Source organism: Salmo salar, chromosome ssa07 (assembly GCF_905237065.1).
Source record: "Salmo salar chromosome ssa07, Ssal_v3.1, whole genome shotgun sequence".
Taxonomy (NCBI): Eukaryota; Metazoa; Chordata; class Actinopteri; order Salmoniformes; family Salmonidae; genus Salmo; species Salmo salar.
The window spans coordinates 28,458,689-28,530,777 of NC_059448.1; the positions used below are offsets into that span (position 1 = coordinate 28,458,689).

The 72,089-nt window shown below is 42.8% G+C and overlaps 1 protein-coding gene across 2 annotated transcripts; it reads left to right on the top strand.

The window, feature by feature from the left end:
• Nucleotides 1-23,763: 23,763 nt before the first annotated feature.
• On the top strand, nucleotides 23,764-55,073 carry ache (acetylcholinesterase (Yt blood group)). 2 transcript variants are annotated; one of them, XM_014207183.2, is made up of 11 exons: nucleotides 23,764-24,107; nucleotides 39,564-39,998; nucleotides 42,682-42,786; nucleotides 43,108-43,321; nucleotides 43,412-43,675; nucleotides 43,928-44,110; nucleotides 44,329-44,427; nucleotides 44,810-45,005; nucleotides 45,290-45,482; nucleotides 45,630-45,808; nucleotides 51,320-55,073. In XM_014207183.2, the coding sequence occupies exons 2-11, from the start codon at nucleotides 39,661-39,663 to the stop codon at nucleotides 51,439-51,441; spliced, it is 1,893 nt and encodes a 630-aa protein (XP_014062658.1). In that variant the 5' UTR covers nucleotides 23,764-24,107; nucleotides 39,564-39,660; the 3' UTR covers nucleotides 51,442-55,073. The 2 variants fall into 2 exon arrangements, with proteins under 2 accessions (XP_014062658.1, XP_014062659.1); XM_014207184.2 differs by lacking the exon at nucleotides 23,764-24,107 and adding an exon at nucleotides 24,179-24,362.
• The last annotated feature ends 17,016 nt before the right edge of the window (nucleotides 55,074-72,089 follow it).

A 72,089-nucleotide genomic window follows, 5' to 3' on the forward strand; every position in this document is an offset into this window, starting at 1 on the left:
CAATATGTTTGCACTTTTTGGGTTAAATGTCATTTGAAATCACATGAAGCATAGAAAAGGTAAAGCATTTTCCATTCAAATGCATTCAGTATGGGATCTTACCTATAACAGCCATCAATAGTAGAAAACACCATAGTATATCCATAGCATGGGTTCCCTTGAGACCCATGATTGCTCAGGGGCAACCACTATGTTAAAATGACATTCAACAAGAGCTGAGATGCATATTATGCTGTATATACAATGACTTAGAAGTGACTAAAGGGAGGTGGTCTGTGTCAAACGAGCTGTTGTTTCAATATTTAACCGTCACCTCTCTTTGATCTCTAAATAGGATTTATTGTAGCCTTGATGTGAGGACAGGAGGGCACCGGAAGTGATGCGAAGGCACGGCAAGGCAAGAAATAAGAGATATGTAGCTCCAATGGAGCTACCATTGTAGAAGATAACAAAGGGTTGTAAATTATATAGCTTGTCATTTCACATGCGGCAATAAATGTTCTTCATACTTTCTTAATTCTCTGCAACCAACCAACCAACGCTCTAGATGCAAGGACTGACAATCCATGACAACCACAGGATCGTTTTAACCATGTTTTGAAGCTATACCTTGTTTGTTTACAATGGAATGGATGGACAAACGCATGAATGAATGAATGAATGAATGAATGAATGAAGGAAGGAAGGAAGGAAGGAAGGAAGGAAGGAAGGAAGGAAGGAAGGAAGGAACGAACGAACGAACGAACGTGTCTTGTTTTGGATTCAAGGTTTCCAGCAAGACAATAACCCCAAGCACTCATAAAAATCCACCAAAAAAATGGTTAATTGACCACATAATCAACATTTTGCAATGGCCATCTCAGTTTCCAGGCTTGAAACCCATTGAAAACCTGTGGTTTGAATTGAAGAGGGCAGTCCATAAGGAATTGTGTAAGATCCATCCCAATGTGTTCTCCAATCTCATAAAACATTTGAAGAAAAGGCTCAGTGTTGTTATCCTCGCAAGGGGAGGTTGCTAGAGTAATGAACATTTTGACCCCTATCTTCCTGAGACATTTTTTTTATTACTTGTTAAACATCTCTTTCTCTGAGCAATTGTATTAGTATAATTAGCATAGAATATAGCTCAGTATTTGTATTCTTTATTTTTATCAAGGGTGCCAATAATTATGGACCTGACTGTATATGACTCTGCAACACCACAGAACAAGAGGGTTCCAATGCAATCCAACACATTTATCCTCCCTTATAAATTAACTTAATTTTTATCAACGGTTTCCCAATAATTGAGTGGAATCAGCTGTGAATTTGTCAAGTGTCCATGAGAAAGTTCACTGTGACTTCTGTTGATCCTGCATTTACTGCAAGCCGTCCTTTGCCAGATCCATCTACAGGAAACCCAACACTTGCTCGCACTCTCAATTGTATCTCTGTTGTATGGTTTATCACGCTCCCAATCTCTGATAAGAAGCAGAATGTGATACTCAACTCATGTGATTCCTCCATGGCAAACTCGCTGATAATGTCTTTCCAACACAACTCATTATTTCACACGGGTCAATCCCTTCTGTTAAAGTTTTACAACACTGACATGAGAAAGTACTAGGGCTGTTACGGTGACCATATTGCCACCACACCGGCAGTCACGAGTCATGAGCGCAGTCACATTCCGTGTGACCGTTTAGACACGGTAATTAGGCTTCTCCACTCTCTGATGCTGCTGATGGTCATTAGTAGCCTACCAAACTTGCTAACTGCCTGGTACTCAGCACTCTATTGTCCCTCAAATCACTCTGACATCATTGCAAATGTTTTGGAAAAAATCGAGTCAAACACTTCATGAGTGCCCATGAGGTCATGCTGCGCAACATTTGCATAGGCTATGTGTGAGAAAACAGGGTTTTGATGGCCTCTATTAAAAAAGAGGATCCCATCAGCTTTCTATAGACTAAGCCTACTATATTTATTTATTTATTTATCAGCTTTCCTAATATTAAGCACATTGCTTCGCTTTACAACAGGAGTATAGCCTACCTGGCTGGCATGAATGTGAACCACAGGAAAAGCATCCTCCATTCCCTATATCAGTGCATATATGACATGTATTTTTATTCCCATGTTCCAGTTCCGAGACAGGTGCATGATAATGGTCCATTCTAAATTAAAAGTAATTTCACACATATATTATTTAGTATGTGTAAAGACAGGGGCGCAACTTTAGTTTTAGAAGTGGGGGGGGCATAAACTGGCAGGGGGTCTGCCCTCAGAATTTTGGGGGGCATCTATAGCTCATTTCCTGAATTTCTAGGGCTGGCCCCAACTAAAAAAAAATCTTAGTCCACCAAGATTAGTCTGAATTTATGAATTTAGAATCTATCGCATCCCACAACTGTCCCAGAGTATGTTTGGAATATGTATTTATTGCACAGAAGGACAGGTTGACCAATAGAATATGTCAACTTTTGTACTATGGGGGAATAGTAGACTGACATAGGCTCGTGTTTTTGCAGTTCGTTAGGCCTGCTCATCTTGTTGGCTCACTAAAAGTAGGCTAAATGTGGATAGTTCTAACATCTTCAATATGAGAATTTAATAGAGGTTCACGCAGTTGCATCCACGATGTGTCTGTCTTCACTTGTAGCCTACTTCTTAGCTGAGATGTCTGTGAGAAGGACCAGATCACGTGATGGGCATTGACTAATAAGAATTGAGATATCTCAGAGATCCATGTGAGTGAGAGGTGCTTCGGAGCACGGCAGCTAGAAGGGAATTATTAAATTCAGCCCAAGGGCAAAACGGCCATTTTGGCTGCAAAAGGCATGGATTTTTTAGGTTACATTGCGGCCACACAAGGGGGATGCCGCTGGGATATTCGAAGCCTGGTGAGAATATTAGCAAGTGCTTGTGCACAAGTGTCACGTCCTGACCAGTAAAGGGGTCATTTGTCATTGTAGTATGGTCAGGGCGTGGCAGGGGGTGTTGTTTTTGTGTGTTTTGGGGTTGGTTTATTTAGAGGGGATTTGTTCTAGTTTTCATTTTCAATGTTCGTTTTCTATGTGCGGCCGAGTATGGTTTCCAATCAGAGGCAGGTGTCTTTCATTGTCTCTGATTGGAAGCCATACTTAGGCAGCCCTTTTTTCCTTTGGGTTTGTGGGTGGTTGTTTTCTGTATAGCCTGTGTGCCTTACGGAACTATTTTGTCGTTTGTTTATTTTGTTTGAGTGTTCTCTCTCTAAAAGAAAGAAGATGAGCACTATACCCACTGGGCCTTGGTCTGTCCCTTACGACGCTTATGACAACATACTGCAGGTGTAAGATACAGCAACACTGTATCAGTATATCTGATATCCAACTGTGTGTGTGTGTGTGTGTGTGTGTGTGTGTGTGTGCCAGTGGCGGTCGGTGCTGCTTAAGACTATGGAGGATTTAAAAAAATTGTTATGAGCATGTTCTTATTTCTATTACAGCATATTGGATGACTGTCATTCATATTCCATTCACCCAGCTCAATATTACATCAATAGTTTTAGGCTCCTACATGATATTTGAATTTGCCCTATACCTTTCATGAGGTTGCTACAACCTAGTCTACAAAATGAAAATGTAGGTGCTCAGGTCGAGAGACAAATTGGAGTAATCAAGGTGACAGACAGTGACACATTCAATAAAAACTTCACACAGAGGTCAGTTCAATGTCTAGTTTTGACTTACATTTGGTTGAGTTATCCAGGGGTGCCACTTTGGTTTTAGAAGTAACCTGTTGGGGGGGTCTGCGGTTCTTCCCCCAGAATTTTTGTTGGAATCAAATTTCCTTCGTTTTTACACAATCCAATATGCCATCTCCATATAGAACGTAACAAAAATGCCCACAGTCATCAAGCTAGGTAATCGATAATTATTAAATATGTTTAAGTGATTCGTAAAACTAGATCAAATGTAATTCAATAATAAATATTGCGTTGCACCTACAACCAATAGCTTAGCAAATGAACAACTCTTGAAAGAATACAAAGACTTTTGATTTTCTTAAGACATCCTCTATATCAAATTTCAGCCAGACCGACCAGCCAGCCCAAGCCGCCTGCACGCCCGACCCCCATCAGTCTAGTCAGTCAATAACTTAACTCTCTCCCAATACAATTTCCTTCCCAGTTCACCTCTCTAGTGTTTTTAATTCCCAAGGGAAAGGTTTGAAAACAAAAAAACAAAACAAAAAAACCCACATACACCTCAAATATACATTAACACACAGAAATAGCACATCCTCCATAGGACTGAGCAGCCCAGCCTGTAGGGATTGCCTAAATAGGAATCTCCCCTGATGTGGGCATGTTTTCAATACAGACTCCTTTAATTGTACTGAAATTACATATAAGGCATCCAGACCTTATGAAAGCTGCCCAGTATACCCTTAATCTTGTAATAAATCAAATCTAGTGAACACATAACTTGACACTGTGGGAGGATAACCAACCTTCCAATTAATGGCAATGCTTTTCTTAGCTGCTATGAAGGCTTGGTTACACAGTTTCTTCAGATAACAGTCCCCAGGATCAACATTTCCAAGCAAACAAAAACAGGGTGATTTCCCCTCCTGATGATTATGATGACTGACCATGTTAGAATAAGAAAAACAGTGCTTAATCCTGCTCTCTCTCTATCCATCTGTCTCTCGTCTGCAGGTATGTTTTGATGTGAGAGAGGAAGCCAGTCCCGTCATCGCCACCTCACCCACTCTTAAGATAACTTTCAGGCAAACTGTGGGCCCAAGGCTGGTTAGGAGACACTGCTAGAGACACTGTAATTGTGTTGAACTGAGAGAATATTAGGGTAGCACTGTAATTCATTAATCATATGCTGTCTGCCTCTGTTCTTACCTCTTTGCCTTTTTGTCTTCTACACCTCTCTCCCCACCTCGTCTTTCTTCCTCGTTTTATAATGCACACCATATGTGCATTGATTTATAGATTGAACTTGTATTTATAATATAATATTACAATTATCATAATTATAATGCATGTATAATGTATTTATAATACCTGGATAATGAACTTATTTAAATAAAGCATTTCACATTCTCCACTGGTTGAAATTAAGTATCTCATTGAAATACTATCCTGTGTACTCAGATTAATGCAGATGAAGGGAGTTAGATATGCATAGTTTTTTATTATGTATATATGAATTACAAATCAGCCTTTCCTTAAATCATGTTTCTAGTCTATTGCATAGTTACAATGTGTAATCATTGATGTCCCCGGAGCAGGAGTGGTAAACACTGTTGAAGTGTATCATTGTAATACATACATGCAGACACAGCATCATTCAAAGAATGGAGTTTGATACACCTGGTATTGGATCTGACTGAAAAAGAATGTCTCACAGAGATTCATACCTAAAGATCACCTTTATTTGCCAAGGAAGAGTACATGATCAGTGAATATATTCAATATATGGCACAATAAAGTTATTATATTGTACTCTATCCATAGGCTTCATTAATGCCATTCAGATAAATAAAGATAAATAAATAAATACAGTATGGGGATGAGGTAGAGTGGATGGGCTAATTACAGATGAGCTATGTACAGGTTCAGTGATCTATGAGCTGCTCTGACAGCTGGTGCTTAAAGCTAGTGAGGGAGGTAAGAGTCTCCAGCTTCAGAGATTTTTGCAGTTCGTTCCAGTCATTGGCAGCAGAGAACTGGAAGGAGAGGCGGCCAAAGGAGGAATTGGCTTTGGGGATGACCAGTGAGATATGCCTGCTGGAGCACGTGCTACGGGTGGGTGCTGCTATGGTGACCAGTGAGCTGAGATAAGGCGGGGCTTTACCTAGCAGAGACTTGTAGATGACCTGGAGCCAGTGGGTTTGGCAAAGAGTATGAAGCGATGGTCAGCCAACGAGAGTGTACAGGTCGCAGTGGTGGGTAATATATGGGGCTTTGGTGACAAACGGATGGCACTGTGATAAACTGCATCCAATTTGTTGAGTAGAGTGTTGGAGGCTAATTTATAGATGACATCGCCGAAGTCGAGGATCGGTAGGATGGTCAGTTTTACGAGGGTATGTTTGGCTGCATGAGTGAAGGATGCTTTTGCAAAATAGGAAGCCGATTCTAGATTTAATTCTGGATTGGATATGCTTAATGTGAGTCTGGAAAGAGAGTTTACAGTCTAGCCAGACACCTAGGTATTTGTAGTTGTCCACATATTCTAAGTCAGAAATACATATATCGAAATACATAGCTAACGTTGCCTCCCGAGTGGCACAGCGTTCTAAGGCACTGCATCGCGTCACTACAGATCTGGGTTAGATGCTGTGTTGCAGCCGTCCGCTACTGGGGGACCCATGAGGCAGCGCACAATTGTCCCAGTGTCGTCCGGCTTAGGGGAGAGTTTGGCCAGCTGGGATATCCAGTTGGATATCTACAAAATGGATAAAATATTTATTTTTTCCCCTCATTAATCTACACACAATAACCCATAATAACGAAGCAAAAACAGGTTTTTAGAAATGTTTGCAATTTTATTTCAAATAAAAACTGAAATATCACATTTAAATAAATATTCAGACCCTTACTCAGTACTTTGTTGAACCTTTGGCAGCGATTACAGCCTAGAGTTTTCTATGGTTTTCTCCAGAGATGTTCGATCGGGTTCAAGTCCGGGCTCTGGCTGGGCCGCTCAAGGACATTCAGAGACTTGTCCCAAAGCCACTCCTGCGTTGTCTTGGCTGTGTGCTCAGGGTCATTGTCCTGTTTGAATGTGAACCTTCGCCCCAGTCTGAGGTCCTGAGTGTTCTGGAGCAGGTTTTCATCAAGGATCTCTCTCTACTTTGCGCCGGTCATCTTTGCATCGATCCTGACTAGTCTCCCAGTCCCTGCTGCTGAAAAACATCCCCACAGCATGATGCTGGCACCACCATGCTTCACTGTAGGGATATTGCCAGGTTTCCTCCAGACGTGACGCTTGGCATTCAGGCCAACAAGTTCAATCTTGGTTTCATCAGACCAGAGAATCTTGTTTCTCATGGTCTGAGAGTCTTTAAGTGCCTTTTGGCAAACTCCAAGGGGAATGTCATGTGCCTTTTACTGAGGAGTGGCTTCTGTCTGGCCACTCTACCATAAAGGCTTGATTGGTGGAGTGCTGCAGAGATGGTTGTCCTTCTGGAGGGTTCTCCCATCACCACAGAGGAACTCTAGAGCTCTGTCAGAGTGATCATCGGGTTCTTGGTCACCTCCCTGATTGCTGGGTTTGGCCGAGCGGCCAGCTCTAGGAAGAGTTTTGGTGGTTCCAAATTTCTTCCATTTAAGAATGATGGAGGCCACTGTGTTCTTGGGGACCTTCAATGCTGCAGACATTTTTTGATATCCTTCCCCAGGTCTGTGCCTCGACACAATCCTGTCTCAGAGCTCTACTGACAATTCCTTCAACCTCATGGCTTGGTTTTTGGTCTGACATGCACTGTCAACTGTGGGACCTTATACAGACATGTGTGCCTTTCCAAATCATGTCAAATCAATTGAATTTACCACAGGTGGACTCCAATCAAGTTGTAGAATCATCTCAAGGATGACCAATGGAAACAGGATGTACCTGAGCTCAATTTCGGGTCTCATAGCAAAGGGTCTGAATACTTCTGTAAATAAGGTATTTCTGTTAGAAATGTTTTATACATTTGCAAAAATTTCTAAAAAACTGTTTTTGATTTGTCATTATGGGGTATTGTGTGTCGATTGCTGAGGATTTTTTATTTATTTAATCCATTTTATAATAAGGCTGTAACGTAACAAATGTGGAAAAAGTAAAGGGGTCTGAATACTTTCCGAAGGCACTGTATCTGCTCTCCTCCTTTCATCTTTTCTCTCCGCTTTTGGACTTCAGTGCACAACACAACAGCTGTCTGTAACCCCGCGAAAAAAACTCTCCAAGCCAAACCTTCATACCATAACCGATACACAGCCTACATCGTTGTCACCGTATTAGCTAACGTCATAGCTACCAGAACTAACGCTTTAGTAAACCCACAATCCAATCCATGTGTACAATCACGCAGTACAATGTACAGAAAGCAGTTTAGCAGTTACACCGGCAGTCCTCAGTGGCAATAAATTAATAAAAACAAATGTTTACCTCGATTTGAGTTGCAGTGTTGGATAGCCTTGGCCAGCTAGCTAACATAAATAGCAGTCCTCTCTGTGTCAGGTTGTCAAGTAGGCTAAATTAGCTGCATTAGTTAGCGTGAAAGGTATACAAAAATAAATAAAATACAACAAAATATATCTCTGCTGCTTCTCCTTAATTTCAGAAAAAAATGATTTGTTTTAAACTGTTCAACTATTGACTTTCTCTCTCTTTGAGTCAACTACTCACCACACTTTGTGCACTGCAGTGCTAGCTAGCTGTACCTTGTGCTTTCAGTACTAGATTAATTCTCTGATCCTGTGATTGGATGGACAACACGTCAGTTCATTCTGCAAGAGCTCTGATAGGTTGGTGGATGTCCTCCAGAAGTAGTCATAATTACTGTGTAAGTCTATGGAAAGGGGTGAGAACAATAAGCCTCCTATGTTTTTGAAAATAGCTGTTGAGGCTACTGTAGACCTTCATTGCAAAACAGTGTGTTTTAATCAGTTATTTGGTGACGTGAATATATTTACTATAGTTGTATCTAAAAATAAACTTTAATATTTCACTATTTTAATTTTTATGAAATTCGCTGAGTAGGATGGTCCTCCCCTTCCTCCTCTGAGGGGCCTTCACTGTGTGTGTGTGTGTGTGTGTGTGTGTGTGTGTGTGTGTGTGTGTGTGTGTGTGTGTGTGTGTGTGTGTGTGTGTGTGTGTGTGTGTGTGTGTGTGTGTGTGTGTGTCCTGAATTATAAATGAGGCCAACTCTGATGCCACCTACCTTTCGTTAATATTTTAGTGTGCACCTGGAAGCACCATCAGAAACACACACACAAACGGAAGCACCATCAGCTGGGGTTTGAGAGTATGGTGGAAAAATTGCAAGATTATGTTATAATACTTTTATTGCATCAAATGGTTGTTTTATTCACAGAATAGAGTATTATGTTAACTATTGTGTGGGTGTTCTACTGAGGATGGGCCTCTGGGAAATAACACTGACAGGAGATGTACGATGTCTTTTGGGTGATAACAGCTAATGAGTTAATGTTTCTGTTCTATACCGTACCAGGGAGAGATGGTTCCAGTTTGGAGTCGGAGGGCCAGACACTGGTTTCTACACAATGAAAACTGTTGACACAGCAGATACTGTCTGCTATGTATTCTAGGTGTCACATGGAGGACACTGGAGAGACGAAGCAGGTACGGGGAGTAAAGCATTTAATAAAGAACGGACATGGCACGAGACAGGAACAGTGTCAGCAAACTAATAACACAGACAAAAACAATTAATACAGCAGCAGGGAACAGAGCTGGGGAACTGACAAATATAGTGGAGGAAATAAAGAGGTGAATAGTGAGTCCAGGTGAGTCCAATATCGCTGATGCGCGTGACGAAGGAAGGCAGGTGTGCGTAATGGATGGCAGGAGTGCGTGATGCAGGGCAACCTGGCTCAATCAAGCGCCAGGGGGAGGGAAGAGCGGGAGCAGACGTGACAGTACCCCCCCCCCTCTTGGGGCGCCACCCGGCGACCCACCTGGGAGAACCGGCCGAGACATGGGCACTGGGCAAGCCGGTTGGGGCGTGGGAGCCCAACTATCCGGCTGAGGCAAGACGCCTGTCGATCCCGCTGCACCGAGGGAGGAGTGATGCAGGGCAACCCGACGCCCTCGAGGCCAGGGGGGGGAGAGCGGGAGCAGACGTGACAATAGGCATCTTTCATACATATCTTAACCTTGTGACCCATTCTATATATCTGTTGTTCGTCGTGTAGGTTGAAAGGGGTGTATCTTGGCTATAAAATACCTTTGTACTTTTGTCTCGGGGCTCTCAACTAATCATCTGAGCGTGAATCGTCGACCAGCCATGACCAGCCATCATTATTGTAGAGCACTCAAACGATTCCCTTTATATGTGTGTGTTCTATTGACCTGATTCCTTATTAATAAGGGATTAAAGATTTAGTTTAAGTATAACTCTGACTTTTGTGATCAGTTTGTCTCTCCTCATTTGATAGTAAAGAAATGAACCACCACAAGAGGCACAAAGTCTGCATTCCAACCACTTAAAAGACACGCCCTATCCCCTCAGCCCTCAAATTAAGTGGACACTTCTGATGACATATCATGACGTCTGACGAGTATACACTTGCAGGGCAAGGGACGAGGGAGGAAGGAATGATTTTTAAATGGACCGCCCTTGCCCGGAAATTCGTCACTCGTTCATCCCGCAATGATTGTGTTTTCAGCCACCGGTAGGTGGGTGCTTTATATGTGCTACAGACAATTATAATTGCATGTCTACTTATACGGCTACTGTATGATAGCTAGCTAACTAGCTACTTCTAAAGAAGGAAAAAAAAATATTTCTACAATTTCCAAAAGCTAACCAAACAAAAACATAATTACTTTTATGAGACGTGTTTATGCATTAGTAGCACAATTTCTAACTTATTTACATTAGTTTTTACTTACACTTGTATGTTGATTTCATATTGATGTTGAGGTTTTAAGTTTTGGTGGACTTTTCTTAGCGGATGTACAATCATTGCGAATTGAATTATGGGGCATTTCAGTCCCCAAAGTGAACATAATTGTATACTCGCAAACTCCATTAAAAACAAGGGCTGAGGGGGACACATGCAAACTTCCCTTGCTTGGCTAATCATTTGGACGGACGACAAATATGGCCACAGGGATTCCCCAAGGGCATAGGGCTGAGGGCCGAGGGCTGTTTACTTTGAGTTTGAAACACAGCCAGAATAACAGCAGCTGTCCCCAGCTGATAACATCATACAGGCATCTGAATACAGGGTCAAAGCTGGTGTACTGGGCTTGCAAGTTTTCGCTCCAACCCTGCTCAAACACACCGGATGCTACTAATCGGCTGCTCTTCAGGGCCTTAGCCGATTGAGGTGTGATGTGTGGGTCACTAGTGATGTGCGAGTAGGCTGTTTGTTCACCCGCACCTGGCCGCAATTGCTAATAACCCATAAAGTGAAAATCTAAGGCCCATGATTTTTTTAAAGCCTCGTGTAGATAGGCCTATGCTTCTGCATATAATTTCTGACATTTTGGTAGGCTATTTGTTAGTCAACTTGTCTATAATTACACTGAACAAAAATATAAACTCAACATGTAAAGTGTTGGTCCCATGTTTCATGAGCTGAAATAAAAGATCCCAGAAATGATCCATACGCACAAAAAGCTTATTTCTCTCAAATTTTGTGCACAAATTTGTTTATATCCCTGTACATCCCTGAACATTTCTACTTTGCCAAGGTAATCCATCCATCTGACAGGTTTGGCATATCAATAAGATGATTATACAGCATGATCATTACACAGGTGCACTTTGTGCTGGGGACAATAAAAGGCCACTCTAAAATGTTTTGTCATTCAAGACAATGCAACAGATGTCTCAAGTTGAGGGAGTGTGCAATTGGCATGCTGACTGCAGGAATGTCCACCAGAGCTGTTGGCAGTACGCCCAACTGGCCTCACAACTGCAGACTGTGTATGGCGTCGTGTGGGCGAGTGGTTTGCTGATGTCAACATTGTGAACAGAGTGCCCCATAGTGCCGGTGGGGTTAGGGTATGGGCAGGCATAAGCTACGGACACAATTGCGTTTTTATCGAATGTTAATTTGAATACACAAAAATACCGCGACAAGATCCTGAGACCCATTTTTTTTAAGGTATCTGTATTCCCAGTCGTGAAATCTATAGATTAGGGCCTAATGAATTTAATTAAATTGACTGATTTTCTTATATGAACTGTAACTCAGTGAAATCTTTGAAATTGTTGCATGTTGCATTTATATTTTTGTTCAGTATATATACATGCAGCTACTCTTCTTTCATTACTTGTTGCCCTAGAATATATCTCATACATGTACAGTGAGGGAAAAAAGTATTTGATCCCCTGCTGATTTTGTACATTTGCCCACTGACAAAGAAATGATCAGTCTATAATTTTAATGGTAGGTTTATTTGAACAGTGAGAGACAGAATAACAACAAAAAAATCCAGGAAAACGCATGTCAAAAATGTTATAAAATGATTTGCATTTTAATGAGGGAAATATGTATTTGACCCCTCTGCAAAACATGATTTAGTACTTGGTGGCAAAACTCTTGTTGGCAATCACAGAGGTGAGACGTTTCTTGTAGTTGGCCACCAGGCTTGCACACATCTCAGGAGGGATTTTGTCCCACTCCTCTTTGTAGATCTTCTCCAAGTCATTAAGGTTTCGAGGCTGACGTTTCGCAACTCGAACCTTCAGCTCCCTCCACAGATGTTCTATGGGATTAAGGTCTGGAGACTGGCTAGGCCACTCCAGGACCTTAATGTGCTTCTTCTTGAGCCACTCCTTTGTTGCCTTGGCCGTGTGGTTTGGGTCATTGTCATGCTGGAATACCCATCCACGACCCATTTTCAATGCCCTGGCTGAGGGAAGGAGGTTCTCACCCAAGATTTGACGGTGTCCATCGTCCCTTTGATGCGGTGAAGTTGTCCTGTCCCCTTAGCAGAAAAACACCCCCAAAGCATAATGTTTCCATCACCATGTTTGACGGTGGGGATGGTGTTCTTGGGGTCATAGGCAGCATTCCTCCTTCTCCAAACACGGCGAGTTGAGTTGATGCCAAAGAGCTCCATTTTGGTCTCATCTGACCGCAACACTTTCACCCAGTTGTCCTCTGAATCATTCAGATGTTCATTGGCAAACTTCAGACGGGCATGTAAATGTGCTTTCTTGAGCAGGGGGACCTTGCGGGCGCTGCAGGATTTCAGTCCTTCACGACGTAGTGTGTTACCAATTGTTTTCTTGGTGACTATGGTCCCAGCTGCCTTGAGATCATTGACAAGATCCTCCCGTGTCGTTCTGGGCTGATTCCTCACGATCATTGCAACTCCACGAGGTGAGATCTTGCATGGAGCCCCAGGCCGAGGGAGATTGACAGTTATTTTGTGTTTCTTCCATTTGCGAATAATCGCACCAACTGTTGTCACCTTCTCACCAAACTGCTTGGCGATGGTCTTGTAGCCCATTCCAGCCTTGTGTAGGTCTACAATCTTGTCCCTGACATCCTTGGAGCGCTCTTTGGTCTTGGCCATGGTGGAGAGTTTGGAATCTAATTGATTGATTGCTTCTATGGACAGGTGTCTTTATACAAGTAACAAGCTGAGATTAGGAGCACTCCCTTTAAGAGTGTGCTCCTAATCTTAGCTCGTTACCTGTATAAAAGACACCTGGGATCCAGAAATCTTTCTGATTGAGAGGGGGTCAAATACTTATATCCCTCATTAAAATGCAAATCAATTTATAACATTTTTGACATGCGTTTTTCTGGATTTTTTTGTTGTTATTCTGTCTCTCACTGTTCAAATAAACCTACCATTAAAATTATAGTCTGATCATTTCTTTGTCAGTGGGCAAACGTACAAAATCAGCAGGGGATCAAATACTTTTTTCGCTCACTGTATAGAATGAACGCTTCAGTCTAGTTGACATAGGTAAAGTTCTCTTTCATCTCTGCTTCTCTCCTGCAGCAAAGATGTTTAGGGACTTGAGAGAAAATTCAATAACTAAAAAAAAAAGATTTGAAAGATTTTTTGATAAGATTTCAGTTCAGCTTGGATGCATATTTTGTGGTTGAAATACTATCAGCTTTTATAATGCTGATAAAGATAGCACCTTTACAGACGGTCCCTAACTGCACATTTATTCTCTCAAGATGCTGAAATAAATAAATCATATTTCTCCACTCCTGTTCCCCGGTCAAAATTTGCATTTGATTTGGTGTATCATTTTACAGCAAGAACTGCTTAATTCTGCAAGAGTTCATATTATATTAAGCTATGTGAGAGGTTATAGACCTACTGTCAGTGTCCAGATTTCAGTTACTATTCCAATTAACTCTGACAGTACAGTTCCCTTGACGTCCAGTGTTATGACTGTCGAATTTGTATTGCGCCTCACAATAATCACACGTCTTTCCCAAACATTAGGCTACTGTTCTGGCCCTCCCTTCTCTTTATTTTCAACTCTGCATTTCACAGCTTTTCTCTTAATGAATAAACATTTTTGACTCAGTGGATCAACATTACCTTTTCTGCCCAAGTTCCCAAAAGCATTTGGCAATTGGGGTGCGTACAGATAGGTTTATAATTTATTTAACTAGGCAAGTCAGTTAAGAACAAATTCTTATTTACAATGACGGCCTACCCCAGCTAACCCGGACGACGCTGGGCCAGTTGTGCACCGCTCTATGGGACTCCCAATCACGGCCGGATGTGATACAGCCTAGATTTATAAATGTAGGTTTATGCTCTAACGCCAGATAAAAAGTTATGAAAGAAAAACCTCAACGTGGCAATAGCCTATAGATACGAATTGCACAAGAAATATACATTATGGATTTGCATGCATTGTTTTTTCTTTGTTCAACCCGCCCGTCCTTCATCCGCACACTATTTCATGACCCTAAACACTAACGTTTGTCTGTTGGCTAGGAGCAATATGTGATGGGGGGAGGAATGATATCGGATGGAGAAGAAGAGGGAGGGAGGGAGGGAGAGAGGGAGAGAGGGAGAGAGAGAGAGAGAGAGAGAGAGAGAGAGAGAGAGAGGGAGAGAGGGAGAGAGAGAGGTCACGTGACATGATTAGAAAAAACTCCTGACCTTACCTCTGGATGTAGGCTGCTGGGTGCACCATCAACTATTGGCCATAGGGTGGCAGTGTAACGCTGTTAATATTACAGTATTATACCACAGAGTGCAACATACAGTACAGTAGATTCCACTCCGGGCCCTATAGCCAGCCACAGATGTTCACTGCACGCGCGGCTGCTGAACTACAATATAAGATACCAATATGAACGCTTTGAGTGTTAGAGAAAGGTGGAATGATGCTAAAAATGTCTGCCCAAATTGAAAGGCAGAGATGTATCAATTTCTGTAGACTATTGATGTGTTTATCTCTCATTATTTCTCTATGCCTCTATCTAAATCTTATTGGTCTCGTAGACACATTTAGCAGATGTTATCGTGGGTGTAGCGAAATGCTTATGTTCCTAGCTCCAAAAGTGTAGTAATACCTAACAATACACGCAAATACACTCAAATCCAAAACGGAAAAATAAATGAATTGAGAAATATTAGAAAGAGCAATGTCAGAGTCTGGAATATAAATATCTATGTATATGATGGTGTTTATTGACATTATGGGCAGTAAATGAATAGAAGAGGTACAGTGACAAGAAAAAGTATGTGAACCCTTTGGAATTACCTGGATTTCTTCATACATTTGTCATAAAATTTGATCTGATCTTGATCTAAGTCACAACAATGGACAAACACAGTGTGCTTAAACAGATAACACACAAATTATTGTATTTTTCTTGTCTATATTGAATACATCATTTAAACATTCACAGTGCAGGTTGGAAAAAGTATGTGAACCCCTCGGCTAATGACTTCTCCAAAAGCTAATTGGAGTCAGGAGTCAGCTAACCTGGAGTCCAATCAATGAGATGAGATTGGAGATGTTGGTTAGGGCTACCTTGCCCTATAAAAAAACAATCACAAAATTTGAGTTTGCTATTCACAAGAAGCATTGCCTGATGTGAACCATGCCTCAAACAAAAGAGATCTCAGAAGACCTAAGATTAAGAATTGTTGACTTGCATAAAGCTGGAAAGGGTTACTAAAGTATCTCTAAAAGCCTTGATGTTCATCAGTCCACGGTAAGACAAATTCTCTATAAATGGAGAAAGTTCAGCACTGTTGCTACTCTCCCTAGGAGTGGCCATCCTGCAAAGATGACTGCAAGTGCACAGCGCAGAATGCTCAATGAGGTTAAGAAGAATCCTAGAGTGTCAGCTAAAGACTTACGGAACTCTCTGGAACATGCAAACATCTCTGTTGATGAGTCTACGATACGTAAAACATTAAACAAGAATGGTGTTCATGGGAGGACACCACGGAAGAACCCATTACCGTCCCAAAAAAAACATTGCTGCACGTCAGAAGTTAGCAAAAGAGCACCTGGATGTTCCACAGTGCTACTGGCTAAATATTCTGTGGACAGATTAAACTAAAGTTGAGTTGTTTGGAAGGAACACACAACATTATGTGTGGAGAAAAAAAGGCACAGCACACAAACATCAAAACCTCATCCCAACTGTAAAGTATGATGAAGTATGATGAAGGAAGCGTCATGTTTTGGGACTGCTTTGCTGCCTCAGGGCCTGGACAGCTCGCTATCATCGACCGAAAAATGAATTCGACCGGAAAATGAATTCCCAAGTTTATCATGACATTTTGCAGGAGAATGTAAGGCTATCTGCCCTCCAATTGAAGCTCAACAGAAGTTGGGTGATGCAACAGGACAATGACCCAAAACACAGAAGTAAATCAACAACAGAATGGCTTCAACAGAAGAAAATATGCCTTCTGGAGTGGCTCAATCAGAGTCCTGACCTCAACCCGATTGAGATGCTGTGGCATGACCTCAAGAGAGCAGTTCACACCAGACATCCCAAGAATATTGCTGAACTGAAACAGTTTTGTAAAGAGGAATGGTCCAAAATTCCTCCTGACCGTTGTGCAGGTCTGATTGGCAACTACAGAAAACGTTTGGTTGAGGTTATTGCTGCCAAAGGAGGGACAACCAGTTATTAAATCCAAGGGTTCACATACTTTTTCCAACCTGCACTGTGAATGTTTACACAGTGTGTTCAATAAAGACATGAAAAGTATAATTGTTTGTGTGTTATTAATTTAAGCAGACTGTTTGTCTATTGTTGTGATTTAGATGAAGATCAGAACAAATGTTATGACCAATTTATGCAGAAATCCAGGTAACTCCAAAGGAAGTGGGTAAAACAGTATGCAAACATTATTAAAGTGACCAGTGTTCAATGACTACATATGTAGGGCAACAGTCTAAGGTGCAGGGTAGAGTACTGGGTGGTATCCGGATAGTAACAATGACTAAAGTTCAGGGCAGGGTACTGGGTGGTATCCGGATAGTAACAATGACTAAAGTTCAGGGCAGGGTACTGGGTGGTATCCAGATAGTAACAATGACTAAAGTTCAGGGCAGGGTACTGGGTGGTATGCGGATAGTAACAATTACTAAAGTTCAGGGCAGGGTACTGGGTGGTATCCGGATAGTAACAATGACTAAAGTTCAGGGCAGGGTACTGGGTGGTATCCGGATAGTAACAATGACTAAAGTTCAGGGCAGGGTACTGGGTGGTATCCGGATAGTAACAATGACTAAAGTTCAGGGCAGGGTACTGGGTGGTATCCGGATAGTAACAATGACTAAAGTTCAGGGCAGGGTACTGGGTGGTATCCGGATAGTAACAATGACTAAAGTTCAGGGCAGGGTACTGGGCGGAGGCCGGCTAGTGGTGACTGTTTAACAGTCTGATGGCCTGGAGATTTTTGATGGCCTGTTTTTCAGTCTCTCGGGTCCTAGTTTTGATGCACCTGTACTGTCTCCGCCTTCTAGATGGTAGCGGGGTGAACAGGCCGTGGCTCGGGTGGCTGAGTTCCTTGATGATCTTCTAGATGGTAGGGGGGGGACAGGCCGTGGCTCGGGTGGCTGAGTTCCTTGATGATCTTCTAGATGGTAGCAGGGTGAACAGGCCGTGGCTCGGGTGGCTGAGTTCCTTGATGATCTTCTAGATGGTAGGGGGGGGGGTGAACAGGCCGTGGCTCGGGTGGCTGAGTTCCTTGATGATCTTCTAGATGGTAGCGGGGTGAACAGGCCGTGGCTCGGGTGGCTGAGTTCCTTGATGATCTTCTAGATGGTAGCGGGGTGAACAGGCCGTGGCTCGGGTGGCTGAGTTCCTTGATGATCTTCTAGATGGTAGCGGGGTGAACAGGCCGTGGCTCGGGTGGCTGAGTTCCTTGATGATCTTCTAGATGGTAGGGGGGGGGGGGGTGAACAGGCCGTGGCTCGGGTGGCTGAGTTCCTTGATGATCTTCTAGATGGTAGCGGGGTGAACAGGCCGTGGCTCGGGTGGCTGAGTTCCTTGATGATCTTCTTGGCCTTCCTGTGACACCGGGTGCTGTTTATTTCCCTACCTATCTCTCCTCCTTCTGACTATGGAGTTTATAATGATTTTATGTCATAAGATTCCCAGGTCCCCCATAACAAGGCAACATCATCATCCTTCATTTGCAGTAGTTTTGTCAAGAACGAACAAAGAGGAGACAGGAGGACAAGTGGTGCTGTAGCAGTGAGAAGGGGAGGGAGAGCAGGGTGGCCATGAAGACACATATGTTCCTCAGATTACACAGACCCAGAAATAATTAAAAAACAAATCCAATTTTGATAAACCCCCATATCTTTTAGAGGGAGGGAGGGAGGGAGGGAGGGAGGGAGAGAGAGAGAGAGAGAGAGAGAGAGAGAGAGAGAGAGAGAGAGAGAAAGAAAGAAAGAAAGAGAGAGAGAGAGAGAGAGAGAGAGAGAGAAAGAGTGCAACATCGGGAGATGGGTGAGCCAGCCAGCAGGAGCCAGCTAGAGAGATTGATGTGTTCAGCCAATCAGCAATGCAGCAGCAATTAGATAATAGCTCTGAATCAGCACACTGATGCTTTTAACCGCCCCATTATAGATTAGCCTGAGAAAGCTATTTCTCTCTCTCCCCCTCCTCTCCTTCCCACCCTCCATCCTTCCATCCCTTCCTCTACCTCTCTCCCTGCCTCTGGTAAGGCTCTTTCTCTCCCGGCCTTTTTCTCTCTTTCCCTCTTCAGCCTAAAGGAGCTCCTTTTCTGTCTCTTTCCCTCCTCTCTCCCTCCATCCCTCCCTCTCTCGCTCCAGGCCACCACTCTAAGAGCTAGCTAAGGGCTGTAGATATATGGATCCCGTGGTGCTGATGGGGCCATGGTGAAGCTCGCTTATTTAGGACAGAACCACTCAACGTTCAGCCAGAGTAGTTCTCTCCCTGGGACACAGAGGGCAGAAAAAGGGCCTCTTTATCCAAAGAATGCCTTCCCTTCCTCCTTCTAAGCCAGGGTATTTCTCTCCCTGGGAGAGAGCGAGCAGTAATAGGGCCTCCTTGTGGGTTCATGTGGGGCTATAGAGCCTAACCTACTGATTCCAGACATGGGTGAAATTGGCTTCGGGTGTTGTGTTTTTTTTAGTAGACTTTTTGATGGCGTTTAAGGTGAGCGGTGGCCGAGGTGGTTCCATCTCCAGCTCTACTAATCGTAGAAAATGATTATTTGACGGTCCGTTTTATTGTTAATTTACCTTGGCTCATTTGTCCTGTTACTGTATGTAGCCTGTGGGGTTACAGAGACAGAGATCTTATGTGGAGTCTTGAATGAGAGAGTATGTATGGAGTTTTGTTGGTGGTTTCTAAGGTCCATTTTCATTATTTAGTTTCTCGTCTCAGTTGCACTGTTGCTGTGTGTAGCCAGGCAATGCAGCTAGTCACAACGACAATGGCACTACAGACAGTGTAACAGGACCTTCTGTTGTGTGAATACTAACAGCTGTGTGACATGGTCAGTGTGTCCTTTAGTGGGATACAAAACAGCCCGCCTAGGTCAGCCGTACAAAGCCAGAAGGCTGGAGAGTGGGATGGAGGATAGTCATTTCCAAAATCACACACTCTCTCTCTCTCACACACACACACACACACACACACACACACACACACACACACACACACACACACACACACACACACACACACACACACACACACACACACACACACACACACACACACACACACACACACAATAGGATGTGAGGATGCACACATGCATGCGCATGGACACTCATCTTATAATTTCTCTCACTTTTTACCCTCTTTCCCTTTCTCTACCCTCATTTTCTCCATTTCTGTTTCCTGCTCCTCTCCAACCTCTCCCTCCCGCTTTTCACTGCTCTCCTTTCCCTCCCTCCCTTTATCCCTGCCCTCTCCACCTCTATTGCATTACGTATACTTCTCACCAACCTGAATCTCTTCTCTCTCTCTCTCCTCCCTTCCCTTCTGCCTCTCCCCCTTCCTTTATCTGTACAGACTCCATCTCTGTTGCCTATTGCTCTCCAACCTGAATGTCTCCTCCTCTCTGTCTGTGTTTGTGTAATGGGTAATAGTTGTGATTGAGTTAGGCTGAATTAATAGCTGTGCTGTGGGAGAGGCTCCATATTTCAGCCTCCAAGGAGACAGATAATCAATGACAACTGCATTAGAAAAACCCAGGAAGCATTCACGGTCGTTCAACCTTGCACGGCTTCCCTTTTGCTCTACCTCTTACGCGCATAGACATACACACCGGCCAGTTTATTAAGTACACCCATCTAGTACTGGGCCAGACCCCTTTGCCTCCAGAACAGCCTGAATTCTTCAGGGTATGGATTCTACAAGGTGTCGGAAACGTTCATTGTTCAATTGGTATCAAGGGACCTAACGTGCACCAGGAAAGCATTCCCCACACCAGTACACCACCACCGCCAGCCTGTAACAGGCAGGATGGGTCCATGGACTCATGCTGTTTACGCCAACTCCTGACTCTGTCATCAGCATGACGCAACAGGAACCTGGATTCGTTGGACCAGGTGATGTTTTTCCAATCTTTAATTGTCCAGTGTTGGTGATCAAGTGCCCACTGGAGCCACTTTTTAGCTGATAGGAGTGGAACCCGGTGTGGTCGTCTGCTGCAACAGGCCATCCGTGACAAGGATCGACGAGTTGTGCGTTCCGAGATGCCGTTCTACACACCACTGTTGTACTGCGCCATTATTTGCCTGTTTGTTGCCAGCCTGTTAGCTTGCACGATCCATTTTTGTGAACAGGGTGGTGTACCTAATCAACTGGTCAGTGAGTGTAGTACATATTACACACACACACACACACACACACACACACACACACACACACACACACACACACACACAGTCATCCACCTTGCGCTGTTATCCTTCTGCACAACCTCTACGTCTCTATCATTGCCAGCAGCCACATCAAACCTTCAATGTCCCAACAGAACCTTCCAGATTACAAAGTTCTCGAATGTGGATTACCAAGTGTTAAAATATATATATATATTAATATTATTATTATTTGTCACATGCGCCAAATACAACAAGTGTAAAGCCTTTGTCCAGAGGAGTTTTTCCTGTTCAGGTCACAACGTTGTCAGGTAAAACTCCTGGCCCTAGTCGCAGTAGCATATCTGCAGTATGAGAGGAAAGGCAGGGTTCACTTCTCCTCTCGTCCATTAAACAGACAAACAGCCAGTAATGTTTTATTACACAATTGATCCGACCGGGAATAAATTATCTCCACTGGTGCCGCCGCTGGCATTTATAGGATACCTCCCAAATGGCACCCTATTCCCTTTTAGTGCACTGCTTTTGACCAGAGCCCTATGCGGGATAGGGTACCATTGAGGACGCAGCCTTGGTGCAGGCTCTGTCCCATACTGATGATGTCATACAATACTGTACAGTGAGGGCAGAGCAAAGCAGTGTGAAATAAGAGAGAGTGCAGAGTCAGTAACATAAAATAATGATATTAAAATGGAGCCTTTTAAGTTGGTGATTTGGCTGAAAGGAAATGTATTGAGGACCAGTTATAGCCCTCTCTTGTCATGTTTATAATATGTATCTAGCCAGTTGGTGTGAGATGTGTGTTTGAGCCCGTGCAAGGGTGTGTGTGCATGTGTGTGTGTGTGTGTGTCTCTGAAGGACAAGAATGTCAAAGCGTTTTAGCAACGTGCCCTCAGGAGAAAGGAGAAAGGAGAAAGAAGAGAGACGAGAGAAGAGAGAGAGAGAGAGAGCGAGAGAGAGAGAGAGAGAGAGGCTGACCAGATGAGTCTAGGCACTCTCCTTAATTAGCAAATACTTCTCTGCCCTCCCTGAACTCAGCAGTATTGACCAACCTAGTCCATCTCTCTCTCACACACCCATTTCTCATCAACGGTGTGCCCCTCCCTCTCTTGTCCAGTCTCAAGATTGACTGGAGGAAATTCATTGTGTGCACACACACACAGAGAGAGAGCGAGAGTGAGTGCGGGAAGAGATTGTGAGGGATACTACTCCTATTCTTACTGACAGTAACAATCAGTAACAGTCTAGTGCAGGCCACAGAGGGCGGAGAGGAAAACATGCATGAGCAAGGAGCCATTCTGAACAAAAGTATTGGACCACACTTACACATGCTTGGCCCTCATCTGGCTGCAGGTCACCAGTGGCTGGGTGTGCCGTGGTCCTGGTGATGGCATTGGCGGCAGTGTTCCTCCTCCAGTAGCCACCCCAGAGTTCTTCTTCTCTGAGGTTTATTGGCGGACTACACTCAAGGTGTATTGCCGCCACTGTGCGGGGTAGTAAAAAATCCCCCCCCCCCCCCATGCAGTTGTAGGCCTACAGTACCATTGACACTTTGACAATATTTCAATCAAATCTAATTTTATTCGTCACATGCTTCAATAAACAATGGGTGTAGACTAACAGTGAAACGCTTACTCATGGGCCCTTCCCAACAATGCTGAGAGAAAGAAAATAGAGAAATAATAGAAAAGTAAAACCGGTAATAATAAATACACAATGAGTAACGGTACCAGTACCAAGTTGATGTGCAGGGGTACGAGGTAATTGAGGTAGATATGTACATATAACTAGGAATAAAGTAACAGATAATAAACAGTAGCAGCAGTGTATGTGATGAAGTCAAAACAGTGCAAAAAGGGGTCAATGCAGATAGTCCGGGTAGTTATTTTGTTAACTATTTAGCAGTCTCATGGCTTGGTGGTAGAAGCTGTTCAGGGCCCTGTTGTTTCTAAACTTGGTGCATCGGTACCGCTTGCCTTGCGGTGGCAGAAAGAACAGTCTATGACTTGGGTGGCTGGAGTCTGAGAGGGCATTCCTCTGACACCGCCTGGTATAGAGGTCCTGAATGGCAAGCAGCTCGGCCCCAGTGATGTACTGGGCTGTACGCACTATCCTCTGTAGGGCTTTCCGGTCGGATGCCAAGCAGTTGCCATGCCTAGCGGTGATGCAGCCAGTCAAGATGCGCACAATGGTGCAGCTGTAGAACTTTTTGAGCATCTGAGAGCCCATGCCAAATCTTTTCAGCCTTGTTGTGCCCTCTTCACGACTGTGTTGGTGTGTGTTGACCATGATAGATCCTTAGTGATTGGACAGCGAGGAACTTTGAAGCTCTCGACCCGCCCCACTACAGCCCTGTTGATGTGTATCGGGGCGTACTCGGCCCTCCGTTTCCTGTAGTCCATGATCAGCTCCCTCTGTCTTGCTGACGTTGAGGGAGAAGTTGTTGTCTCTGACCTCCTCCCTATAGGCTGTTTCATCATCATCAGTTATCAGGCCTACTGCCCTCTTATTACTACTAATAGTATGTAATGTGAATAAAGCAATTAGATTTTGAAAGAGAGACAGATTTTTTAAAAATCAAAAAATCTGAAATACAAATATCAGAACATCATATCAGCCTACATACCAAGTGTGGCCAGTGTACTGGCAAGTGTATTGGGAAGCAAACCCTTGTTATTCATGAAGAATAAATGCCTAAGGGATAGCTGCGTTTCTTCTCGCGAGAGTTTCTTTGAGTAGCCTACCCCTTTTCCTTTTTTTCCCCATTCGTGGAAGAGCTTTATCAGTGGCAGTCTCCCCCTGTCGTCATAACAGCATAGTACGGCTCTGACACTACCTCCACTCAATACCGAGAGAGAGAGGGGCACAATAAACAGAAGACATCTGTGTCTGACATCGATGCAGCGAAGACCGTAATTTAAACCGCGCGTCTTCGCTCCCCAACTAGAAACCCTCCTCACCCCATGAACGGTGCCGGTGACACGGGGTTTAACGTCCTCTAAAGACGGTGACAGGGCGAGGAGGGAAGGTTGCCTTCCGGGGGAATCATCGAAGCAGCAGCTGAAGCAGGGTTGGTTTGGTTTTGACCACTGGAGGACCCACCACTAACTAGCTGGGTAAGGTAAAACGCACAGCATGAACCCAGCCACGCGCTCCGCTCCTCTCGAGCTCTGTCCGTGCGTGCATCAGCAGGCTGCTGCGTCTTGTCCTTTTATAGATATTTTGCTAGAAATGTCTCGATCTAGTCTCGCGCCTCTGTCAGTCCCGTCAGTGAGTGAAATGGAATTGGAACATTCGAATCGGGATATTAATTAAATTCACCCAGGCGTCATGATCATGCAATTGGACATGGTGAGGTATAGTGGTTGACGGTGCGTATATCTGTGGTGGTAGGGTATAGACTACTGTGCTGATGCTGTTGAGTGTGTGACGCGCCTTCCATGGCGAGACCACCGAGCGAGACGCATGTGTGTTTGTTGGGGTTCCTCGCCTCGCGCACATCTGTTTGGTTGGGGACCGCAGAAGGTAGCGGATGTCTCGTATATCGTGTTTTCAATAGATTTCATAGACAATACAGTGGACGACGTGGTGTTTACACGAACACCGACGCTGCATTGGAAACGCAGCAAATTATGAGCTAGCGTTATTATTATGGTCCAAATGCAATTGTTGCGAATCGGATGAAACCAGTTTGATGAGAAACATGGCATTTGTAGGCCTAATCAGTGTTTATTATAGGTCTATTATTATTGTTAATAATAATGTATTATTATTATTATTATTGTACTTGCATTATTACGCGACTATGGCAGCCAGTTTCATAGCCTAGACCTAGTAGCCTGATTGCTGTGATCTTGTGCCATGTTGGACAGATCAACACACACAGATAGCGAGAGAGTGATTTCCTGAACTGGCCATGTCACAAATGTCTGAGGTCTGTTTACTTCAGCTGGCTGGTTGGGTTAGCTTGATAACCGTTACCAGAGCCATCCTGTGTGTGTGTGTGTGCTTGTGTGTGTGTGTGTGAGAGAGAGAGAGAGAGAGAGAGAGAGAGAGAGAGAGAGAGAGAGATGCTCTCTCCTTGATGTTGCATAACGACTGTCTGTGGCATTGCTGTCAAAATAAGATGGCATGGCTTCCTGCCATAATGCCATATCATCTTCAGACTAAACTATACATCTAGTCTACCTATGTGCCGGAATCATGTTATAGCCTTATTACCAGATAATGTATAGGGCAATTCCACGGTAATGGAATTACGTTTTTTCACTTTAAAATGTATGCCAAACAAAAACCAATGATTTCAAAGTAGAAACAACCATACAACTCTATGCACAAGTACTACTTTTAAACATTTCCACTGAAACATTTGCACAAACAAATTTAGTGGAAGAACTGTGCAGGTGCAAACTTTGGTAACGGAATTAGGGTAAAATCTCCCTCAGGATTCTATGCGACCACATTTTCCAAAAACTGTGTTAAATATCTGCTCCGAATTAAGATTTAGAGATGTTTTTTTAAATTATTTGATTTAACTAGGCAAGTCAGTTAAGAACAAATTCTTATTTACAATGATGGTCTAGGAATTGTGGGTTAACTGCCTTGTTCAGGGGCAGAAGGACAGATTTGAACATTGTCAACTCAGGGATTTGATCTAGCAACCTTCCGGTTACTGGCCCAACGCTCTAGCCACTAGGCTACCAGTCGCCTCAATTCAAAGATGTCTGCAGAAAGAATGGGGTGTCAGCTATGACATGGCACCTTGAGTTTGGAAAAATCTAATTTTGTTACTGAACTACAGTAAGTGAAGTGGCTTTACACCCGGTAACAGAATTATGGAAATGGTTTACATCATGGGTCCCTGATCTGTACTATACAGAAATGCATAATCAGGTTTCACAAATTTGGACGTCACAGTGCAGCACAGCAGAGCACAGTAGAGTACAGTGCAGTATAATACAGCACAGCAGAGTAGGGTAGGGTAGGGTAGAGTTCAGTACAGTGCAGTAGAAGAGTACAGTATAGTAGAGTATAGCAGTATAGTGAAGTACAATACAATATACTGTACTCTACTGTATTATGCTACATTTTCTTTACTCTACTTTATTGTACTGTACTGTACTGTACCACTGTATTGTCTTGTACTGTTCTTGACTGAGCTCTACTCACTGTACTGTACTGTGCTATCCAAACTTGTGAAACATACAGTACCAGTCTAAAGTCTGGACACACCTACTCATTCAAGGATTTTTCTTTATTTTTTATATTTTCTACATTGTATAATAATAGTTAAGACATCAAAACTATGAAATAACACATGGAATAATGTTGTAACCAAAAAAGTGTTTAACAAATCAAAATATATTTTATATTTGAGATTCGAAATTGGCCACCCTTTGCCTTGATGACAGCTTTGCACACTCTTGGCATTCTCTCAAACAGCTTTATGAGGAATGCTTTTCCAACAGTCTTGAAGGAGTTCGCACATATGCTAAGTACTTGTTGGCTGCTTTTCCTTCACTCTGTGGTCCAACTCAACCCAAACCATCTCAATTGAGTTGAGGTCGGGTGATTGTGAAGGCCAGGTCATCTGATGCAGCACCATCACTCTCCTTCTTGGTCAAATATCCCGTACACAGCCTGGAGGTGTGTTTTGGGTCATTCTCCTGTTGAAAAACAAGTGATAGTCCCACTAAGCACAAACCAGATGGGATGGCGTATCGCTGCAGAATGCTGTGGTAGCCATGCTGATTAAGTGTGCCTTGAATTCTAAATAAATCACTGACAGTGTCACCAGCAAAGCACCCCCACACCATCCCACCTCCTCCTCCATGCTTCACGGTGGGAACCACACATGCAGAGATCATCTGTTCACTCACAAAGATACTTTGGTTGGAAACAAAAATCTCAAATTTGAACTCATCAGACCAAAGACACAGATTTCCACCGGTCTAATGTCCATTGCTCGTGTTTTTTGGCCCAAGCAAGTCTCTTCTTCTTATTGGTGTCCTTTAGTAGTGGTTTCTTTGCAGCAATTCAACCATGAAGGCCTGATTCACGCAGTCTCCTGTGAACAGTTGATGTTGAGATGTGTCTGTAACTTGAACTCTGTGAAGCATTTATTTGGGCTGCCGTCTGAGGTGCAGTTAACTCTAATGAACTTATCCTCTGCAGCAGAGGTAACTCTGGGTCTTCCTTTCCTGTGGCGGTCTTCATGAGAGCAAGTTTCATCAGCGCTTGATGGTTTTTGTGACTGCACTTGAACAAACTTTCAACGATTTAGAAGTTTTCCGGATTGACTGACCTTCATGTCTTAAAATAATGATGGGCTGTTGCTTCTCTTTGCTTATTTGAAATGTTCTTGCCATAATATGGATTTGGTCTTTTACCAAATAGGGGTATATTCTGTATACCTCCCCTACCTTGTCACAACACAACTGATTGGCTCAAACGCATTAAGACGGAATGGAATTCCACAAATTCATTTTTAACAAGGCACACATGTTAATTGAAATGTATTCCAAGTGACTACCTCATGAAGCTGGTTGAGAAAATGCCTCATGAAGCTGGTTGAGAGTGTGCAAAGCTGTCATCAAGGCAAATGGTGGCTACTTTGAAGAGTCTAAAATCTAAAATATTTTTTGATTTGCTTTACACTTTTCTGGTTACTACATGAAAAGTGTAGTAAAAGTGTAGTAACCATTCTACAGTGTAGAAAATAGTTGAGTAAAGAAAAACCCTTGAATTAGTATAGTGGCTTGTGAAAGTATTCACCCCCTTGGCATTTTTCCTATTTTGTTGCCTTTCAACCTGGAATTAAAATGTATTTTTTTGGGAGTTTGTATCATTTGATTTACACAACATGCCTACCACTTTGAAGATTCAAAATATGTTTTATTGTGAAACAAACAAGAAGTAAGACAAAATACTGAAAACTTGAGCGTGCATAACTATTCACCCCCCAAAGTCAATACTTTGTAGAGCCATCTTTTGCAGCAATTACAGCTACAAGTCTCTTGGGGTATGTCTCTACAAGCTTGGCACATTTAGTCATGGGGATTTTTGCCCATTCTTCAAGGCAAAACTGCTCCAGCTCCTTCAAGTTGGATGGGTTCTGCTGGTGAACAGCCATTGCCTGTTCACCTCGCTATCATCCAGAAGGCGAGGTCAGTACAGGTGCATCAAAGCTGGGACCGAGAGACTGAAAAACATATTTTATCTCAAGGCCATCAGACTGTTAAACAGCCATCACTAACATTGGGTGGCCGCTGCCAACATACTGACTCAAATATCTAGCCACTTTAATAACAATAAATTGGATGTAATAAATATATCACTAGTCACTTTAAACAATGCCACTTTATATAATGTTTACATACCCTAAATTACTTATCTCAGATGTATATACTGTACTCTATACCATCTACTGCATCTTGCCTATGCCGCACGGCCATCGTTCATCCATATATTTATATGTACATATTCTTATTAATTCCTTTACGCTTGTGTGTATAAGGTAGCTATTGAGAAATTGTTAGATTACTTGTTAGATATTACTGCACGGTCGGAACTAAAAGCACAAGCATTTCGCTACGCTTGCATTAACATCTGCTAACTATGTTTATGTGACCAATAAAATTTGATTTGATTTGGTGTACTGCAATCTTTAAGTCATACCACAGATTCTCAATTGGATTGAGGTCTGGGCTTTGACTAGGCCATTCCAAGACATTTAAATGTTTCCCCTTAATTAAACCACTCAATTGTTGCTTTAGCAGTATGCTTAGGGTCATTGTCCTGCTGGAAGGTGAACCTCCGTCCCAGTCTCAAATCTCTGGATGACTGAAACAGGTTTCCCTCAAGAATTTCCCTGTATTTAGCGCCCTCCATCATTCCTTCAATTCTGACCAGTTTCCCAGTCCCTGCCGATGAAAAACATCCCCACAGCATGATGCTGCTACCACCATGCTTCACTGGGCATGGTGTTCTCAGGGTGATGAGAGGTGTTGGGTTTGCGCCAGACATAGCATTTTCCTTGATGGCCAAAAAGCTCAATTTTAGTCTCATCTGACCAGAGTACCTTCTTCCATATGTTTGGGGAGTCTCCCACATGCCTTTTGGCAAACACCAAACGTGTTTGCTTATTTCTGTCTTTAAGCAATGGCTTTTTCTGGCCACTCTTCCGTAAAGCCCAGCTCTGTGGGTGGACGGCTTAAAGTGGCCCTATGGACAGATACTCCAATCTCCGCTGTGGAGCTTTGCAGCCTCTTTGTTTGTTGTCTTTCCTTGCCTGGTCTGTGAGTTTTGGTGTGCGGCCCTCTCTTGGCAGGTTTGTTGTGGTGTCATATTCTTTACATTTTTAATAATGGATTTAATGGTGCTCCGTGGGATGTTCAAAGTTTCTGACATTTTTTTATAACCCAACTGTACTTCTGTACTTCTCCGCAACTTTATCCCTGACTTGTTTGGAGAGCACCTTGGTCTTCATAGTGCCGCTTGCTTGGTGGTGCTGTCACGGGCGTCGTAAGGATTGGACCAAGGTACAGCGGGAATGTGTATACTCATCTTCTTTATTTATTGAAAAGAAGGAAAAAAAAAAACATGTATACAAAACAACGAACGACACTAAACAGTCCTGTCAGGTGCACAGACACAAAACAGGAGACAACTACCCACAAACCCCCATTGCACAAACACCCCTATACATAGGACCTTCAATCAGAGGCAACGAGGAACATCTGCCTCCAATTGAAGGTCAATCAACAAACCCTAAACATAGAAGTAGAAAAACCTGACTGAACACTAACCTAGAACATAGACCAAAAACCCCGGAACACTCTAAACAAACACCCCTCTTACATAACAACATAGCCCAACAAACCCCGAAACACTCTAAACAAACACCCCTGCCACGTCCTGACCAAATTACAATAACAAATAACCCCTATACTGGTCAGGACGTGACAGGTGCCCCTTGCTGAGTTGTGTTGCAGACTCTTTGGCCTTTCAGAACAGGTGTATATATATACTGAGATCATGTGACCGATCATGTGACACTTAGATTGCACACAGGTGGACTTTATTTAACTAATTATGTGACTTCTGAAGGTAATTGGTTGCACCAGATCTTATTTAGGGGCTTCATAGCAAAGGGGGTGAATACATATGCACGCACCACTTTTCCGTTTTACATTTTTTGGAATTTTTTGCAACATGTTATTTTTGTTATTTCACTTCACCAATTTGGACTATTTTGTGTAGGTCCGTTACATGAAATCCAAATAAAAATACATTTAAATTACAGGTTGTAATGCAACAAAATAGGAAAAACACCAAGGGAGATGAATACTTTTGCAAGGCACTGTATGTGTGTCCAAACTTTTGACTGGTTCTGTACGTCTATGATAGGTTCAGATTTGGTCCAGTCCGGTTTGTCTGTGGACGTTAACATCAAGGCCAGGGTTGACTGACCAAATTTCAACTACTTTTCAACGCCCGTGGACGTCCGGTGTCGGTCGGTGCTCAGTGGGTGAGGATGCTTGTTACAGTAAATGGAAAGAGATGGGGCTAATGGGTAGGTGGCAGTAAGAGCTGGGAGAGGTGACCTTCACTGGAGAATGAGAGAAAAAGGCAGAGAGAGAGAGGGAGGAGTTGTCCAGACTCAGACTGTTTTAACACTCTTGGTTTAACCACCAGATGACAGAAACAGAAAGAAAACAGTTATGAGCTGAACATAACAGTATGCCAGTGGAACGGAGGACAGTAGCAGGTGACCCAACTGTGGTTTGTGAGTATTAAGATTTCCCATTGTAGCCAAATTCAGCTGCAGTAATTCCGTTACTGATTTTTAAGTAATTCCGTTACCAATTTTGTAACAGAGTTACAAGTTTTAATCACGTAATAATTCATAAACAAAATGTATATAAGTAAAATCACTATAATTAATTGTTAGGTCTACCATTACCCGTTACTTCTCTGAACTTTCATTATCCTCCCTCCACGTAAAGATACGTGGGTTTTTGGTAACAGAATTACAAGCCAATATTTCTTAGACTTACAGAAGGTAAACAATTTCTCCAAAACTAAATGTGTGTTGATATTAGTTGGCAGGGGTCTTTACATTTAACATGATTGTTTTGATGTATTTCTGATACATTTTAAGACTTTTTCTAGTAGATGTTTCCTAAGACCCCTTTTCTATCTGTTTATCCAGAAATCAAAGCCTTTGCTTATGCCGCACTTTTAAGATGGAAAAAGGTTGAAAAAATGTATCTATGCCCAAAATATAGACTCTTAGCTTTCATTTGACACCCATTTTGTTATGCTCCTATGAACTTCACATGTTGGTGCTCATGGGTCCTTTTAGATGGAAATGCCCAGAGGCTACTCCATAGAGAAAGACAGACAGACAGACAGATTGATAGATAGGCCTACCGTAATTTCCAGACTATTAAGCGCACCTGAATATAAGCCGCACCCACTGAATTTAAAAAAATATATATTATTTTGAACATAAATAAGCCGCACATGTCGATAAGCCGCAGGTGCCTACCGGTACATTGAAGCAAATGAACTTTACACAGGCTTTAACGAAACACGGCTTGTAACAAAAATAAATAGGCTTTAACGAAACACGGCTTGTAACAAAAATAAATAGGCTTTAACCAAACACGGCTTGTAACAAAAAATAAAAAATTAGCAGTAAGCTTTAATTGTCTTTTTGCACTGAGTCAATTCCTCACGCTGCTGTTTCCAACGTCTTATCATCGACTCATTAAGACCAAGCTCCCGTGCAGCAGCTCTATTTCCTTTTCCAACAGCCAGATCAATCGCCTTCAACTTGAAAGCTGCATCATATGCATTTCTCCGTGTCTTTGCCATGATGAGGGTGACAAAATGACTACCGTAATCAGAATGATGGGAAGTTTGAGAGCGCTCGATTTAATCTAAACAGTAAACAAAAAAGTTGTTTGACCTTAACCCGTTCGGCAATTTCATTGGTCTAATGAAAGCTTCATGCCGCCAAAAAACTGAGCACGTCACAGAATGTGTTTTTTTGGAGAAAAACTAATTGAAAGCGGGAAAAATCCATATATTAGCAGCGTCATTGTTTAAGCCGCGAGGTTCAAAGCTGGGAAAAAAGTTGCGTCTTATAGTCCGGAATTTACGGTAGATTGATTGATAGATACTTTTGATTAAAAGCGTGAGGGGGTCGCGCGCAACAACTGTCCATTTATTGCCCCTAGAATCGCTAAAAGACGCACCCCCAAAAAAACATCACAGACTCACGTGCACACTTAAAATATCACAATGTTAGTTAGCGAGGTTGGCTGTGGTATAGACTATTCAACTTTACTGGGGCGTAAAATTTGAACTAAACTTGAATAGTCATTACATTGTTTAATCACTTATAGGCCTACAGTTTCATATTGGAAATTATGTCATCAAAAGATGACATCATCCATTGGGCTAGAACTGAACTATTTCATAGCCCCCTAGGGTCAACAGTTGTTGTTAGTTTGTTTTGGGAAGCATGCTTATTTGTAGAACATCACGCTGGTTCTGTTCCCCAGGCCCAAATCTATCTTCAATCGTTCTACTACATGTTGATACAATCTAGATAAGCCCACTCTGTCATTTGCTGCAGCAACCACTGTACTCCCTGGAGAGGTGGTTGGGCCTAATGGTATTTTCCTGATTGCACGCCGCCCAGGACCCTGCCTGCCCATCTCTAGTAGTATAGTATTTGTTGTGATGAGTAGGCAATCTCATATTCAGATTCTATTTTATTCTAATCTACTCTACTCTCTCTACTATGATCCGTCTGATCCCGTAACCAGTTTTATCTTCAACGAAATAGGCCTATATTGGATAGCCAATCGACTCTTTGCACAGTATAATGCATGGTTGCCTACCTCCAATACCGTGTGTTTGTGTGTGTGCGTGTGTAAAGAGTCTGGTGGGGGAAACATTAGCCCTGCGAATCACGAAATGGAAAATTCCGGCGATTCCTGTGCCGCTTATCTTCCATGTCACCCAGAGTGACAGATTGGGGCGTGTTCCTCACTAAAGGCAAAGATGACTGTGTGTGTTTGTGTGTGCGTGAGCGAGTGTGTGCGTGCGTGCGTGCGTTTTGAGTATGTGTGTGTGTGAGTACGCAGACCCGCGAGCAATTGCGGCCCATCATGTGGAGTTCAGATTTTTTGTGGCCCCTGTCAAAGTTCCCCATCCCTGATACAGATCAACATCAGCATGGTCATTCATTACAAATGAACAAAGCTGAAATTATCCTAGATCTACATTACAGTACAGAAGTACTAGGCCACTGTCTCTCGCTATAAGGCTTATACAGTAGCTATGTTGCCTAACTTGTACTTTACAGTATAGTATACTAGTAGGCCAATATGGGCCTATCCACCGTCTCTCAAAAGCAAGACAGTGGAACTACTAGACCGATGACTGTACAGTGATGTCACCAGTGCCATTGCTGCTAGTGGCACTTGATCTCTCGTGTGTGTGTGTGTGTGTGTGTGTGTGTGTGTGTGTGTGTGTGTGTGTGTGTGTGTGTGTGTGTGTGTGTGTGTGTGTGTGTGTGTGTGTGTGTGTGTCGGGTGGATGGATGGATGGAATTGGAATGTATTCAGTCCCTTAGGGATATATACTGTGACAGTGTGTGTGTGGAGTTGAATTAAGATCGCATGAAGGAAGACATACAGGAAAAGCTCTAAGAACACATAATGGGTGCAGAAAGAGATGGATAGAGATAAAGGAGAGACGGGGGAAGGAAAGAGAAAGATGGAGAGACAGAAGTGTGGGTATCGAATGAAGAGAGGATTCATAGGTCAAACAGGGAGTTTGCGTTAGCAGAAAGAGCAATGGACGGCGAGAAAAATGAGAAGGGAGTAAGGAAGAGAGAGTGCTAGTGGGAGATGAAGAGAGAATCAGAGATGAGAGAGTGAGATATGAACATAGTGAAGAAAGAGAGAAAGAGAGAGAGGGAGGAGGTAAAGAGACGGTGAGTGAAAAGAGAAAGAGGCCGCGGCAGAGGAGGGCGAGAGGGAGAGAAAAAGGGAGGAAGAGAGGAGGAGGAGGAGGTAAAGAGATGGACAGAGAGGATGCAGTAGGTGGTGTGGGCCCAGCGTTTCCACAGCAACCAAGCCAGAGTTCACTCTGAGGCTCAGGCAGAGAATGGGCGGGAGAGAGATGGCGAGGGCGAGAGAGAGCGAGGGAAAGGGAGCGACGGAGAGACGGAAGGAGAGAAAGAGATAGACACACGCCTGAGAGAGAAGAGCGCGTACGCATAACGTATATATGACGGCGGTGTAAACCCCCACACTGAAACATATCCCCCTGTGAACTTCATACACAGATTCCAGGAGCTAATTCTAGAACGGACACCCCTCTCATTCCCCTCCCTCCCTTCACTCCCCCCCTCCTTCTCCTCCTCCTCACCCCTCCCTCCCCCACTTCCGCCCCTCAGCTGTCCTTTCAGATATTAATAACTCAATTGAGACACCCAGGTTGTATCCCAAGTAGCACCCTATTCCCCTACTTTTCACTCGAGCCCTATTGAGTTCAGATGAAACATAGTGTGCTAAATAGAAGGGCTGGGAATTGCCAGGGACCTCACGATACGATATTATCGTGATACTTAGGTGGCGATACGATAATTATTGCGAGTCTCACGATTCTATACGTATTCCGATTCGATACTGGGTTTTTATTGCGATTCGATGTTCCAAACGTATTGCTCAACATATGTCTGCTGCGGAGAAAAGAGAGAGCCATGAGAAATTAAGTTTTGATCAGTCATGGAAAAAAAAGTGCTGGGAAAAAATGGGCTCCCTATTTAAAAAGAAGATGGAGAACAAGCTATGAAGGAAACGTTTTGGTGCAGGTACAACTAGCACAAAAATAGGGAATACGATGCAATTTGGGAAGCAGCCCCAGACTAGCCAACCTGCATCCTGTAGTCTTTCTTTGGCGCTCCCTAGTATCTACCCAGACACAGATGCATTCTCAAAGACACACACACACACACACACACACACACACACACACACACACACACACACACACACACACACACACACACACACACACACACACACACACACACACAGTCTTACACACACATAAATCAAACACACACACTCCTCTCACTCCTTCACCCCCCCTTAAGTCAGTCCTCACTTAGCTCATCCTACATTTGAGAAGAGTATAGGGTGTCCAGTCTACTGACTAGACATCATGAGTGTACTGTAGCCTGACCAGTGACCACACACACACACACACACACACACTAGGGAGGGACACGGTTCATCTACTATCCGAACGGACGTTGGCATTCGATTACTTGAGTCAGTGTCTATATTGACAATGAAAAAGCGTTGTTATAAATGAAATTAGATTATCCTTGTGACATTGTTACCTACAAGGATACACTATGTCATTTAAAACACCATGACATTTCAAATATATCACTGTTGCTTTTAGCCAAAACTACCGGTTGGTCAAGAGTCAAGATTTCTTTCATATTTTAACTATCTGAATATCACATTGTTTTCACGATATTAATGTCAAATGCCCATCCTTGACGCACACACGCACGCACGCACACAGTCACTAAGGCCTGTATTGTTTGCTGTGTGTGGTCTCATTCTAATGTCAATATCTTGAAATGGTTACGTGGGTAACAATGGATTCCCTCCATATGGTTCTCCTATGTCCTACACTGAGTATACAAAACATTAAGAACACTTGCCCTTTCATTGACAGACTGACCAGGTGAATCCAGTTGAAAGCTATGATCCCTTATTGATGTCACTTGTTAAATCCAGTTCAATCAGTGTAGTTGAAGGGGAGGAGACAGGTTAAGGAAGGATTTTTAAGCCTCGAGTCAATTGAGACATGGATTGTGTATGTGTGCCATGCAAGACAAAATATTTAAGTGTCTTTGAACAGGGTATGGTAGTAGGTGCCAGGCGCACCGGTTTGTGTCAAGAACTGCAACGGTGCTGGGTTTTCATGCTCAACAGTTTCCCGTATGTATCAAGAATGGTCCACTCACCCAAAGGACATCCAGTCAACTTGACACATCTGTGGGAAACATTGGAGTTGACATGGGCCAGCGTCCCTGTGAGACTTGCAGAGACTATGCCCCGACGAATTGAGATTGTTCTGAGGTCAACAGCGGAAGGGAAGGTGTTTCTAATGTTTGGTATACTCAGTGTACTGTATATACTGTATTGTATATATTGAGGTAGTTGAGTTTCCTTCAAGACTGAACATGGGCTATGTCCCAATTATCTCTCCTTCCTCCCAAAATGTGCAGTTGTTCCACTTAAATTCCTATCTGAAATCTATCTACTGAAGTACACACAGATTTACACACTCAAACCAAGCATTGATTCTAGGGATGAAAAAGACAACAGTGAATGCAGCTTACGTAGATTCTGCAGTGGCTCCGAGTCGAGGTCCTAATAAGTCCTTTGGTGCACTAATAATATCCAATAATCCACAAGGGAATATCAGTTTTCATCCACTGAGATCAATGGATATACGCATCACTTAAACATTTCTACAACGCACAATAATCATAGCATCAGTACATGTTCTCGCCTTCCACACTAGATACTCATGTATTGATTATACTTCCCGAAAAGTCTTCTTGTAAGTCATAAAGTCCCAGCTCTGTTCGTTGCAGGTTGGCGGGAGTCCCTTGAAATTGATTATTTCCAATGTCCCGCCATTTAGTGGCGATAGGGAGTGTCGTTTTTAAATTCCTGAACGTGGTGGGGTAGGGGAGTGGGTCCTTTCCTGTCTTTTCATCTCTGCCATTGGCAGGCAGGCAGTTGATAAACTGCATTGGCCTTTGGATTGTAACCAGTGATATGGTCATATGACATGAAAATAGAGCTTTTTGGCCATGCACACTAGTGGTGGGTTTGGCGTTGGAAAACAAAAGCATAAGCCGAAAAGTACCTCATACCTACCGTAAAATATAGTGGTGGATCTTTGATGTTATGGGGCTAATTTGCTTCCACTGATCCTGGGGTCCTTGTTAAAGTACCTGGACATTTTAGAGAAAGAAACAAGTACTAATCAAAATTCACAAAGAAATGGTTAATTGGTCACAAAAATCTACATTTTGCAATGGCCATCTCAGTCTCCAGACTTGAACCCCATTGAAAACCTGTGGTTTGGAAAGATTCTGTATGGAGGAATGGTCTAAGATCCCTCCCAACGTGTTCTCCAACCTCATAAAAGTCTTAGGAAAAAGTCATCCTCACAATGAGAGGGTGCTAGATTATTGAAAGCAGGGGTGGCAATAATTTTTTTGTAATATACACTACTGTTCAAAAGTTTGGGGTGACTTAGAAATGTCCTTGTTTTTGAAAGAAAAGCTCATTTTTCGTCCATTAAATAACATAAAATTGTCAACAGTGAAGAGGCGACTCCGGGATGCTGGCCTTCTAGGCAGAGTTGCAAAGAAAAAGCCATATCTCAGACTGGCCAATAAAAAGAAAAGATTAAGATGGGCAAAAGAACACAGACACTGAACAGAGGAACTCTGCCTAGAAGGCCAGCATCCCGGAGTCGCCTCTTCACTGTTGGCGTTGAGACTGGTGTTTTGCGGGTACTATTTAATGAAGCTGCCAGTTGAGGACTTGTGAGGCGTCTGTTTCTCAAACTAGACACTTGAATGTACTTGTCCTCTTGCTCAGTTGTGCACCGGGGCCTCCCACTCCTCTTTCTATTCTGGTTAGAGCCAGTTTGCACAGTTCTGTGAAGGGAGTAGTACACAGTGTTGTACGAGATCTTCAGTTTCTTGGCAATTTCTCGCATGGAATAGCCTTCAATTCTCAGAACAAGAATATACTGACGAGTTCCAGAAGAAAATGATTTGTTTCTGGCCATTTTGAGCCTGTAATCAAACCCACAAATGCTGATGCTCCAGATACTCAACTAGTCTAAAGAAGGCCAGTTTTATTGCTTCTTTAATCAGAACAACAGTTTTCAGCTGTGCTAACATAATTGCAAAAGGGTTTTCTAATGATTAATTAGCCTTTTAAAATGATAAACTATGATTAGCTAACACAACGTGCCATTGGAACAAAGGAGTGATGGTTGCTGATAATGGGCCTCTGTACGCCTATGTAGATATTCCATTACAAATCAGCCGTTTCCAGCTACAATAGTAATTTACAACATTAACAATGTCTACACTGTATTTCTGATCAATTTGATGTTATTTTAATGGACAAAAAATGTGCTTGTCTTTCAAAAAACAAGGACATTTCTAAGTGACCCCAAACCTTTGAACGATAGTGTATATCATTTTTCTTAGTTAAACAAAATCTATTTCTCTGATTAATTGTATTAGTAAAAAGTATATAATTTCCCAATGTTTTGAGCGCACAATATAGCTCAGTATTTGTATTATTTACTTTATACAGTCTTTTTTTGCTTGTCTTTATCAAGGGTGCCAATCATTTTGGACCTGACTGTATGTGATGATGCCATATAAGCGTACAGTTGGCCTGCATGAGAAGAGGATGCAGTGTGTGTGTGTGTGTGTGTGTGTGTGTGTGTGTGTGTGTGTGTGTGTGTGTGTGTGTGTGTGTGTGTGTGTGTGTGTGTGTGTGTGTGTGTGCGTGCATTCATGTGTGCGTGCGTACATGCATGTGTGTGTGTGTGTGTGCGTACATTCGTGTGTGCGTGCGTGCATGCGTTCGTGTGTGCGTGCGTGCATGCGTTCGTGTGTGTGTGTGTGTGTGTGTGAGGGGATCGGGAGAGAGGTGACACCAACAAAAATAGAACAACATACAGCGAAGAGAAAGAGAACCGAAATAGTACACACACACACACACACACACACACACACACACACACACACACACACACACACACACACACACACACACACACACAGCTGCAGTGAAAGTCATGTACCCCTATCCCCGACTGTGACTCCCAAACTAATCCCATCGCTATGGCAACCATGCATCGCCAAAACAAAAACAACAACTTACAACCTCACAGGTTTGTGTGTGCGTGAGTGCATGTTAGCGCTTGCATGGCTGCGTGTGTGTGTGCATTTTAGAGATCCTTACAGTCATATCAGCACAGTTGGTTTGATTAATTAGATTCCTACGACTATAGGGTGCTTTGTGGTGTAGAGTTTCCTTCAATATTTAATATTGCTTAAGTTCTTTCCTTTCCATCGCCTCTTGTCCTCTTTCTCTAAACCCGACCTCACGCCGTTGCTTAGTAAATACCTGCTTAGTAAATACCTACTTAGTAATTACCTGCTTAGTAAATACCTGCTTAGTAAATACCTGCTTAGTAAATACTATCAAGCCCCACTGTTTTTTTTCCCCAAGCTCTCCCTCTTTCCAACACGCAACTCCCTTTCTTTCTCCATATATATCTGCTTGTATTTATATCCCTTTTTCTCTCTCTCTCTATCTCCCTCTCTCCTTTGTGTCATCTGTTCTCTGTCACTCTCTTTCTCCTAATCACGTTTCCTCTCTCTCGCTCCCCCCTCCCTCTGCTCCTCTCTCCTACAGATCTGAGGGACTCCAGACAGAACAGAGACCACACACCTCCGACTACCTAACATCAGAACCAAGAAGTAAACAATCAGCAAACAACAACAACAGCGCCATGCATACCTCCCTCGTCTTCCTCCTCCCCTTCTTCCTCCTCTCTCTCCTCGCCTCCTCTTCTTCTTCCCAGAGTGACTCTCCGGAACTCATCGTCACCATGCGGGCAGGACGTGTCCGCGGCGTCCGCCTACCGACACCAGACCGGAGTCACGTGACCGCTTTCCTCGGAATCCCATTCGCGGAGCCCCCACTGGGCAAGAAGCGCTTCCGAAAGGCGGAGCCCAAGAAGCCATGGTCAGACTTGTTCGAAGCTAGCTCCTACCCCAACGCCTGCTACCAGTTCGTTGACACCTCTTTCCCGGGGTTCCAGGGAACCGAGATGTGGAACCCCAACAGGTTTACATTTCTTTTACATTTACATTTTCCAGGTTTATGAGAAGCGAAACTCTTAAGAGGTCTATTGTTTTGGACAACCTTTGTTTGGGTTCCAAATTGCGCTCTATTCCCTATTTAGTGCACTACTTTTGACCAGAGGAGTATACTACAAATCAGGTTTGAGGAGTTAGCAAGGTAACTTTAGTCAACTCTGAGTTTAATTTAGGATAACCCGTACCACGAAAGTGACTCACCTTTTAGCAAGGTATTTTTCAATGGCAACAAATCCTTCTGAACTAACCTGCTCCGGGGCGGGCTAACTCAGGGCTAACTTAATTTATCCCGAATTAAGTAACTGAGCCACGAATTGAGGACCAATGAAATCAGATTCCCTCCCTCTCGCAAAGATTGCATCTTCATCCCCTTCATTTGAGAAAGATGACTGATTCAATATTGTATTCATCCAAAAAAATTGTGTGTAAAAAATTGGAATGTATCACATTGCACGTTTAGTAATGACAGAATGCATTTGAAACGTCACGCATGACTTAATACAGTAAATGTATAGTAGGTGGGGGAAAAAGATGCTTGTGTATTGATAAGCACACCAAATATGGCCTTAACAATAGGTAATAACAGAAAGACAGCACTTATAAAAGTCTATTTCACACCGTAGCCTGCAAAATACCTTTTCTTTCATTTTGATTTTGGCACAAATGAAAATGTGTCCCTCACTCGCCCGTGGATTGATGTTTCAGCATTGTCTCAGTTGAAGAGTTGGGCTTTCGATTAGCCAACTGCGACATGAACGCACAGTTACAAACCTAGCTCGAGCAGGCTCAAGTAAGAAGTGGGTTGCGCCGTCAATATCCACCTTCGTAGTACGGATATAGCCTGATCTTTAATGTGACACTAACTGAAGCTGGCTAGCTTCATAAAAACCTGACTAGATCTAGCTTGCTTCATAGTGTCCCCCTCTCAGGGCTAATTGGACTCTGGTTGAAAGTAATGCACTATGTAGGGAATAGGGTGCCATTTGGGATACATTTTACTTCAATTTTGTATTATTAATCTATTTTATTGCTACTTGTTTGCTTTTACTTAATTTCCTTATTTTACTTTAAAGTCTGTTTGCGATTTTAAATGCACTTTAACTCTTGTGGGGTGTTCATGTTTTTGTTATTCACCCATTGTTTGCGGGTCTGATGGACCCACAACATTATTGGGTTTTTAAAACAATACAGTCAGAACAATTTACGTACAAATACTTAGATGTTGACTTATATCAATTACAAGCAATATAGAGAGCATACATGGTTAATATTTGCCATTTACCTCTGCTAAATCACATTTATCAATAAAAACGCTATGGGTGGAATAATGACATGGGTGGAATAAATCATGTTTATCTTGAACAAATATAAATGAAACAAGGTTTTCATCCCTATTGATGTTCATTGCTTTGAACTGAACAAATTGGAAAGACACATTTTACATACATTATTGTATGGAAATGATAAATGAGCCCCATTGAACACAAATTAAGGCCGGTCTACACACCACATGAGGGACAGAGTTTTAACGTGTGTGTGTTGCAAATGTATTTCTTGCACTTGATGCATGTGTACTGCGTCTTCCTGTCCGTCTTGGGTCCACACACATTGCAGCGCTTCTTCTTGTTGCTACCGGCTGCAATCTAGAATAATGAAAACACTTAGTTCAAGAATTTTGCTAACATCTCACTCACTCACATGTATAGTTACAGCAGGCCAAGGTAGGAGAGTCAGACACTCACACATGCCACAACATCACTCACACATACTTCCGGTATTGGAGTTGTTGGTACTGTGGGTCGGGCGGATGGGGCACCACCATCCTCCTCCTGAATCCTCACAGTGGCTGCAGAAGCTGGGGTCCTTGGGATATGTTGCCCCCTCTGGAATTGAGGTCTTACTAATGCCTTCCTCGAGAAAGATCCGTCTCCTCTGGAGCTTCCCTCTGTTCCAATCTGGGTTCAACGCCGTCCAGATGACAAACGCGTTGTACGCCAAGATGTACAAGATGTTGAAGAATATCGTAAGTGGCCAGCGTAGGGGTCTTCTTTTGCAGCTGTAGCCAGTCACCAGCTTGTCTAAATCCTCCACCCCTCCTTTTGTGGCATTGTAATCCATTAGGATTTTTGGTTTTTGATGTTCCTGGCCACAGATTCTCCCATTCTCCCATACTCATGAGTACCACATTTTTGCCTTTCTTTGGCATTGTGTAGTTGCACACACTACAAAGGGTAAAGAGTCCAAGAAAAGCAGGAGACAGGGAGACAGGCAGGGAGGCAGACAGGTTATTGGTGCTATGTTGAAACAGCAGGCCCCAGGGAGGAGGAAGACAGAGTGAAGGCACACAGCGAACATTTTTGTTTCATTTTTACTTGTTTTCACCTACACACACACTTTTCCACACTTTTATTCCCCTCGGGTCCAGTGGACCCAAACACCACATATGTAATATACATGTGTAGGGGGGTGCACAGTGTGCACTCAATGAAAATGTGTTAATGTCTCAGGTTTAGTAAACATTGAAAATGGGTCACACAGACCCGAACACCACAGAAGGGTTAAATAAAGTTTGATTTCATTTGAAATTAAGTTTCGTTATACCAGGTGATAGCTAGATGTTTACAAAATAACGTTTGATTTCATTCCAACAGGGAGATGAGCGAGGACTGCCTCTACCTCAATGTCTGGGTCCCCACCTCCACCAGACCTCACAACCTCACCGTGATGGTATGGATCTACGGAGGAGGGTTCTACAGGTAGGTAGTCCAGTGGGCTAAGGAGCTTGACCTGTAGCCGAAAGGTTACCAGTTCGAAATGCAGGCAGGGCGCTGGAAGAAAGGAGGGAATTGATCTGAAAAGTGAAAGGCTTTCACATCCCAGCAGCATTTCACAAGCACTTAGCGGTACAACATGCTCTCCATCCAGGGATGCTGCACTGCGGCTAGGACCCTGTGCTCCTTTCAAGTTTGTATGTATGCATGAAGGTGCTATCTGGGGGTATTGAGCAGGAAACGCATTTTCATTGTTCGCTGTAACATATGGACAATAAAGTTGTATTGTATTCTATTGTTCTACAGCGGATCATCGTCCCTGGACGTGTACGACGGGCGCTACCTGGCTCACTCAGAGAAGGTGGTGGTGGTTTCCATGAACTACCGTATCGGGGCCTTTGGGTTCCTGGCTCTCCACGGCTCCTCAGAGGCCCCTGGGAACGTGGGGCTCTTAGACCAACGCATGGCCCTCCAGTGGGTCCAGGATAACATCCACTTCTTCGGGGGCAACCCCAAACAGGTAATGATAATAAAGAGGAAATGTGTGTGTCAGCAAGCTTGTGCGCTCTATCAATTCAATATTATTGTTATTAACTACTACTACTCGTAGGTGACCATCTTTGGGGAGAGTGCCGGAGCAGTCTCTGTTGGGATGCACCTCCTGTCTCCCGACAGTCGACCCACCTTCACCCGAGCCATACTCCAGAGTGGAGCCCCCAACTGCCCCTGGGCCACTGTTACGCCAGCTGAAGCCCACCGGAGGGCCGTCATGTTGGGGAAGCTCGTCGGCTGCCCCTCTGGGGGTAACGATACGGAGCTGGTGGACTGTCTTCGCAACAAGCCCCCGCAGGAGCTCATTGACCAGGAGTGGCAGGTACATTCATTTATTACATTTATGTTTAGGTTTAAGTTTTACATTTAGGTTTACTTTTATAGTTACGTTTGACATGTTGTACATTTAACTGTGCATTTCCATAGCGTTTCATTCCCATAGCACTTCGGTTTACATTTATGTTTTACGTTCACATTTAACATATGCATTTACATGTAATGTAAGGAATGTGTTTTCAATTATTTACCTGGTTAAATTAAGCTGAAATAAATACATTTTGTTTTGTCTTCTCAGGTCATGCCATGGTCTGCCATCTTCCGTTTCTCCTTTGTGCCCGTCATCGACGGCGTGGTCCTTCCGGACAACCCCGAGGCCATGCTCAGCTCAGGCAACTTCAAGGACACCCAAATCCTGCTGGGGGTCAACCAGGACGAGGGGTCCTTCTTCCTCCTCTATGGAGCCCCCGGCTTCAGCAAGGTACGTGAGGAGGGAGGGGGATGGAGTGTGTTGGGGGGGTGCAGGGAGGAGCGGCTACATATGTGCATTTGTGTGTGTGTGTGCGTGCCTGTGTGTGTTTCTCTGTGTGTGCATTGGTAGCGTGTGTGTATGTGTTTGTACGTTCATGCCTGTGTGTGTGTGTGTGTTCCACTGACACTGATACAATTTCACACAAACCTTCCATTGACTCCCCATAGGACAATGAGTCACTGATCTCGCGCGAGGACTTCCTGGAAAGCGTGAAACTGAGCGTTCCGCATGCCAATGAGATCGGCCAGGAGGCTGTGGTTCTGCAGGTAAGTAGCCCAACCGGTTAAGGAGGTGGACCTGTAGCCGAAAGGTGGCCAGTTCGAATCCCGGTTGAGCCACGTGCTGGAAAGAAAAGAGGAATTGATATGGCATTGCTAGAAGACAGATTTTAGTTGTTTGCTGTGACATGGACTGGACCAATAACATGACATGGACATGGACTAATAAAGTTGTATCAATCAGGGCAACCACAGCACAGAGCACACTCCACTTGCCTGACGGTTCAGTTTACTTGCCCCCTGGAGGGCAATCGGGTAACTTCTAATGTCTGACTATGTATTGTGTTACAGTATTTTGTTACAACCGTGGATGTACAAGTGATTGTTTATAATAAATATGATGGATTAATACAGTTGTATTGTGTTGCAGTATACTGACTGGTTCGATGAGAACAACGGGGTAAAGAACCGCGATGCCCTGGACGATGTGGTCGGAGACCACAACGTCATCTGCCCCCTGCAGCACTTCGCCAGGAGCTATGCCCAGTTTCACTCTAACCAGGGTGCCAACAACGGGCAACAAGCGGGCAACGCAGGGGCCACGACGAAGGATGGGAACTCACAAGGTAAGAATGGTTCCTGAATGTTTTTCAAAGATGTTACTTCATGTCATACAATGGTTGGTTCTTAAGGCCCTTTTGCTCCGCTAGGTGTTAAAAAGGAATAACTCAAGTTTGAAGTAGTTCAAACAAAAAGTCTAACTCAAAGTCCTGTGTCAATATTCCATGTCAATGTCTCTCCTATCCTACTGATGTTCCCAGGCGGAGTGCACCTGTTTGAGATATATATACAACACTAGAGTGGGGATGCATGTTCTATTTCATTCTATGCTCTGTTCCAAACTCTCTAGGTGGAGTGTACCTGTACCTGTTTGACCACCGTGCGTCTAACCTGGCGTGGCCTGAGTGGATGGGCGTTATCCATGGTTACGAGATAGAGTTTGTGTTCGGCATGCCGCTGGAGAAGAGACTCAACTACACAGCCGAGGAGGAGAAACTGAGCCGACGCATGATGAGATACTGGGCCAACTTCGCACGCACCGGGTAAGACCGGGGTGGAGGGAGTTGAGAAAATGGGGAGTTGTGAAAGGGTATGGGTTGGTGTGTGTGTGTGTCTATCGAAGCACACTGAAAGATGTCCAACCCTAATTAAATCTATTCTCTCTCTCCCACCTCTCTCTCTCTCTCCAGTAACCCCAATATCAACTTTGATGGCAGTGTGGATAGCAGGCGGAAGTGGCCCCAGTTCACCAACAGTGAACAAAAACACGTGGGTCTGAACACGGAATCCCTGAAGATCCACAAGGGCCTGCGGAATCAGCTGTGTGCATTCTGGAACCGCTTCCTGCCACGCCTCCTCAACATCACCGGTAATAGGGTTACACACACACACACACACACACACACACACACACACACACACACACACACACACACACACACACACACACTACAATGACACAATCTGGACCTCTAACAGCACATTAAGGACATCAAAGCAATGCTCATGACAGTACAAACATACTGTCAACATCATTTTCTCATATTCTTCCCTCAGCTTAGATTTTACAACCAAATATGGTTATTGTAATCACAATTATTGGTAAAGGAGATTCATTATTAAACTCATTATTTGGTCATTAAATGATTTATACAGAGGGTTAATGGATGGAAATATTCAGAGAGAGCTAGCTGCGGCTTAGTCTTTTACAGGGAAAAAGGATCAATCAACCGACAGAACTTTAAAAAATAACTGAGAGAAAGAGAGAGAGATGGTGTGGTTTGTTTGGTTTTGCAATGGAAAGTTGTGCATGGTCAGTAAAGCGCATAGCACACACTACAGTAGCTACAACACTTCCCTGCTAAACTGACCCCGGGTCAGATTGGATGAAGAAGGATAGGACTGTTGCTTCCCAAATGGCACCCTATTCCTTATATAGTGCTTTACTTTTGACCATAGCCCATGGGCCCGTAGCCATGGCGCCGTAATGGCGGAGTTATCTGAGAGCTTCTGTAAAAACATTGTGCATATTTAGTTGATTTACGTGTTGTTGTTGTTTGGGGTGTGTTTGATAGCGCGTTACATTTTTATCTAATATACAGTATCTAGTTGCCTTGACCAACAGAGTGGCAGAATTGATGTCAGATCGATTTGTTTAGTTTGCTAAACTAGCTAGTTAGCTAGCTATAGCTAACTGTCTACTGCATTCAAAAGATGCTTTCAAGAAGTTTCAATGTTTATTTACCACGTGCAAATGATACAACAGGTGTAAAACAGTACAGTGAAATTCTTACCTTGAAAGCTCATTCCCAACAATGCAGTGATAATAATAATATAGATAATAATAGAAAATAGAATAAAAAATGTAAATAAAACCACACAAGAAATACGATGTGAGTTAAAGGAGCAAGAGAATGCAAGTACAGTGCATTCGGAATGTATTCAGACCCCTTGACTTTTTCCACATTTTGTTACGTTAGCCTTATTCTAAATTGTATTAAATAGTTTTTTTCTTCATCAATCTACACACAATACCCCATAACGACAAAGCAAAAACAGGTTTTTAGTAAATGTAGCAATTTTATTTCAAATAAAAACTGATATATCACATTTAAATAAGTATTCAGACCCTTTACTCAGTACTTTGTTGAAGCACCTTTGGCAGCAATTACAGCCTTGAGTCTTCTTGGGTATGACGCTACAAGCTTGGCACACCTGTATTTGGGGAGTTTCTCCCATTCTTCTCTGCAGATCCTCTCAAGCTCTGTCAGGTTGGATGGGGAGCATCGCTGCACAGCTATTTTCAGGTCTCTCCAGAGATGTTTGATCGGGTTCAAGTCCAGGCTCTGGCTGAGCCACTCAAGGACATTCAGAGACTTGTCCCGAAGCCACTCCTGCGTCGTCTTGGCTGTGTGCTTAGAGTCATTGTCCTGTTGGAAGGTGAACCTTCGCCCCAGTCTGATGTCCTGAGCGCTCTGCAGCAGGTTTTTATCAAGGATCTCTCTGTAATTTGCTCCGTTCATCTTACCATTGATCCTGACTCTCAGTCTCTGCCTCTGAAAAACATCCCCACAGCATAATGCTGGCACCACCATGCTTCACCGTAGGGATTGTGCCAGGTTTCCTCCAGATGTGACACTTGACATTCAGGCCAAAGAGTTCAATCTTGATTTCATCAGACCAGAGAATCTCGTTTCTCATGGTCTGAGAGTCTTTAAGTGCCTTTTGGCAAACTCCAAGCAGGTTGTCATGTGTCTTTTACTGAGGAGTGGCTTCCGTCTGGCCACTCTACCATAAAGGCCTGATTGGTGGAGTGCTGCAGAGATGGTTGTCCTTCTGGAAAGTTCTCCCATCTCCACAGAGGAACTCTGGAGCTCTGTCAGAGTGACCATCAGCTTCTTGATCACCTCCCTGACCAAGGCCCTTCTCCCCTGATTGCTCAGTTTGTCCGGGCGGCCAGCTCTAGAAAGAGTCTTGGTGGTTCCAAACTTCTTCCATTTAAGAATGATGGAAGCCACTATGTTCTTGGGGACCTTCGATGCTGCATACATTTTTTGGTACCCTTCACTAGATCTCTGCCTAGACACAATCCTGTCTCGGAGCTCTACGGACAAATCCTTCGACTTCATGGCTTGGTTTTTGCTCTGACATGCACTGTCAACTTTGGGACCTTATACAGACAGGTGTGCGCCTTTCCAAATCATGTCCAATCAATTTAATTTACACAGGTGGACTCCAATAACGTTGTAGGAACATCTCAAGGATAACCAATGGAAACAGGATGCACCTGAGCTCAATGTCGAGTCTCATAGCAAAGCGTCTGAATACTTATGTACATAAGGTAGTTCAGTTACTTATTTATTTATAAAAACCTGTTTTCGCTTTGTCATTATGGGGTATTGTGTGTAGATTGATGAGGGGAAAAAATGATTTAATCAATATTAGAATAAGGCTGTAACATAACAAAATGTGGAAAAATGGAATGTGTCTGAATACTTTCCGAATACACTGTATATACAGGTCAGTGTCAGTACCTTATTCAATGTGAGTAGCTGAGGTGGGTTTATATATAAAAAGTCATAAAAAGTGACTGGGAGTAGGATATACATGTATCAGAGTTAAAAAGTGTCTGGTGGCAGGAATATATAAATACATATGGTAATATACTAATGGTAATATATGCTTGTAAACAGGAGTAATAGTGACCAGTGGTCAGCCCGTCAGGAAGTCCAGGGTCCAGTTGCAGAGGGAGGTGTTCAGTCCCAGGGTCCCGAGCTTGGAGGGCACTATGGTGTTGAACTCTGATCTGTAGTCGATGAACAGCAGTCTCACATAGGTATTCCTCTTGTCCAGGTGGTAGAGGGCAGTGTGAAGTTCAATTGAGATTGCATCGCAGGTAGCCTTAGAGTTCTTGGGAACAGGAATGATGGTGGTCAGCTTGAGACGTGGGGATTACAGGCTGGGACAAGGAGAGGTCGAAAATAAACGTGAAGGTGCCTACCAGGTGGTCTGTGCATGCTCTGAGAATTCGTCCTGGAATCTCTTTCGGCCCTGCAGCCTTGCAAGTGTTGATCAGAATCAGAAACCTTACTCACGTCAGCCTCGGAGAGCGAAATCGCCCAGTCCTCTGGGACGGCGGGGACCCTCGTGCACGGATTGGTGTTGTTTTTGTCGAAGCGTGCATAAAATGCATTGAGTTCACGTGCATAAAATGCATTGACGTGGAACAAAAATCGCAGGCAACAAGAATTAGCAGCCTCCGGGTGCATTGTTTCCTGCTTGTTTATAGCCTCGTACAGTTTATTAAGTGCCAGCTTGTTGTTGTTGTTGTCCTGAGGTGGAATATGTACATCAGTCACGATAACAGATAACTCTCTTACGAGGTAGAATGGTCGGCATTTGACCATCAGGTATACCAAGATGGGTGAACAATAGGTTGAAACTTCCACTGCACTAGAGTCTGCACACCATCTGTTGTTGATGAAGAGACATACCCCTCCCCCTCTGGATTTCCCTGAATCCAATGACCTGTCTGCTCGAAGAATAGAGAATCCATCGAGTTGGATAGCCATGCGGGGTATCTTGTCCGAAAGCCATGTTTCAGAAAAACAGAGAATATTGCATTTTCGAGAGTCCCGTTGATAGCAAATCCACGATCGGATGTCATCTTATTATTAAGTGGCCAATAGAATGGAGGGAAGTGGTGGCCAGTTTTCCTTTTGCCTTAGTCTCAGCAGGACGCCCGATCTCTTGCCTCTTTTTCGCTGGTGTTTCCTCTTGGGTAGCCCGAAGATTGGATCGGAGGGACATAAAGAGCCCAGGTCGGATGAGTCAAAGTTGAAGCCGAAATTGAGGTTAGTAACTTCCGATCTGATGTTCAAATGTTTTTGTCGATCAATATGAAATGATAGCGGATACATTTAGTGCAAAAAAAGTAACGATAAACGCCCAAATAGTCACAAAATAGCTAAGTTGGGTCGGAGCTCTCAAGGCGGCAGCCATACAGTAAGCTTCACCTTGTATAAAATCATTCAGCACCCGGCTTCTATTTTCAACCACCCAAAGTGAGAGGACTGAAGTGTGGAGATGGCAGAAGGCTCCCTCTTAGTGAGGGTGACTTTATACACTGGACTGATGTGTGGTGAGCTCTTTCGGCAGCAGAAGAAGCATCACCCAAGTGGGTGCTACACATTGCTAGTGGAGGAGTCGTCCAGTTGCCACAGAGAGCTGCGAATTGAGAACGTCAGGACCGGCTAGTCAACTCCAGCACCACCATCACCATTATAAAACCTTTCCCTCCCTAGTACCATTCAACTCAACTACAAGAAGAATAGAGGCCTTCACCAAGAAGAGCAGGCACCATCCGGACCTGTCAAGACTTCACTCTCCATACTTTTTTCTTCTTGAACTAACTTTTATCACCTTTTCTAATTTTGCCTTTTTACTGCAATTCAGCTTTAAGCTGTGAATGTGTACAATAAAGTCTAATTGACAATAAATAGAATCAGATCAGAAAATGTTAGATTTAGCCAGAAAGGTTAGCAGGATGAAGGGAATCACGGAATCCCTCTGGTCCTTCCACTCCATCTCTAGTTCTATTTCTCTTCTATGACATCACTGCTGTCCAGGCCTTATTTAGCTCATTCTGGGGCCTTGTGCTTTTTCTGTTCTCTCCAAACTTAGACCTTTTTTCTATTTTTGACTTCACCATCCACTCTCCTTTCAATCTGAATTCCCGTATCTTTTTGCTGATATCATTTTATCTCACAACTTCTTTTATTTATATATATATATATATTTATTTATTTATTTCATACAAAACAGGTATTTTAAATCATTCTCAATCTTGGCTGGCGCAGTGAGAAGCCTCTAAAACTCCCTTTCTCTCTACTTTCTTATCCTTTTATTTTGCATATTAAAAAAAAATGTTTTTATGTACAACACTTCTGTTTCATCCCTCCTTCTTTCCCTCTTCCTTTGTCAGTATTCCCAGAAGGCCTTTGCTGTGAGAAACAGAACATATGTCAATAGCCACTTGATTCACTGTGTGTGTGATCCATCTTTGTATACCAAAAACCCAAACATGAGTATAATGCCAACTTTTCATTGGAAATGTTCCAAACCCAAAAAGCCACTGTGTTTTACTGTTAGAGGTTTGTGTGAAACATGCCTGGTTAGTTTCCTGACCTATGACCTATGACCCCTGGTCAGATAAACAGGGATGATGTTGCTTCCTGGGTCTTCCCCTACTGTCTCTCGGGTTCCTTTCGGATTATGTCTGATATTGTGTGATTCCATCTGTATGTGACAGTGGTGACGCTGTCTTTCACTTGTGGTAATCTCTCTCTCTCTCTCTCTCTCTCTCTCTCCTCCTCCCCAGATAACATAGATGAGGCGGAGCGTCAGTGGAAGGTGGAGTTCCATCGTTGGTCCTCCTACATGATGCACTGGAAGAGCCAGTTCGACCATTACAGCAAGCAGGAGCGCTGCACTGACCTCTGAGGAGAGAAAGAAAGAGATGATGAAGACCTTGTCCTTCCATAGTTTCCTACAATTCTTCATGTGATATAATTTGTTTAAGGCTTGCAATTTAACTCGACGAAGGTCAAACAGTGGATTCCTTTCCCCCACAAAATCACATTTACTGTATCACAAATCATATTTTCTGTGTGTTTTTTGTTTGTTTCCATTGCAGATGTTTGGCTGCCTAAAACACGTCCATAAGCTGACAATTTATCAGCATCAAATTTATTATGGAAGGAGGTGGTCATTGATGAAGGCTGTGAAAAGGTGAACATTTCAAAGGTGTGTCATTACAATACCTCTGAAGACTGTGTGTATGTGTGTGTGTGCGTGTATGCATGCATGCATCCGTGGGCATGTGTGTGTGTGTGTGTGTGTGTGTGTGTGTGTGTGTGTGTGTGTGTGTGTGTGTGTGTGGAAGTGTGGTATGACTGAACCTCTGTTCCACATCACTCTTATTTTTTTTACTTCACTTTATTATTTTCCAGTTGATACAAATCTCGCTATCTGCTTATTTTTAATGATCTTTATTTAAAACAGCTATTATGAACACTGTTTCACTGTCTAACAATGTATCCGTTCACTTGTCGTTCGTCTATCTCGTATATATGTCCTTCCCCCCCGTTCTTCTATCCTTCTTTCTTTCTCTCTGACTGTATTGGTTAGGTGATCTGCTGTTCTATCTGTGTAGTGTCTTCTCCTGTGTCTCAAATGACACCCTATTCCCTATATAGTGCACTACTAAGCTCTGGTTGAAAGTAGTGCACTCCATATGGAAAAGGGTGGGATTCAGAAATACAATCTGTGTCTGTGTAGCGTCTTTTTTTGCATCTCAAATTACACCCTAATCCCTACATAAGTGCACTACTAAGCTCTGGTCGAAAGTAGTACATGGAATAGGGTGGGATTTGGGATGTAGTCTGGGTGGGTCCAAACCTAAAACCTCTGATCAATTATTATAGGAATCTGGAGCCATGTAAATCTCTGTGTGCTGGTTTAGAAAATAACTATACTGGATAAAAACAATTAGACTGTGTGTGTGTGTTGCACTACATGGATATAAACAGACAAGTGCATACAAAGTTCATATACACACACTATCGCTCTCTCACACACCAAACACACACACACACACACACACACACACAGAGTGGATTGAAAAACGTGCACGGAGGACCAATACTCACAAGTTCAGCGATCAACAAGATAGACATGTAGTCATGTTATATGTCACACATGTCTATCTTGTTCATCGCTGAACTTCATCGCTGAACTCCGTGCACGTTTCTCAATCCACTCTGTGTGTTTCGGTGTGTGTGTGTTTCGGTGTGTGTGTTTCGGTGTGTGAGAGAGCGATAGTGTTTGTATGCACTTGTCGGTATATATCCACATACCTCTGTCAATCACCTATATGTAGCCAAGCACTTGTGAACGTCAGTCACACCCACTGTTGTTTGTTCTAGCATCAGAATGCAGTAAAGTATTATATTTTGTGGGCGTGAGGGTGTGTGTGTGTGTGTGCATACTACTAATATTGTCTCCGTGCCAACGGGTCGATGTGTCTCGCTCCCCTCCATCTCTCTCTTTTGTCCTATCCATCTCTCTCCCGTCTCAACCCCCCCTCTCTCTCCACCTTCCCCTCCATCTCTCTCTCCTCCATCTCGCCATGTCCCCAGAGGACGAACGGTTCTCGTTAGTCTAATGGAGACTGAAGTAATTCACTCAGTGTGTGTGTGTGTGTGTGTGTGTGTGTGTGTGTGTGTGTGTGTGTAATTCAGTGCTCCAGTGAAACGACAGGATGCTGCGTCAGCCATTCGCTGGCTATGAGACTGACAGGCCTGGCTGGGCTGTACTGCACTGCTCTGCTGCAGTGGCCGGGGCTGATGGAGAGAGAGGGAGGAGGGTGAGAGAGGGGTGAGAGATTGAGAGCATGGGTAGGAGAGATGAGAGATGGAGAGGGAGGGGAATGAGAGATGGAGCTAGGGTGAGTGGGAAATGGAGAGAGAGAGGGTAAAGATAAAAAGAGAGGGGAAGATGGAGGGAAAAAAGAAAACAGGGTTACGTACTCCACTCTTGTCTATACTAAGGTTATTTATCATTAATGTGACATATAAGTACTATGTGTGGGTTAATATTACTCTTTTTCAATATTTTATTTTGCAGTTGCATTCTTCAGGTTTAAACCAACTACAGATGTCAGAGTATAAGAGACTGTCTGGAGGGTTTATCGATCACTTCCGTATCTGTTGAGATTGTTCTGAGTTTGGCTGCTCTCGTAGGGACTTTGACATGATAAATCCGTCCGTCGGTCTATCTGTCTTTGTGTGTTCTCTGAATGTGTGTCTAATTGTCTGTCACGGTGAGTCTACCTTTTGTTTGTTTGTTTGTCCATCTGTGTCCACCTCTGTCTCTCTGTGTCTGCTTGCCTTTGTCTAATTGTCTGTGTCCATCCGCCCGTCTCTATACAGTTTTTGCATGATGTCATACTTTTGTGATGTCATATGTGTAATGTCATATTTATTTGAACTTGCGTTTGTTGACATTGTGGAAGGGATCAGGATCAGCCTTGTGATTGGTCAGTGGGTCTTTCTGCGAATCATTATGATTGGTTTATTCACCGGCATGTACAACTCCTATTTAACGACTGGAGTAGAGTAGTCTAGCTTTAAAAAATATATATATATAAAATAAAAAAGTCAAAGACTATCTGTAATTATTTAGATACTGGTTGAGTCCCAAATGGCACCCTATTCCCCACATAGTGCGTTACTTTTCATCAGGGCCCAAAGGGCTCGGGTCAAAAGTTGTGCACTATATAGGGAATGGGTTGCCATTTGGGACGCATCCACTTTGTTTGACTGAACAGAATGCGTGTGTATGTACGGATTGGCTGCGTGAGTGTTCCGATGATGACTGAGTGACAGCTGCTCAAGCACCTCTTTTCCAATAAGAGGGCCTGCTTACCCTTTCTCCTCCAATGATATCCCTTTATGCATGTCCAGAGCAACAACCCCCCCCCTCTCTGTATTCTACTCCAAATTTATGACAGTTATTTTCTGTAACAATATAATACCCCTGATGTTCTGATATGTATTTTGATTATTATTACAATTATTATAGCTTTGAAATTACAGTTGATGTTAGCAATAATATAACACATTGATAACTAAATATATGACATTTATTGTATGATGATGACAACGATGATGATGATTATGACGATGATGATGAAGATTGACAAAGCAATATAATATATATAAAGAGTGCCATATTTTTATTTGAATTGTTATATTATTATTTTTATTTTTCCTTTTTCAATCCAACAGTATTAGTACAGTACTACTACAGTATACTAGTCTAAACAGTATATAGAGTATATACAGTATTATGGGTATATACAGCATAGTATCTACTGTATATAGTATATACAGTTTAAACTAGTAACACTACTGTACTATTACAGTACTACTACTTCTGCATCATTTGTTACAGTCGCTAGTACTTTAAATAATACATTAGAATGGCTTTTGTAGAAGTATGTATTCATGAATGCCAGCTTGTTGTTTGTCAAATTGGAACAAAATAAAGACACCATGCTTGCTTACCTCTAATACCGAGTCTATTGCTCTCTCTCTCTTCCTTTCCTTACTGAAAGAGCGCAACACGGGTTACGTGTTTGCTGGTCTGTGACCCACTGACACCGCCCACGGTTAGAGGTAAATAAGGCAGCCCAAGAGTCAACGCACAGGGAACTATATTCACACACACACAGGAACGTAGAACTGTGCATGGAGATGTATGTGGAAAGGACGTGGAATACTAGTGGTTCGTAATGAACAGAAAACAGGGGTAATGAATACACCGTACACAATACAATAACTGATGGCACAAGTAGAGCAACAAAGCTATTAACAAGGGAAGGACTATATGAATGTATATGCTACCTGCACATTACACAACACCGCAAACACAGAGGCAACATACAATAGGCAATAGTAACAAAGTACGAAGAACAATATACACATTTCAATTGGGAAAGCAAATGGTAAATCAATAGCATGTTTGCAATTCCTTTTCCTAAATGGGTATGCATTTTGTGACAAAATTTGAATTGAAATGCAAAAAAAGATATTGCATTATGATTTTCAATGGACTTTGAAAAAGAAATAGCAAAGTGTATAATTAAAAGTAAATGCTTAAATGATAAATCATTTCTCATGTTTGCCATTTCATTTCCTTGTTCTGATGGCATGAATTGTGACAAAAATAAAGATTATTCTTAATTAGCAATTGACAAGGCTTTTACATACTTAAGACTGGAAAAATTCCAATTATCACTAAAATTAGATAAATCAATCGCAATGCTTCATTTTGCTATTTAAAAAAAAAAATGTATTGGTCCTTTGCGTTTTCGATGTGTTAGACCTGTCAATCAAACACGGTGGACCGGGTTTTGGTAACATGAGGCAGAAGAGGTTGCCTGGGCTTGCTAGCTATGCTCAGACAGAAATATCGGTACTCTTAATTTCTTTAAGTATTTCTGGATCAGAGCGAAAGAGGCAAAGTTGTACTACAGTGCCTTCAGAAAGTATTCATACCCCTTGACTTATTCGACATGTTGTTGTGTTACAGCCTGAATTTAAAACTGATTAAATAGATTTTATTCTCTCACCAATCTACACATAATACCCCATAATGACATATTTTTGCAAATGTATTGAAAATGAAATACAAAAATATAGATTTTACATAAGTATTCACACCCCTGTGTCAATACATGTTACCTATGCCAGCAGTTACAGCTGTGAGTCTTTCTGGGTAAGTCTTTAAGAGCTTTGCACCCCTGGATTGTACAATATTTGCTAATTATTATTTTTTTTTTGTACAATATTTGCACATTATTATTTTTTGTATTCAGTACAGGCTTCTTTCTATTCACTCAGTCAATTAGGTTAGTATTGTGAAGTAACTACAATGTTGTTAATCCATCCTCAGTTTTCTCCTGTCACAGCCATTAAACTCTGTAACTGTTTTAAAGTCACCATTGGCCTCACTTTCTTAATATTGAGTTGCACCCCGTTTTGCCCTCAGAACAGCCTCAATTCGTCGGGACATGGACTCTACAAGGTGTCAAAAGCGTTCCACAGGGATGCTGGCCCATGTTTACTCCAATGCTTCCCACAGTTGTGTCAAGTTGGCTGGATGTCCTCTGAGTGGTGGACCATTCTTAATACACTGTTGTGCGAAACTGTTGTGCGTGAAAAATACAGCAGCTTTTAAGTTCTTGACACACTCAACGCAGTGTGTCTGACGCCTGCTACAATAACCTGTTCAAAAGCACAAAATCTTTTGTCTTGCCCATTCACCCTCTGAATGGCACACAGTACCAGTCACACCTACTCATTCAAGGGTTTGTCTTTATTTTTTATATTTTCTACATTGTAGAAAAATAGTGAAGACATCAAAACAATGAAAGAACACATATGGAATCATGTAGTATGCAAAAAAATTGTGAAACAAATCAAAATACATTTTAGATTTGAGATTCTTCAAAGTAACCACCGTTTGCCTTGATGACCGCATTGCACACTCTCGGGATTCTCTCAACCAACTTCACCTGGAATGCTTTTCCAACAGTCTTGAAGGCGTTCCCACATATGCTGAGCACTTGTTTTCTTCTTTTCATTCCCTCTGCAGTCCAACTCATCACAAACCATCCCAATTGGGTTAAGGTCAAGTGAATGTGGAGGCCAGGTCATCTGATGCAGCACTCCATGTTATTGAAGTGTTGTGGTTGCAAGTTCACTTGGCACATCTAAAGCCTTTTCTTTTGGGGTGCTGGTATAGGCCACCAAGTGCTAACAGTCAGTATCTAAATAATATGTGCAAAATGCTTGATAGTGTATGTGACGTAAACAGAGAGTTCTACTTTCTTGGGGACCTGAATATTGACTGGTTTGCATCAAGCTGTCCGCTCAAGATGAATCTTCTTACTGTAACCAGTGCCTGTAATCTGGTTCAGGTTATTAATCAACCTACCAGGGTGTTTACAAACACTACAGGAGCAAGATCATCCACATGTATCGATCACATTTTTACTAATACTGTAGAACTTTGTTTTAAAGCTGTATTTGTACCCATTGGATGCAGTGATCACAATATAGTGGCTATATCCAGGAAAGCCAAAGTTCCAACAGCTGGGCCTAAAATAGCTTATAAGAGATCATACAAAAGATTTTGCTGTGACTCTTATGTGGGTGATGTTAAAAAAAATTGTTGGTCAGATGTGATTAATGAGGAGCATCCAGACACTGCACTTGATGAATTTATGAAATTACTTCTTCCAATGATTGATAAACACGCCGCACCTGTTAAGAAACTGACTGTTAGAACTGTTAAGGCTCCATGGATTTATGAGGAATTAAAAAACTGTATGGTTGAAAGAGATGGGGCAAAAGGAGTGGATAATAAGTCTGGCTGCACATCTGACTGGCTTACTTACTGCAAATTGAGAAATTATGTGACAAAAAGAACAAGAAACTGTATTAAGCCAATATCAATGATATAAAGAATGATGGAAAAAAACTTTGGAGTTATTTAAATGAAATTATGGGCAGAAAAACAAATTCAACTCCATCTTTCATCGAATCAGATGGCTTATTAATCATGAAACCATTTGATGTTGCCAAATATTTTTATGATTATTTCATTGGCAAAGTGGGCAAACTTAGGCAGAAAAGGCCAACAACGAACGGTGAGCAATTGTATTCATGCATAAAAAACAAATAATGAAAGAAAACCATTGCAAAATTGAATTTTGTAAAGTTAGTGTGGGAGAGGTGGAAAAATTGTTGTTATCGATCAATAATGACAAACCTCCTGGCATTAACAACTTAGATGGAAAGCTACTGAGGATGGTAGCTGACTCTATAGCCACTCCTATCTGTCATATTTGTAATCTGAGCCTAGAGAAAAGTCTTTATCTTCAGGCCTGGAGAGAACCCAAAGTAATTCCGCTACCCAAGAGTGGTAAAGCGGCCTTTAATGGTTCTAACAGCAGACCTATAAGCTTGCTGCCAGCTCTTAGCAAACTGTTGGGAAAAATTGTGTTTGACCAAATACAATGCTATTTCTCTGTAAACAAATGAACAACATACTTTCAGCATGCTTATAGAGAAGGGCACTCAACACGTACTGCACTGACACACATGACTGATGATTGGTTGAAAGAAATTGATCATAAGAAGATTGTGGGAGCTGTACTGTTAGATTTCAGTGCAGCCTTTGATATTATTGACCATAACCTGTTTTTGAAAAACGTGTGTTGTGGCTTTTCAACCTCTGCCATATCGTGGATTCAGAGCTATCTATCTAATAGAACTCAAAAGGTTTTCTTTAATGGAAGCTTCTCTAATGTCAAACATGTAAAGTGTGGTGTACCTCAGGGCAGCTCTCTAGGCCCTCTACTCTTTTCTATTTTTACCAATGACCTGCCACTGGCATTAAAAAAAGCATGTGTGTCCATGTATTCTGATGATTCAACCATATATGCATCAGCAACCACAGCTAATGAACTCACTGAAACCCTTAACAAAGAGTTGCAATCTGTTTTGGAATGGGTGGCCAGTAATAAACTGGTACTGAACATCTCTAAAATTAAGAGCATTGTATTTCGTACAAATCATTCCTTAAGTTCTAGACCTCAGCTGAATCTGGTAATGAATGGTGTGGCTGTTGAACAAGTTGAGGAGACTAAATTACTTGGCGTTACTTTAGATTGGTCAAAACATATAGACTCAACGTTTGTAAAGATGGGGAGAGGTCTGGCCATAATAAAAAGATGCTCTGCTTTTTTGACACCACACTCCAAAAAGCAAGTTCTGCAGGCTCTAGTTTTGTCTAATCTTGATTATTGTCCAGTCGTGTGGTCCAGTTCTGCAAGGAAAGACCTAGTTAAGCTGCAGCTAGCGCAGAACACAGTGGCACGTTCTGCACTTAATTGTAATCAGAGGGCTGTTTTCTCTGCTACGGCACGGCAAGTGGTACCGGAGCGCCAAAATCTTTTGAGGATCTGGGGACCTATGCCAAATCTTTTCAGTCTCCTGAGGGGGACAAGGTTTTGTCGTGCCCTCGTCACGACTGTCTTGGTATGTTTGGACCATGAGAGTTCGTTGGTGATGTGGACACCAAGGAACTTGAAACACTCGACCCGCTCCACTACAGCCCCGTCGATGTTAATGGGGGCCTGTTCGGCCCGCCTTTTCCTGTAGTCCACAATCAGCTCCTTTGTCTTGCTCACATTGAGGGAGAGGTTGTTGTCCTGGCACCACACTGCCAGTTCTCTGACCTCCTCCCTATAGGCCATCTCATCGTTCTCGGTGATTAGGCCTACCACTGTTGTGTTGTCAGCAAACTTAATGATGGTGTTGGAGTCATGTTTGGCCACGCAGTCGTGGGTGAACAGAGAATACAGGAGGGGACTAAGTACACACCCCTGAGGGGCCCCAGTGTTAAGGATCAGCGTGGCAGACGTGTTCTTGCCTACTCTTACCACCTGGGGGCGGCCCGTCAGGAAGTCCAGGATCCAGTTGCAGAGGGAGGTGTTTAGTCCTAGAGTCCTTAGCTTAGTGATGAGCTTCGTGGGCACTATGGTGTTGAACGCTGAGCTGTAGTCAATGAACAGCATTCTCACATAGGTGTTCCTTTTGTCCAGGTGGGAAAGGGCAGTATGGAGTGAAATTGAGATTGCGTCATCTGTGGATCTGTTGGGGCGATATGCGAATTGGAGTGGGTCTTGGGTGTCCAGGAGGATGCTGTTGATGTGTGCCATGACCAGTCTTTCAAAGCACTTCATGGCTACCGACATGACTGCCACGGGGCGGTAATCATTTAGGCAGGTTACCTTCGCTTCCTTGGGCACAGGGACTATGGTGGTCTGCTTGAAACATGTAGGTATTACAGACTCGGTCAGGGAGAGGTTGAAAATGTCAGTGAAGACACATGACAGTTGGTCTGTGCATGCTTTGAGTACACGTCCTGGTAATCAGTCTGGCCCAGTGTATGCATTGATATGTAGGCTACGTGTTCCTTTTTAAAACATTTATGTAGTTCTGTCCTTGAGCTGTTCTTGTCTATTGATGTTCTGTATCATGTCATTCTGTATTATGTTTAATGTTTTGCGTGGACCCCAGGAAGAGTAGCTGCTGCTTTTCCAACAGCTAATGGGGATCCTAATAAAATACCAAATACCATCACTCTCCTTCTTGGTCAAATAGCCCGTACACAGCCTGGAGATGTGTTGGGTCACTGTCCGTCCTGTTGAAAAACAAATGATAAGCGCAAACCAGATAGGATGGCGTATTGCTGCAGAATGCTGTGGTAGCCATGCTGGTTACGTGTGCCTTGAATTCTAAATAAATCACCAACAGTGTCACCAGAAAAGCACCCCTACACCATCCCACCTCCTCTTCCATGCTTCACGGTGGGAACTACACATGTGGAGATCATCCGTTCAACTACTCCACATCTCACAAAGACATGCCAGTTGGAACCAAAAATCTCAAATTAGGACTCATCAGACTAAAGGACAGATTTCCACTGGACTAATGTCAATTGCTTGTGTTTCTTGTCCCAATCAACTCTCTTCTTATTATTGGTGTCCTTTAATAGTGGTTTATTTGCAGCAATTCGACTATGACAGCCTGATTCACACAGTCTCCTCTGAACAGTGGGTGTTTCTTGAACACTGTGAAGCATTTATTTGGGCTGCAATTTCTAAGGCTGGTAACTCTAATGAGCTTATCCTCTGCAGCAGAGGTAACTCTGGGTCTTCCTTTCCTGTGGCGGTCTTCATAAGAGCCAGTTTCATCATAGCACTTGATGTTTTTTGTGACTGCACTTGAAGAAAATTTTTAAGTTCTTGACATTTTCCAGATTGACTGACCTTCATGTCTTAAAGTAACGATGGACTGTCGTTTCTCTTTATTTATTTGAGCTGTATTTGACGTAATATCGACTGGGTCTTTCACCAAATTGGGCTATCTTCTGTATACCACCCCTACCAATCACAACTGATTGGCTCAAACGCATTAAGAAGGAAATAAATTCCACAAATTAACTTCTAACAAGGCACACCTTTTAATTGAAATGCATTCCAGGTGACTACCTCATGAAGCTGGTTGAGAGAATGCCGAGAGTGTGCAAGGCTGTCATCAAGGCAAATGGTGGCTACCTTGAAGAATCTCAAATAGGAAATACACTGCTCAAAAAAATAAAGGGAACACTTAAACAACACATCCTAGATCTGAATGAAAGAAATAATCTTATTAAATACTTTTTTCTTTACATAGTTGAATGTGCTGACAACAAAATCACACAAAAATAATCAATGGAAATCCAATTTATCAACCCATGGAGGTCTGGATTTGGAGTCACACTCAAAATTAAAGTGGAAAACCACACTACAGGCTGATCCAACTTTGATGTCATGTCCTTAAAACAAGTCAAAATGAGGCTCAGTAGTGTGTGTGGCCTCCACGTGCCTGTATGACCTCCCTACAACGCCTGGGCATGCTCCTGATGAGGTGGTGGATGGTCTCCTGAGGGATCTTCTTCCAGACCTGGACTAAAGCATCCGCCAACTCCTGGACAGTCTGTGGTGCAACGTGGCGTTGGTGGATGGAGCGAGACATGATGTCCCAGATGTGCTCAATTGGATTCAGGTCTGGGGAACGGGCGGGCCAGTCCATAGCATCAATTCCTTCCTCTTGCCGGAACTGCTGACACACTCCAGCCACATGAGGTCTAGCATTGTCTTGCATTAGGAGGAACCCAGGGCCAACCGCACCAGCATATGGTCTCACAAGGGGTCTGAGGATCTCATCTCGGTACCTAATGGCAGTCAGGCTACCTCAGGCGAGCACATGGAGGGCTGTGCGGCCCCCCAAAGAAATGCCACCCCACACCATGACTGACCCACCGCCAAACCGGTCATGCTGGAGGATGTTTCAGGCAGCAGAACGTTCTCCACGGCGTCTCCAGACTCTGTCACGTCTGTCACATGCGCTCAGTGTGAACCTGCTTTCATCTGTGAAGAGCACAGGGCGCCAGTGGCGAATTTGCCAATCTTGGTGTTCTCTAGCAAATGCCAAATGTCCTGCACGGTGTTGGGCTGTAAGCACAACCCCCACCTGTGGACGTCGGGCCCTCATACCACCCTTATGGAGTCTGTTTCTGACCGTTTGAGCAGACACATGCACATTTGTGGCCTGCTGGAGGTCATTTTGCAGGGCTCTGGCAGTGCTCCTCCTTGCACAAAGGCGGAGGTAGCGGTCCTGCTGCTGGGTTGTTGCCCTCCTCCACGTCTCCTGATGTACTGGCCTGTCTCCTGGTAGCGCCTCCATGCTCTGGACACTACGCTGACAGACACAGCAAACCTTCTTGCCACAGCTCGCATTGATGTGCCATCCTGGATGAGCTGCACTACCTGAGCCACTTGTGTGGGTTGTAGACTCCGTCTCATGCTACCACTAGAGTGAAAGCACCGCCAGCATTCAAAAGTGACCAAAACATCAGCCAGTCGTTGTTGTCTTACAAGTTACAAGCAAGAAAGACAAGTCTGTCTACTGTCTCCGGCTTTAAAGCTGCCCTATGGCAGGTCACTATGTTGCCACCTGTGCTAAAAACACACTCTGAGGGGGAGCTGGTCGCAGGAATGCACAGGTAGCGCTTTGCCAGGTGGCTGACTTCGGGAAAGTTTTTTGGGTGGATCTTCCGCCAGTCCAGTGGATTGGTTTCACCGTCAGCATCAGGAGACTGAAGGTAGCAGCTGAGTCCCTTTTCTACCAGCTGGATTTCAGTAAGACCTGTGGTGGTGGAGCATGGTTTTTTGAAAAAACTGCCCAGTGACTTTCTCTTTTTAGCTGGCATTTGTGGTGAAGCAGCAGCAGCAACGTCTCCCTGTGCTGGGCTTGGGTTTTCATCTCCGTCACTGACCATCTCTGAGACAGCTCTTGCTTTTATGTGGCCCACCTTCTCCTCTTTGATGTAATGTGTTTTAACCCAGGGTCGACTAACGATGCTGTGTCCAGGAGGTCATCTGTGGCTAGGTCATCATATTTCTCATTCAGATAGTCCATGACTACCGTTTTGATGGTTTGGGTGAGCTCTGTTTCACCATCATCAGGTTTCATGACCTCTGTATTGAACAGGTGTAGTACTGGCTTCAGGTAAGACACACTGACATAAGACTAGGAGTGGGGTCAATGCCTGGTTGATGGACTCAAGAACATCTATATCTGTATAGGTGGGAGGTAAGTGCCGGGTCTTCTTGTCACTGGACATGACCTGTGAAATGGCTTTCTCCTGCTCCATTACTCTTTGCACCATCTTTTGACGTGATCCCCACCTTGTAGGCGACTCTGTCACCAACTTGCCCTGGGGTAGGTTGTGTTCTTTTTGAACAACTGCCAGGTCCCTCTTCTTTTTCCACCAATAGGAAAAGGCACCTACCACTTTCTTACACACTCCAATTGCTCGATCCACCCATTTGTCTCTACCTACTCTCTCTAAGAGAAATCAAGAGATTTTAATAAAAATTTAAAATAACAATAATCCCTTTAGTTACGTACAAATGTAATATTTAACTTAATCAGTTGTTGAAATAAAATGCACATTTAGTTTAATCTAACCAATCACTTCAATATACACAGTTGACAAGGTTACTTACCATTGGCCAAGTGCAGACGATGTCCAAAACATTGCAGTCGGGTCCATTTGTTAATTTGAGCGGCCTTCACCACGTTCGCACCAGTCTGTTTTGCATAAACGTAAAAATGTTGTCAGTGTTGACTGCTTCGGGCGAACATCCCTAGATTGGCTGGTGCTTGAGGGGCATTTATCAATACCGTGGTGCAAACTCAAACTTTCTGCATGTTCCAAAGAGGGATTTTGCTTCAGATGGTGAAAAAGGTTTGTCGTATTACCAGACTTGGTAGCCACCTGTCTACGGCACAATTTGCACCGAACATTGCTCTGCTCTTTGTCGGACTTCAAAAAGCCAAACCACTTCCAAATAACTGAAACAGTTGAACCCTTTTTATCAATAATTTATTGGTTGGAAGCTGCTCCTTCTCCATGTCTATCACTGCCACTGTTTTCGCCTACATCACTAATTTTCCGTGCTTAATAGTGGCTACTCCATCACCCCAGGTGCTAAGTGGTTTTAAGTGGGCGTATACCTCTCCACGTGCATATTGTCACTTCTCCGCGCGTTCTTGCTGCGTCACAGTGGTGAAATGGACTGCTGTACCTAATTATTCTACAGCGACATTATCGAAAATGTATATAAACATTTTTATATCGTAATTGAGGGAAGTAATTACCTCGATAATTATTGATATTGATTTATCGCCCAGCCCTAATTCAGTGTATATTTATTTTGACACAGTGACTGTGTGTGTGGAGTGAGAGGGAACCCTTTGGCCAACAGCCTTTACAAAAACTGCTGGTTGTCATATACAGTTGAAGTCAGAAGTTTACATACATCTTAGCCAAATACATTTAAACTCAGTTTTTCACAATTCCTGACATTTAATCCAAGTAAAAATTCCCTGTCTTAGGTCAGTTAGGATCACCACTTTATTTTAAGAATGTGAAATGTCAGAATAATAGTAGAGAGAATGATTTTTTTCAGCTTTTATTTATTTCATCACATTCCCAGTGGGTCAGAAGTTTACATACACTCAATTAGTATTTGGTAGCATTGCCTTTAAATTGTTTAACTTGGGTCAAACGTTTCGGGTAGCCTTCCACAAGCTTCCCACAATAAGTTGGGTGAATTTTGGCACATTCCTCCTGACAGAGCTGGTGTAACTGAGTCAGGCCTCCTTGCTCGCACACGCTTTTCAGTTCTGCCCACAAATTTTCTATAGGAATGAGGTCAGGGATTTGTGATGGCCCAATACCTTGACTTTGTTGTCCTTAAGCCATTTTTCCACAACTTTGGAAGTATGCTTGGGGTCATTGTTCATTTGGAAGACCCATTTGCGACCAAGCTTTAACTTCCTGACTGATGTCTTGAGATGTTGCTTCAATATATCCACATCATTTTACTTCCTCATGATGCCATCTATTTTGTGACGTACACCAGTCCCTCCTGCAGCAAAGCACCCCCACAACATGATGCTGCCACACCCGTGCTTCACGGTTTAGATGGTGTTCTTCGGCTTGCAAGCCTCCCCCTTTTCCCTCCAAACATAATGATGGTCATTATGGCCAAACAGTTCAATTTTTGTTTCATCAGACCAGAGGACATTTCTCCAAAAAGTACGATCCCCATGTGCAGTTGCAAACCGTAGTTTTTTTTTTTGGAGCAATGGCTTCTTGCTGAGCGACCTTTCAGGTTATGTCGATATAGGACTCGTTTTACTGTGGATATAGATACTTTTGTACCCGTTTCCTCCAGCATCTTCACAAGATCCTTTGCTGTTGTTCTGGGATTGATTTTCACTTTTCGTACTTTTCCAAAGTACGTTCATCTCTAGGAGACAGAACGCATCTCCTTCCTGAGTGGTATGACAGCTGCGTGGTCCCATGGTGTTTATACTTGCGTACCTTTGTTTATACAGATGAACGTGATATCTTCAGGCATTTGGAAATTGCTCCCAAGGATGAACCAGACTTGTGGAGGTCTACAATTGTTTTTCTGAGGTCTTGGCTGATTTTTTGATTTTCTCATGATATCAAGCAAAGAGGCACTGAGTTTGAAGGTAGGCCTTGAAATACATCCACAGGTACACCTCCAATTGACTCAAATGATGTCAATTAGCCTATCAGAAGCTTCTAAAGCCATGACATCATTTTCTGGAATTTTCCAAGCTGTTTAAAGGCACAGTCAATTTAGTGTATGTAAACTTCTGACCCACTGGAATTGTGATACAGTGAATTATAAGTGAAATAATCTGTCTGTAAACAATTTTTGGAAAAAAAAGTCTGTGTCATGCACAAAGTAGATGTCCTAACCGACTTGCCGAAGCTATAGTTTGTTAACAAGAAATTTGTGGAGTGGTTGAAAAACTAGTTTTAATGACTCCAACCTAAGTGTATGTAAACTTCCAACTTCAACTGTTTGTCATGGCACCATCAGGGTATACCCACAAGAGATAGGAAGTTCACCTGCCTGCTCTTCCCCTTCAGTACTGTGACACCATATTTTCTTGAGCAGCAAAGCTGTTCCTTGACTGACTACTGTTAAAGTTGCAAGCATACTGTACACAGTATCTACCTCTATGTTTGCAACTTCTGCCTCTTACCTATCCAAGTAGTAGTATCTGATATGGGATACTTACTTGTACATGTCCTACATTTCATATCATTGCTCAGAGAAAATGCCCTGCAGTGTTCTCTGCCACTACTCTCCTGCAGCCACATCTGGAACTCCTAAACAGACAGGGGGACACACAGACATGCGAGAGAGACACTCACACACACAGTGCGAGAGCTGGCCAAAATAGGAAACAAAATATTATATTGTACATGTGACGTTACACTATATAGCCTGATGAAATGCTTTCAGATAAGTCCTTTGTTTTTTGAATAGCTACATACCATTAGTGATCCCCTCTAGAGTAACTTTAGTGTATCATTGTTTGCAAGCTATCTGATAGAAAATAAATAACCATGCAAGCTAGTAATCCAGCTAATTGTTAGTTATCCACCTTCCAAATGTGAAATTACAAGAAGGTGTTCCACGATGGTGTCTTGTTGTGAAGGTAGCTAGCTAGCTATGCTAGCCAGTACCAGTTGGCTAGCATAGCTAACGTTAGCCAGTAATGTTAGCCAGTAGTGCCTCTTCTTAGCCAGCTAGCCAGATAGCTACTGGCTAGCTATCTAACCTACCAGTAGCTTGATACATATAATAGCCAATTAGCCATATTAGCTAGCTACTATTAGCTCCCCATGTCCTTCCCATGAAATTCTCACACATACTGGCTGTTCTTCTTTTTCTGTGAAGTTTCACACTGGCTGTTGTTGCCATGACAGCCTAAAAACAGCTAGTGGTAGCGCTAGCTAGCCAGCTAGTAGTAGTGCTAGCTAGCCAGCTAGTAGCAGTGCTAGCTAGCCAGCTAGTAGCAGTGCTAGCTAGCCAGCTAGTAGCAGTGCTAGCTAGCCAGCTAGTGCAAGCCAACTTTATTCAGTTGTTGTTGAGTTTGTTCTATTGGCATGCTAACTTCAATAATAAGTTCTGCATTTTAGCTAACATGAGTATTTGTATCTTCCTGTCACACACAGACTAATCCTTTCTTTGTGCTGCCAACCTAGCCTGTAAACACACTCCTGTGAATATTATATGAGGGGTCGTGTACACAAAAATATATTTTTTAAATACTTTTTGTTGTTATTTGTTTTCCATTATTCCATGTACAATTTTGACATAATAAATGGGAAAACAAGTTGTTTTTCAAATTCAGAAACAAAAATAAAAATAGCCGTTTTCCTTTTTGACTCAGAAATCTAAACTTACACAGACCAGGAATGATTTGTAATTTAAGCATTTCCATTTGATTTTTAAATGTCAGCATTGTACTGGATAGTACCATGGAAATGAAATATCAAACACACTTTGTTATTTATTTTTCAAATTGGCAGACATTATGCATACTCAATTATGAAAATGATATTTTTTTTGCATTTCAATTAGAATTTTGCCACAAAAATGCATACCCATTTAGGGAAAGGATTTGCAAACTTGCTATTGATTTTTGATTTGGCCACTTGCATTTCCAATTGAGTTTCGGCAGCAAAACGCTTCCATACACACCATCCTAGTCCAGAGATATGAATCCAGATGTGATGGGCAGGGCAGAGGTTTAGGAGCTTGCAGCTCTCTCTGCCACTGCTTGAAGGAGACAGAAAAGTGTGTGACTTGGGGGGTCAGAAGGGTGTACACCCCCGAACAACTTACCTAGCAACTGCCCTAGCAACCAATTTGGGCAAGTTCACACAAGTCAGAGAGAGATTGAGAGGACGGTTTATGGTACCCCTGGCCTAAAATCTCAGGCTCCATTTCTGGGGGATGGGGAGTGAAATGTGCAACTTGAAAGGGTTGTGAGGTAAAGGGAATTCAAAATACTCACTCTCCCTCTGTTGCTCTCTCTCTCTCTCTCTGTCTCTTTATCTCTCTCTTCTCTCTCTCTCTCTCCCTTTCCTTACTTTCACTCTCTCTCCTCTCTCTTTATGTCTCTTTCCCTCTTACCTGTCATACAGAGTCATATCATATTATATGTATATTATATTAACTATTATATTGAATAATTCATATATTTACAGAGGATAATTTATCGGGAGAAAAGAACAAGTAAATGTCAAAGGAGGTTGTGGTGTATTGGTTTGGCCACAAGAGTGGAGTGTAAGCACACAGAATTGAGTTTGACTTCGGGAATTGCCCATATCTTTAGGTATATAAATGGGCAGCACTGTGTGTGTTCCTCTCGTGCCATGTGTGGGTGCACACACACACCAATCATCGTAAATCATCCCCATTACCATAGACACGGAAAGTAGAGGTGCAACACCCTCTGAAAAAATATATTTTTTACGTTTTGTATAATTCTTTCACAATGGTAGTGCACTGGTCCTTTACTAATCCTGTATTAGTGACCAATATAGCAGTCTATAACACAGGCAATTCATAATTTTTGGTGCTTTTTTTTCAACAAAAAAAGTAGTGCACTGGTGCTTTACTAGTCCTAATTAGTGGACAGATATACAAATTGATTTGATGAAACATTGAATTTGGCCTTACTGCTATAAGCCCATTTAAAAGCTTTGAATTACAAATTCATATGTGGAAAAACAGATAATCAAAAAATGTATCAAAAGGAAGTATGTTTTGAAGTGTCTGTCCTATATCTGAGAGATATAAGAAAACTTCCCGTATACCTTTGACGTAGAAATGCCCTATTCACTTACGTTTATTTTTGTGAGAAGAAAAAAACAGAACACCATCGGGTTTGTGAGAGTCTAATCTTTCCATATATGGGTCATATTAGTGTGTAGTCCAAACCGTTCAGACGTTCTTGTGAGAAGTCTGATTTTCGGGATGACTCCTGGTCTGACAAACACCGCTGTAGCTCTGCCACCTTCCACCGCAGATGAGGAAGGCCAACATTGACAGATGCAGTGGATTGAGATGCAGCCCATGCAAAAACACAGATATCTCTAGCTTATGCCGTGCTCACGTGCTAGTCGGAACTAGGAAACACTTGCTAACTGGTTGTAGTTATACACGTGCTACATACCAGTTAGCATGTCGGAAATTTCAGAATGTATTTTTTATACTTTTACCCCTTTTTCTCCCCAATTGGTAGTTACAGTCTTGTCCCATTGCTGCAACTCCCCTATGGACTCGGGAGAGGCGAAGGTTGAGAGCCATGTGTCCTCCAAAACACAACCCTTAATCCAATGTCAGAGAAAACACCATCCAACTGGAGACCGGAGTCAAATTGCAGGTGCCCAGCCTCCCACAAGGAGTCACTAGAGTGCAATGGGACAAGGAAATCCCAGCTGGCCATACCCTTCCCTAACCCACCTCATGGGTCTCCCAGTCACGGTTAGCTGTGACACAGCCTGGAATTGAACCCAGGGCTGTAGTGATGCCTCAAGCACTGTCATGCAGTGCCTTAGACCGCTGCACCACTCAGGAGGCCCTGAAATTTCCACATTTTGACTATTTTTTATTTTATTTTTATTTCACTAGCATGTGAACGTGGCATATAACAGACAGATTTTAATTTTTTTATTATATATATATATTTTTTTAATGCTAATTCGATTCTGACCCAATTGTTTTCTGAAATTCATCCCACCCGGCAAAAACAGATTGAATCAACGTTGTTTCCACGTCATTTCAACCAAATAAATCTAAACGATGATGTGAATCAACTGATTGGATTTGCAAAAAGTAATCAATGTAAGGGCATTTAAAAAAAAATCACCCAGCTTTTAACCTAAATCAAATGACATGGTGACATTTGTTGTTGATTTCATGTAGAATTCACGTTAGTTGACAACTCAACCGAATATAAATCAAAACTAGACGTTGAACGGACGTTTTTGCCCAGTGGGATACGTTTTAATAAAATGTTAATCAAATACAACCATGGACTGATTCCTTGTTGAGATTCAATTGGCACAGGGGCATTTGCGCTGAGTTGCCATCTTAGAGCGAAAGCAATGAGGAAACAGTAGGTGGTTGTATTTGATTAACGTTTTATCAAAAAGTATGTGTTTTCAGCAAACAAAGAAAGGTACGCAACAACAGGCGACAAACATAGGTACAGTATTCACCCCCCTTGGCACTTTTCCTAATTTGTTGCCTTACAACCTGGAATTAGAATGGATTTTTGGGGGGTTTGTATCATTTGATTTACACAGCATGGCTACCACTTTGAAGATGCTAAATATTTTTTATTGTGAAACAAACAAGAAATAAGACAAAAAACTGAAAACTGGAGCGTGCATAACTATTCACCCCTCAAACTCAATACTTTGTAGAGCCACCTTTTGCAGCAATTACAGCTGCAAGTCTCTTGGGGTATTTCTCTATAAGCTTGGCACATCTAGCCACTGTGATTTTTGCCCATTCTTCAAGGCAAAATTGCTCCATCTCCTTCAAGTTGGATGGGTTCCGCTGGTGTACAGCAATCTTTAAGTCATACCACAGATTCTCAATTGGATTGAGGTCTGGGCTTTGACTAGGCCATTCCAAGACATTTACATGTTTCTCCTTAAACCACTCAAGTGTTGCTTTAGCAGTATGCTTAGGGTCATTGTCCTGCTGGAAAGTGAACCTTCGTACCAGTCTCAAATCTCTGGAAGAATGAAACAGGTTTCCCTCAAGAATTTCCCTGTAATTAGCGCCATCCATCATTCCTTCAACTCTGACCAGTTTCTCAGTCCCTGCCGATGAAAAACATGGGGATGGTGTTCTTGGGGTGATGAGAGTTGTTGGATTTGCGCCAGACATAGTGTTTTGCTTGATGGCCAAAAAGCTAAATTTTAGTCTCATCTGACCAGAGTACCTTCTTCCATATATTTGGGGAGTCTCCCACATGCCTTTTGGCGAACACCAAACGTGTTTGCTTATTTTTTTCTTTAAGCAATGGCTTTTTTTCTGGACACTCTTCTGTAAAGCCCAGCTCTGTGGAGTGTACGGCTTAAAGTGGTCCTATGGACAGATACTCCAATTTCCGCTGTGGAGCTTTGCAGCTCCTTCGCGGTTATCTTTGGTCTTTTTGTTGCCTCTCTGATGTAAGGGCTTCATAGCAAAGGGGGTGAATACATATACATGCACCACTTTTCAGTTAAAAGTTATTTTTTCCATTTCACTTCACCAATTTGGACTATTTTGTCCATTACATGAAATCTAAATAAAAATAGATTTAAATTACAGGTCGTAATGCAACAAAATAGGAAAAATGCCAAGTGATCAATTTTTCATTTGGAAGTCAGCTTTTTAAACCCCATGTTGGTTTAAAAAGCTCAGTTTAAATTGTTTTGCAAGGCACTGTACATGGTAAGGGCTTAAGAATTTACATTTTTGTAGTATCGACGCAGAGCGACTCGAA

Bases quoted from the DNA above. Each gene is read 5' to 3' on its own strand.
- ache (XM_014207183.2), top strand. From the start codon at position 39,661: ATGCATACCTCCCTCGTCTTCCTCCTCCCCTTCTTCCTCCTCTCTCTC. The intron at 43,322-43,411 runs GTAATGATAATA...TACTACTCGTAG, and splicing joins TCGGGGGCAACCCCAAACAG to GTGACCATCTTTGGGGAGAG. The intron at 44,428-44,809 runs GTAAGTAGCCCA...ATTGTGTTGCAG, and splicing joins AGGAGGCTGTGGTTCTGCAG to TATACTGACTGGTTCGATGA.